Source organism: Arachis ipaensis, chromosome B2, assembly GCF_059453495.1.
Source record: "Arachis ipaensis isolate K30076 ecotype BB chromosome B2, ASM5945349v1, whole genome shotgun sequence".
Taxonomy (NCBI): Eukaryota; Viridiplantae; Streptophyta; class Magnoliopsida; order Fabales; family Fabaceae; genus Arachis; species Arachis ipaensis.
Window position 1 is genome coordinate 66,618,117 of NC_142437.1, and position 72,089 is coordinate 66,690,205.

Genomic DNA, 72,089 nt, shown 5'->3' on the forward strand with positions numbered 1-72,089 from the left:
ACGGTCCTATGTGCTAGTGGTAAGGCGCAAGGGGTGATCGGATCCGGAACTTCCACTATCCCCTTCATGAGCGTCATCTTCACTTAAGTTCAAAGTGGATTTGGAGAACTCCGGTGCCTCCATAGGTGGTGTCACAAAACTTACAAGCTTCTTCACATAAGCAAATCGGCGTTGGTTGTGCCGTTCATATCGGTCTATCTTCCTATGGAGATCTACAAGTAGTTGGTGGGACGATCCTTGTGGTGTAGAAGAAGTGGTAGGGGTGTCCGAGGGAGTAGCTATGGCAAGGTTTTTGGTTTCCGCCAGAGGCTTGAGATATTTTTCGGTTGGGACGACGTTGCCCTCTACCGGAATCATTGCTTTCCGATCTTTAGTCTCCCGGGAAATACCAGCAGCAGCAACCAACTCCGTCACCAGGGCGGGAAAAGGTAGGTTACCCTTGGCATGAACACGATCCATGGCTTGGTGGATGAGGCAAGTGATGTTGACCGGCGGCTCCATAAGTATGCACCAAACTAGGAAGGCTAGGTCCGAGGTGATCAACGTCTCGTGATTGCCGGGAAACACGTAATGAGACAAGATCTGGGTCCATGCTCGAGCCTCTACGGTAAGATGACACACAAGAACGCCCTTGGGTTAGGGCTTGAGGCTCCCTCGGGTCCAAAATGACTCCGGTCCGGCAATGACCCGGCGGATAGCATCCCAAAATGACTCAAAGTCATCACGCTAGCGTAGGACCTCTTGGTAACCATCTTCCTCAGCTGCCACTGGCAAGACCTTGAGGATCCCTTGAATAGCTTCTTCCGAGACCGAGACTTGCTTTCGGCGCACAAAAATAGTCTGAAGAGAGGGAGAGTGGTAATTGGAGCAGAACTCCACTACCCACGAGAGATTGGCTTCCTGTGGTCGACGCATGAGAAACCCCCACTGCCGCTTCTCAATGCGAGGTGACGCAAACTGAACTATATGCTCCGGAGGGGCAAGAAGAGGTTCAGAATGATAATTCCTTGCAATCAGGAGGAGGAACATAAGCTCACAATAGCAGTTGGGAAACCTAGTGGGGTCCCTCGCAGGGTTGTCCTTCTCGTGTTCATCAATATTAATGATGCTTCGCGCCTTCTTGGAGAGAGGCTTGCCTTTGGGCGTATGGCGCGCCTTAGCAGTGGATTTTTGAGGTGCCCTTTAGGTAGGCTTCTTCTTCGGTGCCTTTTCCTTGTCCTTTTTGATGGCCATATGAAAAAGGGGGGAAGGAAAAGATATTAAACTCAAAGAAACAACGCTTGAATTATAACATGCAAGTGAGACAAACGCCACAAAAGAATAGGTGTGTTGAAAACATTACAGCTGCAACATGCAATCAAGACAACAATTAAAACATGGGGCAATGCACTAGCATGGGATGCAAGAGTGAATTAAGCATGAAAATAGAAGGCATGAGAGGAATAAGCTCAAGAATCAATAAGAATACAAAGTAGCATATGCAAGAAGGGAATAATCACAAGAAGGTCATACACCTAGTCCAATTCCATGACAATGAGGCATACAAATGAAGTAAGGTGGAATTAGAGAAAGTGGAACTCAGTCTTGTAATATGCCACAAGGAAAGAGGGCACCAAGTTGAAAGCATAGTGTCAAATTTGAAACAAAAACTCATTGGTGCCTTTCATCGAACACTTGGTGTGCAGCCCTCAAACAATAAGCAAATGGAGGAAATTTATCAATGTAGTACATTAAACAACACCACACTTCACAAAAAAGTCAAAACATATCAAAATAACCCATTAATGCAAGAGGTAAGTCCAACCTCAACACCCATGGAAATGGGAAAAGAAAGTAAGCAATTGAACAAAAATGTATTAATCAAAATGTAACTAAGGAGAAATGGGAAAAAGAACAATGGAATGCAACTAAAGAGAGAAAAGTTTAAACAAAAAGAAGAAAAGAAGTAGTAGAAAACCTTGAGTAGAGAGAGAGACAAGGTGTAGTGCAAGTGGGGATAGGTGAAGAGAATATGAAAGAAAGAGAGGATCCGTCGGATGTGGTGGCCGGTGGTGGCGGCGGTGGGTGATTCCGCTGGTGGTGGTGGGCAGAGAGGAGGTGATAGGAGGGGGTGAAGAGGAAAGGAAGAAGGAATGGAAGAAGAAAATGGGAGAAGGAAGCTCAAACAGGGCGTGTTGCACCATACGTGGCGTCGTGGAAACGACGCGTGCGCGCCATATGCGCATGCGCTCGGATGAGCGGAAAAGAAGAGGGGCGCACGAGCGCCACCCACACGTACGTGTGGGATAGTAGACTAGTAAAGGACGCGTACGCGTCAAAGCGCGTGCACGCGTGGAGGCAATTGCGCGTTTCGCGCAGTGTTCGTGCGATGTTCGTGCAACTCTCAGGTTTCATGTACCAGTAGTGGCACGCAAAGCAACCGACGCGTACGCACCATAAGCACGCACGCGTGGATGGTCAGGGGGGAAGGACGACGCGTAAGCTTATGCGTGGGTGGAAGTTGCTCGTTTCGCACAGTGTTTGCACAACATTTGCTTAACTCTCAGGAAAATGTACCAAGAGTTGTAATTGCGCAATCGACGCGCATGCGTCTGCCACGCTTGCGCGTGGATGCCCCTTTTTTTTTTCATACACATGAGGAGAGTCAATTAAAGCACAAAATTGGTAGTAATGCATGCTAAAGGTGTCAAAAACATCAAAAATCTCATGTAACACTCAACCTTAAGCATTTCTTCAACATCTCAATTCAATCAAACCATTATCAATGGGCTCTTCATGAGCAATTTAACACAAAAATCAAGCAAAAAGCAATTATACTATGAACAAACTCACAAATCAGGCAATCATAAAGTTAATAAAGATTCAAAAGAGCTATTAGCATGAAACTATACACAAAGGTAGATCATACCATGTTGGGGTGTCTCCCACCTAGCACTTTTCTTTAACGTCCTTAAGTTGGACGGTCATGAGCTAAAATCTCTTCGCCTTCGGGTGCGTCCTCAAGAAGGAACACCTCAGCCTCTTTGTTGCTTCTCATCTTTTCCCCATGGTATAGCTTTAGACGATGACCATTAACCTTGAAGATATTGGGGCTTGAAGGATGGCGCAAGTGGTAGACCCCATATGGTTCCACTTTTTCCACTCTATAGGGGCCTTCCCACTTTGATCTTAGCTTCCCGGGCATCAATCTCAACCTAGAGTTATAGAGGAGAACTAACTCTCCCGCTCTAAACACTCTTCTTCTAATGTTTCTATCAGGCACTGCTTTCATCTTCTCCTTGTAAAGCCTTGAATTCTCATAGGCTTCCAAGCGAAGTTCTCAAGCTCCACCAATGGTAACATCCTTTCGACGCTAACCCCAAATCATGTGTTTAACTCTTTTACGGCCCAATATGCTTTATGTTCTATCTCCACCGGTAGATGACAAGCCTTCCCATAGACCAACCGGAACGGGCTCATACAAATCGGCGTCTTGTACGCCGTCCGGTAGGCCCAAAGTGCATCACCGAGCTTAGAACTCCAATCTTTCCTGTGAGGCTTGATGACTTGCATCATTTACCCTTTTTTCTTGTGTAAAAAGGACCATAAAATACCATAATCCCTTTTTTCCTGGGTTTGTGTTGAATTTCAGGTTAAAAGAGCAATAAAAAGGGAAGAAAACAACAAAATAAAGCTGGGCGTGTGAAACTGGAGTGCCACTTGGAACAAACGCCATGAAAGCATATGGGTGTGGCACGCCAGTATCATTTCCCGGAGAGAAATATTGAAGGCTACAAAAAGGGCATGACACGCCAAGTCAATCACACACCATGGGCATGCCACTTGAACCATTGGGCGTGGCATACCAGTTCATCAATCCAGAAGGGGATAACCACTTGGGCGTGCCACTTGGTATCGAAGGCATGGCACGCCAAGCTTAATGGAGCCACCTTAAGGTGGGCGTGCCACTTGAGCATCAAGGCGTGGCACGCCAATTCAAGTTTCCAGAGAAGAGGTTAAAGATCCAAACACTTGGGCGTGCCACTTGGTGTCGAAGGCGTAGCATGCCAGCGATCATCCTCACTTTGGCGTGCCACTTTGGTCCCAAGCGTGGCATGCCAATGCTAAAGAAGACCAAACACCAAGGCTGGGCTTGTCACTTGAGGTCGAAGGCATGGCACGCCAGCATTCACCACCAACTTGGGTGTGCCACTTGATGTCAAAGGCGTGGCACGCCAACTTGAGAAACCAAGGAGAAGAAGACTGGGTATGCCACTTGAATGCTGGGCATGGCACGCCAGCTACTGGTGCAAGGAAGCATGCATTATGGGCGTGGCACGCCAGTTATATTTTCCAAAGACGTAAAGAAGGATCTTCATGGGCGTGGCACGCCAACTGCTGGGTGTGGCACGTTGATAAACCACTATTTTATGGTTTATCTTATGCTCAATTGAGTGGTTTTTATCAAGTCTTTGCACACTTATTCATATAATCTGCATGGTTTTACAAATCCTTCCTAATTCTGTGACATAGTTGAAAACATATTTCCTAGGCCTTTAAACTGTCAATTTTAATTATCCTTTATCACCATTCGATGCCGTGATTTGTGTGTTAAGTGTTTTCAGGCTTTATAGGGCAGGAATGGCTTAAAGAATGGAAAGGAAACATGCAAAAGTGGAAGGAACGTAAGAAATGAAGTTTTGAGAAGCTAGCAGTGACGCGTATGCATGGGCGACGCGTACGAGTGACTAGCGTAGAAGACAAGCGACGCATACGCGTGACTGACGCATACGCATGACAAGGAATTTTGCTAATCGACGCGTACGCGTGACCTACGTGTACGCGTGACCTACGCGTACGCGTGACATGCGCCACGTGCAGAAATTGCAGAAAGCGCTGGGAGCGATTTCTGGGCTCCTTTTTGGCCCAGTTCCAGGCCCGAGAACATAGAATAGAGGTTACAGAGTGGGGGAATCAATGAGGGATTCATTCAAACAACTTTCATTCACATAATTTTAGGTTTTAGATGTAGTTTTCTAGAGAGAGAGGCTCTCTCCTCTCTCTAGGTTTTAGGATTCTTAGGCTTAGCTATTTTCAATACGAGATTTCTATCTTAGTTTAATTTAGCTTCTCTTCTACTCTTATTTGTTCCAGCATTCTAGTTTATTTATTTTCTTTGTTGATTACTTTATGTTGCTATTTTAGTTTATGAACTCCATGTTAGATTGAATTTTCTATTTAATGCAAATTGAGGTATTTCATGTTTATTGATCCTTCTATTATTTGTTAGTCATTGATGTTTGCAATTGGTTATTTAGAATTAATATTCCTTGCTAGTTTTCCATGATTTTATGTTACGTCTTCCAAGTGTTTGATAGAATGCTTGATTGGATTTTAGAGTAGGTTTTTCTCCTCTTGGCTTTGGTTGAGTAATTGGAGACTCTTGAGTTATCAAACTCCTTTGTTGATTGATAATTGGAAGTTGCTAGTTGATTTGGATCCCTCTAAAGCGAGTCTTTCCTTAGGAGTTGACTAGGACTTGAGGAATCAAATTGATTCATCCACTTGACCTTCCTCCATAGTTAGAGGTTAACTAAGTGGGAGCAATGGAAAATTCTCATCACAATTGATAAGGATAGCTAGGATACGACTTCTAGTTCTCATACCTTGCCAAGAGTTTTCTTAGTTATTAATTTAATTTCTTGCAATTTACTTTTCTTGTTCCTTATTCAAAACCCCAAAAAGATATTTTTTCATAACCAATAATAACTACACCTCCCTGCAATTCCTTGAGAGACGAACCGAGATTTGAATACTTCGAATTACTTTTATTGGGTTTTGTTACTTGTGACAAACAGTTTTTTGCATGAAAGGATTCTTTGTCGGTTTAGATACTATACTTGCAACGAGGATTTATTGTGAAATTTCAAACCGTAAAAAATCCGTTCATCACATGCCAGTAGTAAAATCCAGAGAGGAAGATGAAGCACCCACAATGGGCATGGCACGCCAGACCCTGGGCGTGCCACGCTAGTTCAACTTTCTAGAGAAGAAAATGGGGCACACATAATGGGCGTGGCACGCCAGACCCTGTGCGTTCAACCCTCCAGAGAAGAAGAGGAAGCACAAAGTGGGCGTGGCACGCCAGACCCTGGGCGTGGCACGCCAGACCCTGGGCATGCCATGCCAGTTTAACTTTCCAGAAAGGAGAAGAAGAAGAAAAAGGCCTGGGCGTGCCACTTGGGCATGAAGGCGTGGCATGCCAGGCTAACCAAGGTTCAAAAAGACCCTGGGCGTGCCGCTTGGGTTCGAAGGCGTGGCACGCCAGGGAGCTGGATGCATGGAGCGTGCCACTTGAGGGACTGGGTGTGGCGCGCCAAGCCAAACTTATTGGCTAGGCGTGGCACGCCACTCAAGCGCCATCCACATGCCAAGCCTGGAGATGTCACGTTTTTTAAGTTTTTCTTTCCCTCCAGCTGTAATTTTCTTTTCTCTTTTGTATTTTCTTAATTCTAAGTGCTAGGAGTAGTATAAATAACCCCTGAAATTACTAAGAGGGGGTTGTTGGGTAGTAGTTTTGTTGAAGTGTAATTAGATTTACTTTTCACATCATCTTCTTCCATCTCTTGTACTTTTCTCTTAAGCTATGAGTAGCTAAATTCTCTCTCATTGAGAGAGGGAGCTCTGTTGTACTTGATGGATTAATGATAGTGAATTTCTTCTTCTTTTCATCTTCTCTTTGATTTTCTAGAAGGAATTTCGTTTTAATGCTAGTGTTCAATTATCTTGGGAAAGATGTTGAATGCAAAGTGGGTTTCATGGGAACCTTGAAAAAGGAAACATGAAACCATGCTAGAAATCCTTTCTCACACTTGAGTAGAATCTGGGTTTTGGTGATTGGATATGGTGACATATACTCCACCCTCTACCTGGATCTACGAGGATGTGTGGTATAATCAGCGATCAAGCATATCTCTCTTCATGAGCAATTAGACCAAGGAATTGGGTGATTATCAAGATTTGAGAGATTGATTCACCAAGTGATTGGGATTCAATCAATCATGATTGCCAAGAGGTCAATGAGTTACATGATTGAAGATAAGATGAGTTGGATTTAATCCAAAGAGAACAATATCTCCCGATCTCAATGAATTTCCCCTATTATCATCTTCCACATTCTTTATAGCTTTCTTTACAGTCTGTTATTCTCCATTCCCGTTTACAATTAAGCCATTTATGTTTCTGCACTTTACATTATTTCCATTTCCTTTCCTGCACTTTATTGCTTATCGTTACTTTTGAGTCATTTATATTTCTGCTCATTTACAATTATGAAATCACGATCTATTTTGCTCTGCTTGACTAATTCACCCATTGATTAAAATTGCTCAAATCTACCAATCTCTGTGCATATGATCCCACTCCTAGTGGGTTATTACTTGACGATATTTTTGGTGCGCTTGCCAAAAGAACGGATTCATTATTTTTATATGGGGAGTGAATTCCGGTCATCAGCTTCCAATTTTGAAATTGCTGCTCCTTGATTTCTTATGTTGGATCTGAACTCTTCTTGGTTTGCATCTATTTTCCTTTCAGCCTGCATTTGTCTCTCTAGAATAGTAGAAATGGTTCCTGTCAGTTGTGTTGACAATTATGCTATGGCAGCCTCTAACTTTGCAAAATTGCTGCTGGTTTCACATGGTTGCATGGTTGAAGATGATGTATCTTGATGGTGGTTATTGTGTGTTTGCTGGGTGGAATGATATGATATATTTTGTGAGTTGTGGTAGGGTGTATTTTGTGAGTTGTGATAGGGTCTGTTGTTGCCTGATTGATGGTTGGGGTTGGGGTTGTTGTATTGGTTAGATTGGTATGGTTTGTGGTCTTGGCTGTGGTTTTGTTGGTTTCTCCTCCCAAAATTTGGGTGGTTCTTCCAACCTGGGTTATATGTCTTGGCGTTGGGATCATATGGTGGTCTAGAGGGATTATTCACATAATTAGCTTACTCCTGTTCACAATCAACTTCTGGTGCATTTCCTTCTTGTGGAGGTGCTTGATCTTGGACAGCTGAGACTTAGCTTGTCTCCATCTTATTTATTAGGGCTGCTAATTGAGCTGCAATCATCTTGTTCTGTGCTAACAAGGCATCCATAGAATTGAGCTCCAGTACTCCTTTCTTTTAAGTTCCTTCTGAAGCATAGAAGTACTCATTTTCAGCTACAGTGTCTATAACATCTATGTCCTCTTCAATGGTTTTCTTCTTGTTGAGTGAACCCCCTGAGCAATTAGACCAATCATATCTCTCTACTTCATGAGCAATTAGACCAAGAAATTGGCTAATTATCAAGATTTGAGAGATTGATTCACTAAGGGATTGGGATTCAATCAATCATGATTGCCAAGAGGTCAATGAGTTGCATGATTGAAGATGAGATGAGCTGGATTTAATCTAAAGAGAACAATATCTCCTGATCTCAATGAATTTCCCCTATTATCATCTTCCATATTCTTTATAGCTTTCTTTACAGTCTGTTATTCCCCATTCCCATTTACAATTAAGTCATTTATGTTTCTGCACTTTACATTCTTGCCATTTACATTTTTACAATTTACTGCTTCTCTTTACTTTTTAGTCATTTACATTTCTACTCATTTAAATTTTTGCAATCACAATCTTTATTGCTCAGCTTGACTAATTCACCCATTGATTAAAATTGCTCAAAACTACCAATCTCTATGGATACGATCCCACTCATAGTGGGTTATTACTTGACGATATTTTTGGTGCGCTTGCCAAAAAAATGGATTCATTATTTTAATATGGGGAGTGAATTCCAGTCATCAAGTTTTATGTCGCCGTTGTCGGGGATTGGTTTGAATTTGACAATGATTAGATTGATGGGAAGCTAGATTAAGCACTTTAATTACCTTGTTAATTTTTTTCATTTCAATTCTTTAGTTTTCTTAATTCTTTTTATTTTTGATTTGATTATTTTAGCTGTTCATTGTTAATATTTCCATTTTCTTTTACTGCTCTATTAACCATTTGATTAATTGCACCAACCAAACTAACCACCAGTGTTAACAAGAAGTGATTCCTTCACTTGTCCTCTGTCTGCTGTTTGTTGAATGTATGATAGGTAGAAGAGGAGAAACTTCATCCTCTATTGATAGTGAACCTGAGAGGACCTTCCTGAGATTAAGGAGGGAAGCAAGAGGCAAAGGAATAGTTGGAGAGGAAGTAGTGGATGAAGATCTGGGAGTTACTATGGAGGAAGAGGTGCATAACCATGTTGGAGTAGATGCTGGAAATCATATTGGGCAAGAGAGGAGAGTTTTAGGCTCTTATATCAACCCAAATCCAGGAAACTGTGGCAGCAGTATTCTAAAGCTAACAATCCATGCTAACAACTTTGAGTTGAAGCCTCAGCTCATCACACTTGTCCTGAATAATTGCTCATTTGGAGGGAATGCCCAAGAGGACCCCAACCAACATCTCACTACATTCTTGAGGATTTGTGACACTGTAAAGTCAAATGGTGTACACCCTGACACCTACAAACTACTCTTGTTCCCTTTATCTCTCAGAGATAAGGCAGCAAAGTGGTTGGAAGCATTTTCCTAGGAGAGCTTAACAACTTGGGATGAGGTTGTGAACCAGTTTCTAGTAAGATTCTACCCTCTACAGAGAGTTAATAAACTGAGAGATAAGGTGCAAACCTTCAGACAGCAAGATGGTGAAACACTTTATGAGGCCTGGGAGAGGTTCAAAGACTTGACTAGGAAGTGTCCTCCAGATATGTTCAACGAATGTGTTCAACTACACATCTTCTATGAAGGGCTGTCATATAAAGCAAAGAAAGCTGTAGACCACTCTTCAGGGGGTTCACTCAACAAGAAGAAAACCATTGAAGAAGACATAGATGTTATAGAGACTGTAGCTGAAAATGAGTACTTCTATCTTTCAGAAAGAACTCAAAAGAAAGGAGTGTTGGAGCTCAATTCTTTGGATGCCTTGTTAGCACAAAACAAGATGATTGCAGCTCAATTAGTAGCCCTAACAAAGAAGATGGAGACAAGCTAAGTCTCAGCTGTCCAAGCTCAAGAACCTCCACAAGAAGGAGATGCACCAGAAGTTGATTGTGAACGGGAGCAAGCTAATTATGTGAATAATCCCTCTAGACTACCATATGATCCCAACGCCAAGGCATATAACCCAGGTTGGAAGAACCACCCAAATTTTGGGTGGAGAAACTAACAAAACCACAGCAAGACCACAAACCATACCAATCTAACCAATACAACAACCCCAACCCCAACCGTCAATCAGGCAACAACAGACCCTATCACAACTCACAAAATACACCCTACCACAACTCACAAAATACATCATATCATTCCACCCAGTAAACACACAATAACCACCATCAAGATACATCATCCTCAACCATGCAACCATGTGAAACCAGTAGCAATTTTACAAAGTTAGAGGCTGCCATAGCATAATTGTCAACACAACTGACAGGAACTATTTCTACTATTCTAGAGAGACAAATGTAGGCTGAAAGGAAAATAGATGCAAACCAAGAAGAGTTCAGATCCAACATAAGAAATCAAGTAATAGCAATTTCAAAATTGGAAGCTGATGACCGGAATTCACTCACCCTATAAAAATAATGAATCCGTTCTTTTTGGCAAGTGTACCAAAAATATTGTCAAGTAATAACCCACTAAGAGTGGGATCATATCCATAGAGATTGGTAGATTTGAGCAATTTTAATCAATGGATGAATTAGTCAATAAGAGCAAAATAGATTATGATTGCAGAATTGTAAATGAGCAGAAATATAAATGACTCAAAAGTAAAAATAAGCAATAAAGTGCAGGAAAGGAAATGGCAATAATGTAAACTGCAGAAACATAAATGACTTAATTGTAAATGGGAATGGGGAATAACAGAATGTAAAGAAAGCTATAAGAAATGTGGAAGATAAAAATAAGGGAAATTCATTGAGATCAGGAGATGTTGTTCTCTTTGGATTAAATCTAACTCATCTCATCTTCAATCATGAAAATCATTGACCTCTTGGTAATCATGATTGATTGAACCCCAATCCCTTGGTGATTCAATCTCTCAAATCTTAATAAATAGCCAATTCCTTTGTCTAATTGCTCATGAAGAGAGATATGCTTGATCGCTGATTATACCACACATCCTCATAGATCCGGGTAGAGGGTGGATTATATGTCACGATATCCAATCACCAAAACCCGGATTCTACTCAAGTGTGAGAAGGGATTTCTAGCATGGTTTCATGTTTCCTTTTCCAAGGTTCCTATGAAACCCATTTTGCATTCAACCTCTTTCCCAAGATGATTGAACATTAACATTAAACTGAAATTCCTTCTAGCAAATCAAAGAGAAGATGAAGAGAATAAGAAATTCACTATCATTAATCCATCAAGTACAACAGAGCTCCTTCTCTCAATGAGAGGGAATTTAGCTACCCATAGCTCAAGAGAAAAGTACAAGGGATGGAAGAAGATGATTTGAAAAGTAAATCTAACTATACTTTAACAAAACTATTACCCAACAACCCCTTCTCAATACTTTTAGGGGTTATTTATACTACTCCTAGCACTAGAATAAAAAATACAAAAGAAAAAAGAAAAATCAATTTGGAGGGAAAAGAAAACTCAATAAACGTGACCTTCCAGCTTGGCGTGTGACTGGCGTTTAAGTGGCGTGCCACGCCCAGCATCCAATTTTGGCTTGGCGCGCCACACCCATCTCTTCAAGTGGCACGCCTCATGTTTCGGTGTCCCTGGCGTACCACGCCTTCGATACCAAGTGGCACGCCCAGGGTTTTTTTAATCCTTGGTTAGCCTAGCGTGCCACGCCTTCGAACCCATGTGGCACGCCCAAGCCTCTTCCTTCTTCTTCTCCTCTCTGGAAAGTTGAGCTAGCGTGGCACGCACAGGGTCTGGCGTGCCATGCCACTTGTATACGCTTGGTTTCTTTGTTGGCGTGCCACGCCTAGAGCTCAAGTGGCACGCCCAGGCTCTCCCTTCTTGTTCTTCTTCCCTGGACAATTGAACTAGCGTGGCACGCCCCAGACCTGGTGTGCCACGCCCATTGTGATTGCTTTACTTTCTTCTCTAGAATTTATCACTCGTGTGCCACGCCCATGGAGAACCTTCTTCACTTCTCTGGAAAATAGAACTGGCGTGCCACGCCCAGCATTCTTCCTTGCTCTAGTAGCTAGCGTGCCATGCCCAGCATTCAAGTGGCACGCCCAGGTGAATAATGAGAGTTTGGCATGCCATGCCTTGGACCTCAAGTGGCACGTCCAGCTTTGCTTGGCCTTCTCTAGTGTTGGTGTGCCACGCCTGGGTCTTCAAGTGGCACCCCCAAGTGAGGTTGAGAGCTGGCGAGCTATGCCTTCGACACCAAGTGGCACGCCCAGCTTTGCTTGGCCTTCCCTAGTATTGGCGTGCCACGCCTGGGTCTTCAAGTGGCACGCCCAAGTGAGGGTGAGAGCTGGCGTGCGACACCTTCGACACCAAGTGGCACGCCCAAGTGCTTGGACCTTCAACTTCTTCTCTGGAAATTTGTACTAGCGTGCCACGCCTTGATGCTCAAGTGGCATGCCCACCTTAAGGTGGCTCCTTTAAGCTTGGCGTGCCATGCCTGGGTCTTCATGTGGCACGCCCAAGTGATGGTTTGGAGTTGGCGTGCCACACCTTCGATACCAAGTGGCACGTCCATAGTCTTTTTAAGCCTTGGTTAGCCTGGATTGATGAATTAGCGTGCCATGCCCAATGGTTCAAGTGGCACGCTCCTCTTGTAGCCTTCAGCATTGCTCTCTGGAAAACTATACTGGCGTACCACGCTCAGCTCCTGGCGTGCCACGCCCATGTAAAAGTTTTGAGGATCCTTTCTGGAAAACATAACTGGCGTTCCATGCCCAACTCCTGGCGTGCCACGCCCATATACTTTAATGGCCTTTGTTTCAAGTGGCACGCCAGTTTCACACCCCCAGCTTATTTTTGTTGTTTTCTTCCCTTTTTGTTATTCTTTTCACCTGAAATTCAGCACAAACCCATTTCAAAGCAATGTACCATAATATTCATCAACTAGTTCATGAATTGCAATGATTAAATGAGATTATACTTCTTTTATGGTCCTTTTTGGATAAGAAAAAATAGTAAATGATGCAAGTCATCAGAAGCACAAGTAGGGAGCTTGTCTAAACAAATACCAGTGCCTACACATACATTTTCCAGTGATACCATAGCCAACCTAAGAGGGGAATGCAAGGCCAGAAGTGGAAAGGAACCTGAAACCAAGAAGAAGGAGCTGCAAAGGAACCTGAAACCAAGAAAGAAGAAGAGACCCCTGTACCATCCTCACCAAAGCAAATCCTAAAGCCTTATGTACCAAAGGCACCCTATCCACAAAGGCTAAGGAAGGATGGGAAAGACAACCAGTTCTCTAGATTCCTAGAAATCTTCAAGAAGCTCCAGATCAACATACCCTTTCCTGAGGCATTAGAGCAAATGCCACTCAATGCCAAATTTTTGAAGGAGCTCATGACAAGAAAAAGGAACTGGGGTGAAAAGGAAACCATAATGCTAACTGAGGAGTGTAGTGCCATCATACAAAAGAAGCTCCCTCAAAAGATGAAAGATCCTGGGAGCTTCCAAATTCCCTGCATAATAGGTGATATCAACATTGAGAAAGCATTATGCGATCTGGGGGCTAGCATCAACCTCATGTCCTTGGCTATGATGAAAAGGACGAGGATTGAAGAAGCCAAACCGACAAGAATGGCACTCCAATTGGCTGACAGAACATTCATGTTTCCTCATGGGGTAGTGGAAGATTTGTTGGTGAAAGTAGGAGAGTTTATTTTTCCAACTGATTTTGTGGTGTTGGATATGGAGGAAGAGGCCAACACATCAATCATCCTAGGAAGGTCATTCCTAGCTAGTGCTGGAGCCATTATTGATGTTCAAAAAGGGGAGTTAGTCTTGAGGTTGCATGAAGAGAAGATGGTCTTCAATGTCTTCAAATCAATGAGTTACCCTAAGAAATCCATAGAAGAATGCATGATGGTAGACACCATAGAAAAGATAGTTCAAGGTGTTTTGGAAGAAGAATAATATGAAGAAGCTACAGAGCTGGAGCAACAAGCATCAAGTGGAGAATTACCACAAGAAACCAAGGAAGATTCAATCATGTTAAACCATACAAGCAACAAGGAAGTGGAAACACCAAAACTAGAGTTGAAGACCCTGCCTCCAAGTTTGAAGTATGCTTACTTTGGTGACAACAACACATACCCAGTAATCATAAATTCAAGCTTGAGTGAAGGATAAGAAGAGGAGCTTATCCATGTGCTGAAGCAACACAAGGATGCTATAGGATGGACACTTGCAGATTTGAAAGGAATTAGTCCTTCAATGTGCATGCACAAAATCCTACTTGAGGAAGATGCTAAACCCTCAAGACAACAACAAAGAAGGCTAAACCCAATAATGAATGAAGTAGTCCAAAAAGTGGTGTTGAAATTGTGGCAAGCTGCGGTGATCTACCCAATCTCAGACAGCCCTTGGGTAAGCCCAGTGCAAGTAGTCCCTAAGAAAGGAGGGGTCACTGTTGTTCCATATGAGAAGAATGAGCTGATTCCAACAAGAACAGTGACTGGCTGGCGCATCTGCATAGATTATAGGAAGCTTAATGAAGCTACCAGGAAGGATCACTTCTCCCTATCTTTTATGGACCAGATGCTAGAAAAACTTGCAGGACATGAATATTATTGCCTCTTGGACGGTTATTCTGGTTTCAACCAAATAGTTATAGATGCTCCAATTGCAGGAATTGAGATGATCCTTCCACAGAAGTCAGAAGAGGGTGCAATAAAGTCACCAAGCATCTTCCTTCTATTGTTGGCATTGTTGTTATTTTCGGCTGCCATGACTTCTTCTTTTTCGAAAATTTTTGTTAGATCCTCTCCAGAGAGTTGTGCTTTAGCTTCTCTTAGCTTCCTCTTCAAGGTCCTTTCAGGTTCGGGATTAGCTTCAACAAGAATGCCTTTGTCCTTGTTCCTGCTCATAAGAAAGAGAAGAGAACAAAAAAGTATGGAATCCTCTATGTCACAGTATAGAGATTCTTTGAGGTGTCAGAGGAAAACAAGAATAGGGGGATGAGGTAGGTAGATAAGAATTCAAACATATGAAGAAGGAGAGAGAGTCCGAATTGCTAATTGAGGAGGAGTGTTAGTCCTTAAATAGAAGAAGGTGATGAGGGGAAAAATTTTCGAAAACAAATTTTTAAATAAAACTAAAAAAAATTTTAAAATAATTAAAAAGAATTTTTGAAAAAGTGGTTGATGGTTTTTCGAAAATTATAAGTGAGAAAGTGGTTAGGTAATTTTGAAGAAGATTTTAAAATCAGTAATCAAAAAGATATGATTGAAAATTATTTGAAAAAAGATGTGGTTGAGAGAATATGATTGAGAAGATATGATTGAAAAATTGGTGCACGAAATTGTGATCATCAACAATGGTGCCAAATACTTGGAGCTCTCAAACGTGAATCACACTTTGTCACAATTCCGCACAACTAACCAGCAAGTGCACTGGGTCGTCCAAGTAATATCTTACGTGAGTAAGGGTCGATCCCACAGAGATTCTCGACTTGAAGTAAGCTATGGTCATCTTGTAAATCTCAGTCAGGCAGATTCAAATGGTTATGGAGGATTGATAATTAAAAGATGAATAAAGCATAGAATAAAGATAGAGATACTTATGTAATTCATTGTTAGGAATTTCAGATAAACGTATGAAGATGCTTTGTTCCTTCTGAACCTCTGCTTTCCTATTGCCTTCTTCCAACCATTCATACTCCTTTCCATGGCAAGCTTTATGTTGGGCATCACCGTTGTCAATGGCTACTTCCCGTCCCCTCAATGAAAATGTTCCAAATGCGCTGTCACCGCACGGCTAATCATCTGTCGGTTCTCGATCATGTTGGAATAGGATCTATTGATCCTTTTGCGTCTGTCACACGCCCAACAATCGCGAGTTTGAAGCTCGTCACAGTCATCCCTTCCCAGATCCTACTCGGAATACCACAGACAAGTTTTAGACTTTTCGGATCTCAAGAATGACCGCCAATAATTCTAGCCTATACCACGAAGATTCCAATCTTGGATTAGAAACCCAAAAGATACGCATTCAAGCCATTGCTAGTAGAACAGAGGTGGTTGTCAGGCACATGTTCATAGGTGAGAATGATGATGAGTGTCACGGATCATCACATTCATCAAGTTGAAGAACGAATGAATATCTTAGAGAAGAAGTAGACGTGAATTGAATAGAAGAACAATAGTAATTGTATTAATTCATGAAGAACAGCAGAGCTCCACACCTTAATCTATGGTGTGTAGAAACTCCACCGTTGAAAATACATAAGTACAGGGTCTAGGGATTGCCGTGAGGCCAGCCCCCAAACGTGAAAAGGTCTATGAAAGTATGATCAAGTGTATCAAAGTATGAAAATACAATAGCAAAAGGTCCTATTTATAGAAAACTAGTAGCCTAGGGTTTACAGAAATAGGTAATTAATGCAGAAATCTTCTTCCAGGCCCACTTGGTGTGTGCTTGGGCTGAGCATTGAAGCTTTTACGTGTAAAGACTTTTCTTGGAGTTAAACGCCAGCTTTTGTGCCAGTTTGGGCGTTTAACACTACAAAAAAAGAGACATAAAATGGAATAAATATTACGGCAGTTTTGTAAAACGGCCGTAATACCTGGGTATTATGACGTTTTTCATTGTTGTCATAATTGAATTGTATTTGGTGGCGGTTTCTGTTGATTTTGGCGGTTTTAAAATGCCATTATCACTTCTATATAAAATAGCCTAACCCTAATCCAATTCTCATTTTTCGTTGAAACGCAAAGTTTGAATCGCTGCCAGAGAGATCTTCTCTGTGACGACCTTCTCTTACCGATCTCCTCCGGCGACGACCTTCTCTTACCGATCTCTTCCGGCGACGATCTCCTCCAACGACGACCTCATTCGGCGACTTTTTCCTCAGCGGTGATCTTCTCTGGTGACCTCTCCTCTAACGACAATCTCCTCCTGTGATGGTCTCCTCTAGCGGCATCTCTTACTGCAATGATCTCCTCCGGTGGCATTCTCCTACGCCGGCAATCTCATCCAACGAGCTAATGTGCTATGAGAGATTCTCCTCCCACAAGCTCGCGAGTTAGCTTCTTCTTCCTCTTTTCCTCTGTTCTCTTGAAAATATTTTACTCTAATTCTTTTGATTTCTTGAATTATTGATCCAAAATTTCAGAATACATGATAGATTTTACGAAATGGCAACTACAACTACTGAGCTAGGGTTTCTGAGGAAGGGATCGTTGAAACAATTCATAATGATGACAATGATGAAGCGCCCGATGCTGCGGAGAATGGAGTTGCGGTAATTTTGTTGTTTTATTGGATTATTTGTGCCTGAAACTTAATGCTTTTAGTTAACAGTTTGTTTTAGTTCCTTGAGTTGATTCTTTCATGCTTTATCAGTTCTGAATTTGTTCCACTATGTGCTTATAGTCTCACCGTCCAGTGGGGGTAAAAATAATCATATTTATTATTATTAATACTTTTATTTCATTTCCTATTTCCTATTTTGTTTATTTAATATCTGTTTAAAAAACTGTGTTCATGAGTTGCAGGGAGCAAGATGACTACGAGGTTGTGAGGAAGGTGGGAAGAGGGAAATACAGTGAGGTCTTTGAGGGCGTTCACTCCCACCGATAATGAAAAATGCATCATCAAGATCCTCAAACTCGTCAAGAAGAAAAAGGTGAATCCAATTCCAATCCCTACACCTATTGCAGCTTGTATTAACTAATATGACTGCTATTTTTAATTTAAAGCAACACTGCTGTTTTCATTTTCAGTATACTTTTTCACTTCATTCCATCCTCATATGGCAATGAATGTTGTGCCGGGGCTTCAATGGACAACTTTGGTCCAGTAGTTTATTTAGTTTGTTATTAAATTTCTAATTTCAAACCTGTAAGATTTTACCCTTTCCAATATTCTGGTTGTATATATAAGTTTGTACATCTTATAAGTTGTTATTCTGGTTGCAGTTAAAGAGGGAGATCAAAATATTGCATAATCTTTGTGGAGGTCCCAATGTTATAAAGCTACTTGACATTGTTAGGGACCAGCAATCAAAGACCCCAAGCCTTATATTTGAATATGTCAATAACACTGATTTTAAAGTTCTCTACCCCACCCTGTCAGATTATGATATTCGATATTATATCTATGAACTTCTAAAGGTAAGTTTTATACTCTATTGGTTGTCTAAGATCAGCTGTTATATCTTATTTTTGCAGTCATTATTTGTTTGACATATTTCTAGACATTATCTATGCCAATGCTTCGTGGAAAATTTAGTTATTATTTTTGTATTTTTCTTTACGGTGAAATATTAGAAAGTGGTTGAGTAATTGCTGCATAGCTCTTTGACAGCTTCTTCTACATTAATCCTCCGATAGATGCAATTAAAGAATGAATTGGTTGAGGTTTGAAATAGGTTGTAGAGTGGCTTGTAAGGAAGTTGATTTTGATTTTTGAAAATCACTTCCATTGCTTATAAATAATGCATAGCAGGAAAATAGACTTTTTCACTAAATGCACTTGTAATATCAATATCTACTAAGTTGATATTTAGTCTTTGAAGATAATACAATCAAGGCAAGGAGATATTGGGAACTACTACGGTGTTCAGCTTCTTGATGCTTCAGTGACAAAATACCAAGATTATGGTCACTAACAACTTACTCACCCTCTTGTGTATGTCCACAAAGACTAGTGCTTTTCTTTTTTCCTTTTTGCCACTAAAAACTCAGTTTCCTGTCTACCACCTTGTGTTTCTTCGAATATGATTTTGTAAATTTTTGTGAAATATTTAACTTATTACTTACTCTTGAAATATTTAAAAAAAATTGTTAGCATTTTGCTAATAAGTGTTGTAAAGAATTGAAGACATTTAAAAAAAAAGAAATATTTTTAAAAGTTTTCATTTATGTAGTCAAAAGTTCAAAAGTCTTTGTTTTTTACTTTTTTCAATAAAAGTATTTGTTTTCTATTTATATATATTATCGTTTCTATTGAGGTTTTTGATAAAATATTTCACATACTTTATAAATAGAAGAAAATGTACTTTTCCCAGTAAATTTCTAACATTCTATTACTTGTCAACTCTTTGTAGCTTTTATTTCATAAGTTCATTCATGTTTATGCTTTGCGCTTTGTGACATAAGAAAAAGGATACAAGCAAAAGTGGTCTCTTTTTTTTTTAATTTATTAATTTATATTTGGTCTTGAGGAAAAGCAATGAGAGTTATATCCATATCCAAATCTAATTCCAAGTCCACGTACTCATAAGTAATGCATAGCCTTTATTATAATAATGGTGTTATATGCTTTGGTATTTGGACATAACTTCTGGGGAAATTGGAGATAAATTTAATTTGGCAGTTGATGATCTTTGAAATTCAGGATATACATTGGAGAGACACGTGGAGTGGAGGGATTGGGTGAGAGGTTAGAGGTGAGGGAATTATCCTTCATATACAGTTGGCTCTCCCTCTCTGATTTTGTTTGTTTGTTATATGTGATGTGTGCTGCTCTGCTCTCCATACTCATGCATGCTCGTTTCTGCTTCTTTTCTTTGATATATGCATGCTCGTTTCAGCTTAACTGTGTCAGCAAGTTTAGCCATTGACTTCATGTGGTAGCTGTCTTGAAGGTTACTTTTCTTTGTCTTATGCTTTGTTTGTTTAGAATTGGTCATTTTTTGTCTTATTAATTCCGATTGACGCAACAAATTTAAATTGCAACTTTAGGAAGCTTTCAAACTTCTGCACAACCAATAATGTATCACGTATACAATTTTGTTAATAAATTAGTATTTGGATCATTTTTGTTAATAAATTTTTCAACCATGAAAATGGTTATATTATCCATTTTAAATTATACGATGAGACAATTTAGTTTTCCAAACAAGTAACAGCCAAGCTAAACCATTGCTTGTGTTATACAATGCTTCATTTTGCAGGTAACTAATTCGGCTATCTATATCATGTTAAAAAATCATAAGGCTAATGTCCAAGACTCTTCTGATCTACAAAATTGTTAATAGGAAAGGGTCAAAGTTCCCTTCAAATCTGAAGGGAAGGGAAACTTCAGAACAGTGAGCTTCAAGTTCAAAGCAGTTGCACCAAGAACAAGACTCACATTTTACAGCTCCTTTTACCATACCAGAATTGATGATTATGGATCTCTCTGTGGCCCTGTTCTTGACCAGGTTATAGTGTTTTCTGTCGCATAAGTTATTAAACCATTAATGTAGTACTTAGTAACTATGATTTTTGCAAGTTACTTGAGCCTGTCTTCTGTATAATTGCACGAGACCACCTTATATTAAAACTTCATCTTGCTTTTGTATACTAATTCCCTATATTTTGTTCATGTATGCATTAAATAACCTTATAATTTCTAAACTTATAGCTAATTAGTTAGCAACATCATGATAGTGGAAGCAACATGTTCACTTGAGTGTGTAATTCAAAATATTAAGCAAATTAACATCCTGAACAGAAAGGACTTGAAGAATTCTAAAAAGAACAATACTAAGATTGGTAGTTACCCCTCATATACGCTGCTAATGTCTGATTAAAATTGCAGAGTTAGCTTTTTAAGAAGCAATGAACATTGAATCATGACGGTGTATCACGGTGTAGTGCAGGGAGGTAGTCTGAGATCAAACGGCTCTCCTTTTCATCACACTCGTATCGTACCTCTGTCGATCTTAAGGTAAGCAGTTTTGAGGTCTGGTCCTGTTAAGGCTAGTCAGCAAAGTACATGGCTCAATTTTGTTGTCACTAAATTGCACTGAAAATATATTTTGGTTTGCAGGACAAGTGGAGCAATTTCCTCAAGGCTAGCTTTGCTCAGGCACCTGCAAATGAAGGGGTAAGAGTTGTGATTTTGCAAAATTAATCTTGCTTATTAGTGAGTTTATATAAACATGATTTGTGGTTAAAAACTATTTGGAAATTAGTTCCTACAAACATTCCAGGAACTGTTTCAACATGCATGCATGTGACTTAAGTTGCTTAATATTTTACTACCTGTCCAAAATTAGTTAGGCATTTAAGCATAGAAATTAAGAAAATTGGAAACATCTTGATTTTTTAATAAACTAGATTGATTTTACAAAACTACCCTTAACTCTCCTTATCCTATACTTATTGCCACTTTCCTCTTTCCTCTCCTCTTTAATAGGATGATTACAGTTGGAAAAATTCGACCTAATTCTTTTGCTTACGTTGTTCTCTGCAGAAATCCGACCTATTATAACTCTTGAATTAGGAATTTGGGTTCTAACTTTATTTTCCTTGTTAAATTTGTTTTCTTGACATAGATGAACGTGCGGAAGCATGGTACAACGCCAATCCTGGAACCGATTTTGCTACGAGTACGAGAGATTAAAAAGGGGGCTGCTTCCGTGGAAGGAGTAGAAGCAAAATTCTAGCAGGTTTGTATTGAAAAATATATCTTGTTATAAATCTTTTCTTTAGAACTCATTGTTCTGATAATTTTTTGGTAATTTGCATGCTGCAGTTATAATATTTTTAACACATGCAGGTACCTGTGAAACACTGCCTGAAGAGGTACTTGGGAAGATGGGAGCACCTCCAAAGAGTGATGTGCCGATTATTACACCCAATGAGCTACCTGAGGTTGCTGGTTTATTGCTTGGATTTCCAACGAGATTTGGACTCATGGCTGCTCAGTTTAAGGCATTCTTGGATGCAACTGGAGGCCTATGGTGTACACAGGCACTAGCAGGAAAGCCTGCTGGAATTTTTTACAGCACCGATTCTCAAGGAGGCAGACAGGAAACCACCCCGTGAGTTTTCGAATCTGTCCAATTTTGCTTCCCTTACTTGCCATTTTCTCCCATGAGTGTCTCTTAATGCTGATTATAGACATTTGTGAACTACATTGCCTTATTTGAGAAAGCTAAGAGAAGGATAGGTACACACAAATAAGATGGAGCCAAAGAGGTTAAAAAGATAGCTACTCCTAATTAATAATGAGTTCTTATCAAATAGCATATTTCTTGTGAGACTGCTGGTTTAGTTTTCTCTTTTCAAAATGCTAGTAGTTTGCTATTTATTTGAGCAACTATTTATTTCTAACGTTTAATTTTCTTTTGCAGATAATATTTATTCACACGGACATAAACAATGAAAATGTTGGAAGGGTCTGTTGCAAACTTTTTGAGCATCTCTAGGAAAACTCCCAATGTAATAGAACTAATAATATTTCTTAGTTTGATATTTTGTATAGGAATTATTACTTTTGATTTGCAATACTAAAAAAGTATATATTATGTTTAATACTGAGTTAAATAATATTTTGTCTATGAATTATGATTTTGTTATTGTGGAATTTTAATAAAAAAATTATTTGTTTAGCATGATAGAAACAACAGTAAAAATGGTATTTTTAAAAGATAAAAAATGTCACTTTTATCCGGTAAAAAGGGCGGTTTGTAACTGCCATTTTAAACAACATGAAACGCCATTTTAACCTGGTAAAAACGGCGGTTTTAAATGTCGTTTTAACCAATAAAAATATCACTATTAAGGTAAAAATGGCAGCTCAAAAATACCGTTTTAACCAACAAAACGCCACTTTGTTAGGGTCAAAATGGCGGTTTAAAAATGCCATTTTAATCAATCAAAAACGCCACTTTTACCCTAGAAATTACAGCGGTTTGAACTGCCGTTTTAACCAACCAAAAACCACCCTTTTATTTGGAAATAATGGCGGTTTCAACCGCCGTTTTAATCAGTCAAAAACCGCTGTTTTATTTGGAAATAACGGCGGTTTGAACCGCCATTTTAACCTATCTAAAAACCGCCGTTTTAACCTTGGAAATTGTGGCGATTTTCTGAAAATCGCCGTAATAACCAGAATGGCACCCAGAATTACGTCGTTTTTTAAAACCGCCGTTCTTGGTAATAATGGTGGTTCAAACTGCCGTAAATACCCAAAAAAATCGCTGTTTTAACCAGAATTTTTTGTAGTGTAACTCTAGCTTTTATGCCAGTTCTGGCGTTTTGACGCCAGAATTTCTATGCTGACTTGGAACGCCAGTTTGGGCCATCAAATATTGGGCAAAGTATAGACTATTATAAATTTCTGGAAAGCCCAGGATGTCTACTTTCCAACGCAATTGAGAGCGCGCTAATTAGGCTTCTGTAGCTCCAGAAAATCCACTTCAAGTGCAGGGAAGTCAGAATCCAACAGCATCTACAGTCCTTTTTCAGCCTCTTAATCAGATTTTTGCTCAGGTCCCTCAATTTCAGCCAGAAAATACCTAAAATCACAAAAAAACACACAAACTCATAGTAAAGTCCAGAAATGTGATTTTTATTTAAAAACTAATACAAACATAATAAAAACTAACTAAAATACACTAAAAACATACTAAAAACAATGCCAAAAAGCGTATAAATTATCCGCTCATCACAACACCAAACTTAAATTGTTGCTTGTCCCCAAGCAACCAAAAACAAAGTAGGATAAAAAGAAAAGAATATACAATGAATTCCAAAAATATCTATGAAGATCAGTTTTAATTAGTTGAGCGGGGCTATTAGCTTTTTGCTTCTGAACAGTTTTAGCATTCACTTTATCCCTTGAAGTTCAGAATGATTGGCATCTATAAGAACTCAGAATTCAGATGGTGTTATTGATTCTCCTAGTTCAGTATGTTGATTCTTGAACACAGCTACTTTATGAGTCTTGGCCGTGACCCAAAGCATTTTTTTCCAGTATTACCACCGGATACATAAATGCCACAGACACATAACTAGGTGAACCTTTTCAGATTGTGACTCAGCTTTGCTAGAGTCCCCAATTAGAGGTGTCCAGAGCTCTTAAGCAAACTCTTTTTGCTTTTGGACCACGACTTTAACCGCTCAGTCTCAAGTTTTCACTTGACACCTTCACGCCACAAGCACATGGTTAGGGACAGCTTGGTTTAGCCGCTTAGGCCAGGATTTTATTCCTGTGGGCCCTCCTATCCACTGATGCTCAAAGCCATGGATCCTTTTTATTTTACCCTTGCCTTTTGGTTTTAAGGGCTATTGACTTTTTCTGCTTGCTTTTTCTTTCTCTTTTTTTTTTTGCATATATATTTTTTTCTGCAAGCTTTTCACTACTTTTTCTTGCTTTAAGAATCAATTTTATGATTTTTTAGATTATCAAATAACATTTCTCCTTTTCCATCATTCTTTTAAGAGCCAACAATTTTAACATTCATGAACAACAAATTCAAAAAATATGCACTGTTCAAGCATTCATTCAAAAAGACAAAAGTATTGCCACCACATCAAAATAACTGAACTGTTTTAAAATTCGAAATTCATGCACTTCTTTTTCTTTTTCAATTAAAAACATTTTTCATTTAAGAAAGGTGATGGACTCATTTTCATAGCTTTAAGGCATAGACACTTAGACACTAGTGATCATGTAATAAAGACACAAACATAAATAAACATAAAGCATAAAAATTCAAAAAACAGAAAATAAAAAACAAGGAAATTAAAGAACGGGTCCACCTTAGTGATGGTGGCTTGTTCTTCCTCTTGAAGATCTTATGGAGTGCTTGAGCTCCTCAATGTCTCTTCCTTGCCTTTGTTGCTCCTCTCTCATGGTTCTTTGGTCTTCTCTAATTTCATGGAGGAGGATGGAATGCTCTTGGTGCTCCATCCTTAGTTGTCCCATATTGGAACTTAATTCTCATAGGGAGGTGTTGATTTGCTCCCAATAGTTTTGTGAAGGAAAATGCATCCCTTGAGGCATCTCAGGGATTTCATGATGAGGAATTTCCTCATGCTCTTGTCCATGAGTAGGATCTCTTGTTTGCTCCATCCTTTTTTTAGTGATAGGCTTGTCCTCATTAATGAGGATGTCTTCCTCTATGTCAATTCCAGCTGAATTGCAAAGGTGACAAATGAGATGAGGGAAGGCTAACCTTGCCAAAGTAGAGGACTTGTCCGCCACCTTTTAGAGTTCTTGGGATATAACCTCATGAACTTCTACTTCCTCTCTAATCATGATGCTATGAATCATGATAGCTCGGTCTATAGTAACTTCAGATCGGTTGCTGGTGGGAATGATTGAGCGTTGGATGAACTCCAACCATCCCCTAGCCACGGGCTTGAGGTCATGCCTTCTTAGTTGAACAGGCTTCCCTCTTGAATCTCTCTTCCATTGAGCGCCCTCTTCAAAAATGTCTATGAGGACTTGGTCCAACCTTTGATCAAAGTTGACCCTTCTAGTGTAGGGGTGTGCATCTCCTTGCATCATGGGCAAGTTGATGCCAACCTTACATTTTTCAGAATGAAATCTAAGTATTCCCTCGGACTATTGTAAGCCAATTCTTAGGGTCCGGGTTCACACTTTGATCATGGTTCTTGGTGATCCATGCATTGGCATAGAACTCTTGAACCATTAAGATTCCGATTTGTTGAATGGGGTTGGTGAGAACTTCCCAACCTCTTCTTCGAATCTCATATCGGATCTCTGGATATTCACCCTTTTTGAGTTTGAAAGGGACCTCGGGGATCACCTTCTTTTTGGCCACAACTTCATAGAAGTGGTCTTGATGCACCTTTGAGATGAATCTCTCCATCTCCCATGACTCAGAAGTTGAAGCTTTTGCCTTCCCTTTCCTCTTTCTAGAGGTTTATCTGGCTTTTGGTGCCATAAATGGTTATGGAAAAACAAAAAGCAATACTTTTACCACACCAAACTTAGAAGATTTGCTCGTCCTCGAGTAAAAGAAGAAAGAAGAGAGTAGAAGAAGAAGAAATGGAGGAGATGGAGGTGGGTTGGTGTTTCGGCCAAGGGGGAGAAGTAGTGTTTATGTTGTGTGAAAATGAAGGAGTGAAGATGGGTTTATAAAGGGGTGGAGAGAGGGTTAGGGTTCGGCCATATAGGGTGGGTTTAGGAGGGAAAGTGGTTTGAATTTGAAAGGTGAGGTAGGTAGGGTTTATGATGGATGCATGTGGATTAGTGAAGGGTTTATGGAGAAGAGGGTAGGATTTGATAGGTGAGGGGTTTTTGGGGAAGAGGTATTGAGTTAATTGGTGAAGGGTATTTGGGGAAGAGTATTATGAAAAGGTGTGAAGAAAAGAGAGAGTGAGTTGAGGTTGGTGGGGATCCTGTGGGGTCCACAGATCCTGAGGTGTCAAAGATTTCTCATCCCTGCACCAATTAGGCATGCAAAATGCCCTCTGCTGCCAATCATGACGTTAAATGCCAGGTTGCTGTTCATTTCTGGCGTTTAACGCCAGCTTCTTACCCTTTTCCGGCATTAAACGCCAGTCTAGTGCCCATTTCTGGCTTTAAACGCCCAGAATGGTGCCAGTAAGTTTCTCCTCCAGGGTGTTCTGTTTTGAATACTGTTTTTCATTCTGTTTTTGCTTTTTCAGTTATTTTTGTGACTTCACATGATCATCAACCTACAGAAAACATAAAATAACAATAGAAAATAGAAATTTAACATAGATAAGTAAAAATTGGGTTGCCTCCCAACAAGCGCTTCTTTAATGTCAATAGCTTGACAGTGGGCTCTTATGGAGCCTCACAGATACTCAGAGCATGGCCTCCCAACACCAAACTTAGAGTTTGAATGTGGGGGCTCTATTTAACTCTGCATTGAAAGAAGCTTTTCATGCTTCTTCTCCATGATTACAGAGGGAGATCCTTAAGCTTTAAACACAAGGGAGTCCTTATTCACTTGAAGGACCAATTCTCCTCTGTCAACATCAATCACAGCTTTTGCTGTGGCTAGGAAGGGTCTGCCAAGGATGATAGATTCATCCATACACTTCCCAGTCTCTAGGATTATGAAATCAGCAGGGATGTAATGGTCCTCAACCTTTACCAAGACATCCTCTACAAGTCCATAAGCTTATTTCCTTGAATTTTCTACCATCTCTAATGAGATTCTTGCAGCTTGAATCTCAAAAATTCCTAGTTTCTCCATTACAGAGAGAGGTATGAGGTTTATGCTTGACCCTAGGTCACACAGAGCCTTTTCAAAGGTCATGATGCCTATGGTACAAGGTATTGAGAACTTTCCAGGATCTTGTCTCTTCAGAGGTAATCTTTGCCTAGTCAAGTCATCCAGTTCTTTGATGAGCAATGGGGGTTCATCCTCCTAAGTCTCATTACCAAATAACTTGGCAAAGTAGCTCTTTGGGTAACTAAATGTTTTGTGACAAAGTAGCTCTTGATCATGGACTTTTAGCTGACAATCCCAGGTTCGTTAACCCAAGTTACCAGGTGATGAAGCACCCCTTAGAACCTAGTTATCCAAGCTTATCTTTGTACCAGAGTAACATAGGTATATATCCAAAACTTCAAGCCATTGGTGCCTAGCCATTTTGATTATTTCTTTTTGTTTCTTTCTCTTGTATTTTCTTTCTTATACAAGGACCTCTTTTATTTGTCAAGTCTTGTAGAATGTAACTTAAGTTTATACCTAATGAGTCATGCCAACATCTAGCCTTATTCATGAATCAACTAATGAACTAGCACATACCACCACCTACTAGAACCTTATCCATCTTCCAAGGTTGGACTTTTCCTCTTTCTTTTCACAACATTTTATTCTTTATTTAGACTTGGGAATTCAACCATACAATCAAAATAAAGTGTAATGATTCAAGTACAATACCTAGCAAGTAGAACAAGCTAAAAAACAGAATATGAGGCAAATACTTAAATAACTCAAGCATTGGGGCATGTCCTGTTCCATACAAGCATGTCCTTATTTAAAGAAACATAAAGAGCTTTAACAACCTTTCATTCTTTGCCTTTTTCGGTGGCCTCCACTTATTTGCGCTTCTTTTTTGTCCTTCCTTCTTTTTGTTCGCTCGTGCCTCCTAACTCTTGGCTTTTCATCCTTGACTTCCTCCAACCTTCTGATGTTTGTTTCAAGTTCTCATCATTTTACTTTGCTCTTTTTGTCTCTAGGGATGCTAACTCGCTTTGAACTTCTTCATATTTCTTGATTTTTGGGTTTAGCAAGGGCAAATACCCAACTAAGTAGTTGAGCTTAGCTTGAGTATTCATGTCATACTCAGCTCTGTTTATATACCTTCCTTCTTGAAATGCTCTAAACTCATCAAATGCCTCGAGGTGTATATATTTCTGCTGACCCATCAATTGGATACATTCATCTTGGTGAGCTTGTTTTTAAAGCAATTTGTTAATGGTTTCTTCTTGTTGAGCTTGCTTCTGACTTACCATATTGATGGATTCACCAAGTTTGTTGTAATGTTGATTTTGTCATTCCATTAATTGGATTTGTAGCTCCCTTTGTTGATCCATTAATTGAGCGTGGCATCTCCTTTGTATGTCCAGCATTTGCACTTGAAAACTCCTCTGTTGTTCTTGAGCTTTACCATATTGTTTAGATAACTCATCAATTGCTTGTTGGATTTGGGACATGTTGAATGGACTTTAGTGAGGGTGGCGTCTTCCTCTTCTTGAAGAACCAATGGTGCTTTTGAGCTCCTCTATGTCTCTTCCTTGCCTTTGTTGCTCCTCCCTCATAGCTCTCTGATGCTCTCTAATCTCATGGAGGATGATGGAGTGCTCTTGGTACTCCACCCTTAGTTGTCCCATGTTGGAACTTAATTCTCCTAAGGAAGTGTTGATTTGCTCCCAATAGTTTTGTGGAGGAAAGTGCATCCCTTGAGGCATCTCAGGGATTTCATGGTGAGGAATTTCCTAATGCTCATGTTGAGATCCATGATCTCTTATTTGCTCCATCCTTTTCTTAGTGATGGGCTTGTCCTCTTCAATAAGGATGTCTCTCTCTATGTCAATTTCAGCCGAATTACAGAGGTGGCAAATGAGGTGAGGAAAGGCTAACCTTGCCCAAGTGGAGGACTTGTCAGCCACCTTGTAGAGTTCTTGAGGTATAATCTCATGAACTTTCACCTCTTCTCCAATCATAATACTATGGATCATGATGGCCCGGTCTATAGTAACTTCAGACTGGTTACTAGTAGAAATGATTGAGCGTTGAATGAACTCTAGCCATCCCCTTTTTCCTCTTTCTAGAGGTTTCTCTGGTTTTAGGTACCATAAATGGTTATAGAAAAACAAAAAGCTATGCTTTTACCACACCAAACTTAAAATGTTTGCTCGTCCCCGAGCAAAAGAAGAAAGAAAGTAGTAGAAGAAGAAGAAAATGGAGGAGATGGGGGGAGAAGATATATTCGGCCAAGGAGAAGAAGAGAGTGTTGTGTTGTGTGAAAATGAAGAAGGAGTGAGGGGTTTATATAGGAGTGAGGGGGTGTGTAGGGTTTGGCCATTAGGGTTGGGTTTGGGAGGGAAATTAGTTTGAATTTTGAAGGTAGGTAGGGTTTATGGGGAAGAGAGGGTGGATGTGAATGGTGAAGAGGTGATGGGAAAGTGTGATTGAGGTGATTGGTGAGGGGTATTTGGGGAAGATTGTTATGAAAAGGTGTGAAGAAGAGAGAAGAAATTGTAGGGGTCCTGTGGGGTCCACAGATCCTGAGGGAATCCTGTGGGGTCCACAGATCAAGTGGGGTCAAGGACTTAACATCCCTGCTCCAATTAGGCGTGTAAAATGCCCTTGCTGTGCAATCCTGGCGTTTAACGCCAGACTGCTGCCTGTTTCTGGCGTTAAACGCCCAAATGTAGCTTGTTTCTGGCGTTTAACGCAAGGTAGATGCTTGTTTCTTGCGTTAAACGCTAGCTTGGTGCCTGTTTCTGGCGTTAAACGCCAGACAGATGCTTGTTTCTCGAGTTTAAATGCCAGACTGCTCTCCTTCAGGGTATGCTATTCTTAATGTTGTTTTTCATTTTGTTTTTGATTTTTCAGTAGTTTTTGTGACTCCACATGATCATCAACCTAAAGAAAACATAAAATAACAATAGAAAATAAATAAATATTATTAGATAACATTGGGTTGCCTCCCAACAAGCGCTTCTTTAATGTCAATAGCTTGACAGTGAGCTCTCATGGAGCCTCACAGATAATCAGAGCAAGGTTGGAACCTCCCAACACCAAACTTAGAGTTTGAATGTGGGGTTTCAACACCAAACTTAGAGTTTGGTTGTGGCCTCCCAACATCAAACTTAAAGTTTGACTGTGGGGGCTTTGGTTGACTCTGCAGTGAGAGAAGCTTTTCATGCTTCCTCTCCATGGTTACAGAAGGAGATCCTTGAGTTTTAAACACAAGGTTGTCCTCATTCAGTTGAAGGATCAATTCTCCTCTGTCCACATCAATCACAGCTCTTGCTGTGGCTAGGAAGGGTCTTCCAAGGATGATGGATTCATCCTCATCCTTCCCAGTGTCTAGGATTATGAAATCAGCAGAGATGTAAAGGCCTTCAACCTTTACTAACACGTCCTCTACTAGTCCATAAGCCTGTTTTCTTGAGTTGTCTGCCATCTCTAATGAGATTCTAGCAGCTTGAACCTCAAAGATCCTAAGTTATAGAGAGTGGCATTAAGTTTATTCCTGACCCCAGGTCACACAGAGCCTTCTCAAAGGTCATGGTTCCTATGTTACAGGGAATTAGGAATTTACCAGGATCCTGTCTCTTTTGAGGTGATTTCTGCCTATCCAATGCATCTAGTTCATTGGTGAGCAAGGGAGGTTCATCTTCCCAAGTCTCATTACCAAATAATTTGGCATTCAGCTTCATGATTGTACCAAGGTACTTAGTAACTTGCTCTTCAGTATCATCTTCATTCTCTTCAGAAGAAGAATACTCATCAGAGCTCATGAAGGGCAGAAGAAGGTTTAATGGAATCTCTATGGTCTCTAGGTGAGCCTCAGATTCCTTTGGTTCCTCATTGAGGAACTTTTTATTGGTCACTGGACGTCCCAGGAGGTCTTCCTCACTGGGATTCACGTCCTCTCCATCCCTTGTAGGTTCGGCCACATCATGTAAGGCTATGGCCCTGCACTTTCTTTTTGGATTTTCTTCTGTATTGCTTAGGAGAGTACTTGGAGGGATTTCAGTGACTCTTTTACTCAGCTGGCCCACTTGTGCCTCCAAATTCCTAATGGAAGACCTTGTTTCATTCATGAAACTCACAGTGGCCTTAGATAGATCAGAGACTATATTTTCTAAGCTAGATGGATTCTGCTCAGAATTCTCTGTCTGTTGCTGAGTGGATGATGGAAAAGGTTTGCTATTGCTAAACCTGTTTCTTCCACCATTATTAAAACCTTGTTGAGACTTTTGTTGATCCTTCCATAAGAAATTTGGATGATTTCTCCATGAGGGATTATAGGTGTTTCCATAGGGTTCACCCATGTAATTCACCTCTGCTATTGCAGGGTTCTCAGGATCATAAGCTTCTTCTTCAGAAGAGGGCTCTTTAGTACTGTTAGATGATTCCTTCAATCCATTCAGACTCTGAGAGATCATATTGACTTGCTGAGTCAATATTTTATTCTGAGCCAATATGGCATTCAGAGTATCAATTTCAAGAACTCCCTTCCTCTGAGGCGTCCCATTATTCACAGGATTCCTTTCAGAAGTGTACATGAACTGGTTATTTGCAACCATGTCAATGAGTTCTTGAGCTTCTGCAGGTGTTTTCTTTAGGTGAATGGATCCAACTGCAGAATGGTCCAAAGACATCTTTGATAATTCAGACAGACCATCATAGAATATATCCAGGATGGTCCATTCTGAAAGCATGTCAGAAGGACACTTTTTGGTCAGTTCTTTGTATCTCTCCCAAGCTTCATGGATGGATTCACCTTCCTTTTATCTGAATGTTTGAACATCCACTCTAAGCTTACTAAGCTTTTGAGGAGGAAAGAACTTGGCTAAGAAAGCCATGACCAGCTTATCCCAAGAGTTCAGGCTATCTTTAGGTTGAGAGTCCAACCATATTCTAGCTCTGTCTCTTACAGCCAACTTAACAGTATCACAGATATGCAAGAATTCAGTTGAGAACTGAAAAGGATCTTCTGATGGAAGTCCATGAAACTTTCAATTCTGTTGCATCAGAGAAACTATTTGAGGTTTCAGCTCAAAATTGTTTGCTCCAATGTCAGGGATTGAGATGCTTCTTCCATGTAAATTGGAATTAGGTGCATGATGTCAGGGCATTTTGGCCAGTTTCACTGACCTTTTCTTTACTGTTTTTAAGGTAGTTTCATGCATTTTCTTAGAAAATAAGCTAGTTTTGGGTAGATATTCACTTACATCTTGATTCAAGCATACATTGTGCACTTTACATGATTCCATGAGAATTTTGCATGAATTATATGACAAATTGGATGATGCATGACTCATGACTTGGACTAGAACTTTGATGCACTTTGTTGCTTGATTTCAGGACAAAGGAAGCAAAGAAGAACCACGTTAGCAGTCACGTTAGTCCCACTAACGTGACCTCTAACGTGGAATGGGTGCTAACTTGCAAAGTTAATGAGAAAGGTAATCGCCAATAACGCCCTCGAAGCCATTATAAGCCCACGTTAAGAGTCACGTTAACTAAGTTAACGTGAACTCTAACGTGGAAGAAGACAACAAGGCCAACGTTAGTGACACTCTCCTTTATCACTAACGTTGGACCAAGCTCATAATTGGCCATGTTAGTTGCCATGTTAACTTAGTTAACGTGGACTCTAACGTTAAGAAGCAAAAGAGAAGCCAACGTTAGTGACATTCACCTTTGTCACTAACGTTGGCCAAGCCTCCATAAGCCACGTTAACTCCCACGTTAACTTAGTTAACGTGGAAGCTAACGTGGAGAGAGCAATTGATAGCCAACGTTAGTGACACTTACCTTTATCACTAACGTTGGGGTGAACCACCAAGAGCCACCATGAGCAACGTTAACTCCCACGTTAACTTAGTTAACGTGGGAGCTAACATGGATAAAGAGATGATGAGCCAACGTTAGTGACACTCACCTTTGTCACTAACATTGGAGATGGCTAGCATGACTACGTTAGAAGCCACGTTAACTTAGTTAACGTGGACTCTAACATGGGAAAGAGGGGCACATTGGAACGTTAGTGACAAAGGTAAGTGTCACTAACGTTCTCGAAGGATTGGCATTACTACGTTAGAAGTCATGTTAACCTAGTTAACGTGGACTCTAACGTAGGGACAAGGGAGGACTCTCCACGTTATTGGGAAAGGTAAGTCCCAATAACGTGTGCGAAGGACCAAGAGGAAAAGTTAGTGGTCACGTTAGTGCCACTAACGTTGAAGTCAACGTGATCATATTTGGGTTAGGAACGTTAGTGAAAAAGGTGATTGTCACTAACGTTCTCGAACCCACACTTTCACTTAACGTTGACACCACTAACGTCCTAAGCCAAAGTCTCTGCCTACTTTACCTTTTCTCTCTGCAAGCAAAGCTAATCCCAAGGAAAAGGATAATTACTTCAAACTTAAGATCCAGAGGCCCATACCCATGACTTGAAGAGCCAACTAGAAGATCAGAAGAATAGTATATATAGGAGTAGCTTTGAATTAGTTTAGAGAGTGGAAAACTTTAGGGAGTCTTTGGCATAAAACTACTCTTTGTATTTTACTTTATCTGCACTTCTAGTTTTATTTTCATCATGTATTCTCCATCTTTGTTTTCATTTTCCAGAGCTATGAACAACTAAACCCCTTTCATTGGGTTAGGGAGCTCTGTTGTAATTTGATGGATCAATATTAGTTTTCATTCTCCTTCTTCTATCTTTTCTCTTGATTTTACTAGAAAGCTTTCGATCTTCATCCAATTGGGTAGTTATCTTGGAAAAGAAGCTATTCATACTTGGATCTCTTCTGAACCTTGAAAGAGGAATGAAGAGATCATGTTAGAAATGCTTTCTCATGCTGGACCAAATTGGGTTTGGATGGATATGTTACTATAATCCTACCAACACTTGATTTGGGAAATGCTTGTGGTATAATCAGTGACCACACTTCATCTCTTCTCATGAGCAATTGACCAAGGAATTGGCTATTAATCAATATTTGAGAGATTGAATTACCAAGAAATTGGAATTTGATCACTTAAGATTGCCAAGGAGATCAATGAATGCATTGATTGAGGAAGAGATAAAAATGAACTTGATCTGGAGAATGCAACATCTCCTGAGCCCAATGAACTCCCCATTTTTGATCTTACCCATTCTCTTTAATTTCTGCCATTTACTTTTATGAGCAATTACCCCATTCCCGTTTAAGATTCTACAATTTACTTTTCGCCATTTACATTCATCTCTTTATTTCTAGCATTTACTGTTTCTGCTATTTACTTTCCCGCCATTTAATTTTCTGCAAATCTCAAATCAAATTCTGGTTCTCTCAACTAGAACATTCCTCTAATTAAAGTTGCTTGATCAATCAATCTCTGTGGGATTCGACCTCACTCTACTGTGAGTTTTTACTTGACGATAAATTCGGTACACTTGCCGAAGAAAATTTGTTGAGAGACAAGTTTTGTGCGCATCAAGTTTATGGCACCGTTGCCGGGGATTGATTTTGTATCAACAATGATTAAGTTGGAGGATCACTAGATTGAGCATTTTTTATTCTGTTGATTTAAATTTCTGTTTGAGCAATTTACTTTCGATTGCAGTTGTTTTTATTCCCATCCCTTTAACCCCTTTATTCCAGTTGTTTACACTCTGTTTCACTCACCTACTAACTGTTTGATATATTGCATCACTCACACTAAGCAATTTTTTTTTTACACTAGTAGTTTCTGCATCTATTTCCTTGCTTGTGCCTTGTTGGTTGTATGACAGGGAGGAGAAGCGGGGCTTCAACTTCCTTTGATTCTGAACCTGAGAGGACCTTCCTTAGATTAAGAAGGGAAGCAAGAGGAAAGAGGGTAGTTGGTGCTGAGGAAGAGGAAGAGTACTTTGAACCAAACATGGAGGAGAATATGGAGAACCATCATGAAGAAGAGGCTCACAACCATGGCAGAGAAGGTCTAGCAAATCATGCTGGGCAAGAGAGAAGAGTTCTGGGTTCTTACACCAACACAAACCCAGGAAACTGTGGGAGTAGCATCCAAAGGCCAACCATACATGCCAACAACTTTGAACTAAAGCCACAGCTCATCACGCTTGTTCAGAACAACTGTTCATTTGGAAGGAGTGTCCAAGAAGACCCCAATCAACATCTAACCACCTTTCTGAGGATATGTGACACTGTGAAGTCTAATGGTGTTCATCTTGACACCTATAGACTACTTCTGTTCCCTTTCTCACTCAAGGACAAGGCATCTAAATGGCTGGAGTCCTTCCCAAAGGAGAGTTTGGCAACTTAGAAAGATGTAGTGAATAAATTCTTGGCAAGATTTTATCTTCCTCAACGGATTAACAGGCTGAGAGCTGAGGTGCAAACACTCAGGCAGCATGATGGTGAGACTCTATATGAAGCATGGGAGAGATTTAAGGACCTAACAAGGAGGTGTCCACCAGATATGATCAATGAATGGGTGCAACTACACATTTTCTATGAAGGCCTTTCCTATGAATCAAATAAGGCAGTAGACCACTCATCCGGCAGATCTCTGAACAAGAAGAAGACCATTGAGGAGGCCATAGATGTCATTGAAACTGTAGCAGAGAATGACTACTTCTATGCCTCCGAAAGAGGGAACACTAGAGGAGTGATGGAGCTAAACAATGTGGATGCACTGCTGGCCCAAAATAAGCTCATAACCAAGCAATTGGCTGACCTCACCAAGAAGATGGAGAGGAACTAAGTAGCAGCAATCACCACCTCATCAACAACGCAAGAAGAAGTGAATGAAGAAGCAGAGGGTAGTCAGGAGCAAGCCAACTACATTGGGAATTCACCTAGGCAAAATCATGATCCATACTCCAAAACCTACAACCCTGGATGGAGGAACCACCCAAACTTTGGGTGGGGAAATCAACAAGATCAAGGCCTAGATCAAAGACGTCCAAATCCCAACAACTTAGCTCACCAACATGACACATATAGACCATATCAGCATCCACATAACCACCCCTCTCAACACTTCTACCAAGGCCAAACTAACCTTTCTCATCCATCCAACCCTAACCCACCATCATCTGATGACAGACTCTCAAAGATTGAAAACCTACTTGAAGGTATATGCAAAGAGATTCAAGAGAGTAAAGCGTTCCGAGAAGAAGTGATGTCCGATATGTAAAATCAGGATGCTGCCATCAAGAAACTTGAGACACAAATTGGCTACCTATTCAAGCATATTCCCAGCCACAACCTTCTCAGCAATACTAACTCAACCCAAAGGGAGGAGTGTCAGGCTATCACCTTTCGGAGTGGGAAGGAACTGAAGGAAACCCCCCAGAAACCACAAGAAAAGGACTCAAATGAAAAGGAAGAAGAGCAGGATAGAGCTCGAGTTCCCACTTTGAGTTCACAAAAAGGGGGAAGGAGTGCTGAAGCCAGACGTCCCAAGAGTCCCATACCCTCAGCAATTAAAGAAGAAGGGGGATGACAGCCAGTTCTTGAGATTTTTAGAAATCTTCAAGAAACTACAAATCAACATACCTTTTGCTAAAGCAATAGAGCAAATGCCCCTCTACGCCAAGTTTTTAAAGGAGCTAATGACTAAGAAGAGAAGCTGGAAGAACAGCGAGACTGTGATACTAACCGAAGAATGTAGTGCTATCATTCAGCATAAACTACCCCAGAAATTGAAGGATCCGGGGAGCTTTCAGATCCCTTGTATCATAGGGGAAATCACAGTGGAAAAGGCTCTATGTGACTTAGGAGCCAGCATAAATTTGATGTTGTTAGCCATGATGAGAAAAATGAAGATTGAAGAGGCTAAACCCACAAAGATGGCCCTACAACTGGCAGACAGATCGTTCAAGTTCCCTCATGGCGTAGTAGAGGATTTGCTGGTGAAAGTGGGAGATTTCATCTTCCCAGCAGACTTTGTAGTGCTGGACATGCAGGAGGAAACCAAGGCTTCCATCATCATGGGAAGGCCGTTCTTGGCCACTGCTGGAGCTGTCATTGATGTACAAAAGGGGGACCTCACCCTGAGATTACACAATGAAAAGATGACATTCAATGTGTTCAAAGCCATGAGTTACCCACCAGAACAATTGGGAGAATGTATGAGGTTGGACTCACTTGAAGATGCAGTGCAGGAGAGTTTTGAAGAAGAAGAACCTGAAGGGTTAACAGAGGAGGAGTCAACGTTTAGTGAAGAGGTTGCAACAGCAGAGATTCATATACAAGGGGCATCAAAAGAAGAGAACGAAAAGTCAGAAGCACCCAAACTTGAACTCAAAGCACTGCCACCCACTCTCAAATATGCATACTTAGGAGAAAATGAAAGTTACCCAGTGATCATAAGCTCGTGCCTCAGCCAAGATCAAGAGGATGAACTACTCAAAGTATTGCGAAAGCACCAGGATGCCATTGGATGGACTCTTGCTGACCTGAAAGGAATAAGTTCAGCCATATGCATGCATAAGATACTACTGGAAGATGATGCCAAACCATCCATTCAATCCCAAAGGAGGCTGAACCCAATCATAAAGAAAGTGGTACAGAAAGAAGTTATGAAGTTATGGCAGAAAGGGGTAATCTACCCGATCTCAGACAGCCCCTTGGTCAGCCCCGTGCATGTCGTGCCCAAAAAGGGAGGAATCACTGTAGTTCCCAATGAGAAGAACGAACTAATTCCTACAAGGACCGTCATAGGATGGCGGATGTGCATAGACTATCGGAAACTCAATGAGGCTACACGAAAGGACCATTTCCCCCTCCCATTTATAGATCAGATGTTGGAAAGACTCGCAGGACACGCATATTACTGTTTTCTTGATGGTTATTTAGGATATAACCAAATAGTGGTTGATCCCAGAGACCAAGAGAAAACTTCATTTACTTTTTCATATGGAGTGTTTGCCTACAGGCGAATGCCATTTGGGCTATGTAATGCACCTGCGACTTTCCAACACTGCATGCTTTCTATCTTCTCAGATATGATAGAGAAATTCATTGAAGTTTTTATGGATGATTTCTCGGTATTTGGAGATTCCTTTACTAGCTGCCTGAGTCACCTTGCCTTAGTATTGAAAAGGTGCCAAGAGACCAATCTGGTCTTGAACTGGGAAAAATGTCACTTTTTGGTGACAGGAGGAATAGTCCTTCGCCATAAGGTTTCTAACCAAGGCATTGAAGTGGACAGGACTAAAGTGGAACTTATTGAAAAACTTCCTCTACCCAGTGATGTCAAGGCAATTAGAAGTTTTTTAGGGCATGCTGGCTTTTACAGAAGGTTTATTAAAGATTTTTCAAAAATAGCTAAGCCCTTGAGCAATCTCCTTATATCAGATACACCATTTATCTTTGATGAAACATGTATGTTAGCATTCGAGCATTTGAAAGAAAGATTGTCATCTGCCCCTATCATTTCCCCACCTAATTGGAACTTACCCTTTGAATTGATGTGTGATGCATCTGATTTTGCAGTTGGGGCAGTGTTAGGGAAGAGGAAAGATAACTTAGTCCATGTGATATACTATGCTAGCAAAGTCCTCAATGATGCTCAAAGAAATTATACTACTACTGAAAAGGAGTTGCTAGCCATAGTTTTTGCATTTGACAAGTTCAGATCATACCTCATTGGTGCTAAAGTTATTGTTTTCACAGATCACACAGCACTTAAATACTTGTTTGCCAAGCAAGAATCAAAACCAAGACTAATAAGATGGATCTTATTGTTGCAGGAATTCAATATTGAAATCAGAGACAAGAAAGGAGTAGAGAACAAGGTAGCAGATCACCTATCCAGAATCCCTCATGAGGAAAGTGGAACACATGATACAAGTGTGAACGAGCTCTTCCCTGATGAGCAGCTGATGACAATTCACAAAGCACCATGGTTCGCAGACATTGCCAACTTCAAGGCAACTGGGGCCTTACCTCCAGAGATCAATAAACATAAAAAAAGGAAGCTCATGAATGATGCAAAATACTTTGTCTGGGATGAGCCATATCTCTTCAAGAAGTGTTCAGATGGAATCCTTAGAAGATGTGTTTCGGAAGAAGAAGGACGAGAGGTCCTATGGAATTGCCACGGCTCGTGCTATGAAGGGCACTTTGGAGGGGACAGAACTGCAGCAAAGGTGTTACAAAGCGAATTCTTTTGGCCCACCCTTTTCAAGGATGCCAAAGAACTAGTAAAGAGCTGCAATGAATGCCAAAGATCTGGAAACTTGCCCAAAAGAAATGAGATGCCACAAAATTTCATCTTGGAACTGGAACTGTTTGATGTGTAGGGAATCGATTTCATGGGACTATTTCCAACCTCATATTCAAATAAGTACATCTTGATAGCAGTGGATTACGTTTCCAAGTGGGTAGAGGCTATTGCAACCCCAACGAATGATAACAAGGTGGTCATGAACTTCCTCAGGAAGAATATCTTTAGCCGGTTTGGAGTCCCACGAGCACTCATCAATGATGGAGGGAGCCATTTTTGTAACAGACCACTAGAAGCTCTTCTCCTATGATATGGGATAAAACACAAGGTGACCACGCCTTACCATCCCCAAACAAGTGGGCAAACGGAGATATCCAACAGAGAGCTAAAGAGGATTCTGGAAAAGACTGTGGGTGCATCAAGAAAGGATTGGTCAAAGAAGCTGGATGATGCTCTTTGGGCATACAGAACAGCATTCAAAACTCCACTTGGAATATTCCCATATCAACTGGTGTATGGGAAAGCTTGTCATTTACCACTGGAGCTGGAACACAAAGCTCTCTGGGCTCTCAAGATACTAAATTTTGACAGCATTGCTGCTGGTGCAAAGAGGATCCTGCAGCTGCAAGAGATGGAGGAATTTAGATCTCAAGCCTATAAAAATGCCAATATTTATAAAGAAAAGGCAAAGAGAAGACATGACTTGCATCTGGCACCAAGGAGTTTTGAAAAGGGGCAACAAGTACTCCTTTACAACTCCAAATTGAGACTGTTCCCTGGCAAACTCAAGTCAAGGTGGTCAGGACCCTTCCTTGTCACAAAGGTCTCGCCATATGGGCACATAGAAATCATGGATGAAGGTTCAGAGAGGACGTTCACTGTGAACGGACAAAGACTCAAACATTATATGGGCAACATGGGGGAAAATCCCAGAGTAAAGTATCATCTCAAGTAATTGAGGAATCGTCGAGCTAGCGATGATAAAAGAGCGCTCTGTTGGGAGGCAACCCAACCTCAGGTAGTTTTCTTTTTATCTTTATTTCAATAAAGGTCACAAGTTGTTTTCCCTGTATTGCAAGGAGCTAAGTTTTGTGTTCCACACCAAAACAATCCAAGAGTGAAAGTGTAATTCTAAGTTTGGTGTTCCACCAAAGGATATTAGTTAGAATCACACTCCACTCCCAAAGCACATTGCTAGCTCCAACCAATCAAGGGAAACCACTTAGATGTAGTTAGACTTTAGTTAATAATTGTTTTGTTAATAACAAGATATGAGGTTCTCTGCATATATGCAAGGTTTTGTACTAGGCAAAGAACTAAGTTTGGTGTTCACACACCAAATTAAGTTCAGAAGTCACAAGCATACATGCAAGCTAACTATTTCTCAAGTGCTTTGGGAACAAGCAACTTCCAATAACTTTGCAGGAATCTTATGAGGAAATGGTGCACCTTCACCCAAGGAAGTGAGGTAGCAAAGACTAGGAGGATGACAAAAAGAGGGCAACTAGAAACCATCACCCGAAGGTTGTATTGTTACTTAATTCTATGTACTTAGAATGTTGAAAGTTGGAAGTCCGAATGCACTTTTGGTTAATAGTTACTCGTTAGTTGGAACCCTTTTCAATTCTGTCTTTTAAACTTTTTGTTGATTAGGGCTGTGTTTGCTAGTCTGAATGTCATTACTGCATCATTTCCTTACTTACTTGTATGCTTGTCCTTTTGAATCAAATGAAAAGAGAATGAGTGTTTTATAAAAGACCAGAGTGGAGTTCATACTATGGAGTAAGTTCCTAAGTTTGTGGTGTAGTCATAAGTTAGCTAAGTTGGTTCACCAACAAGGTGGGAAGACAACTATCTGTCCTAAATCATATGCTTTGAACATACCCCATGAGACTAGCTAAATAACAAGATCCTAATAAGAAAAAGGGAAAGAACAATTAAAGTGAAGAATAAAAGAAAAATAGCAAGAAAAGAGGCTGGGCACCAAGGGTTTGAGTTTTGAGGGATGTGTCTGTGGTGTTCTTGTACCAAGGATCTGCTTGGATTACTAAGCTCTCAGGGGTGCTTTATCACCTGGTAACTTGGGTTAACTAACCCGGGATTATCAGCTGAAAGTCCACTATCAAGAGCAATCTTTGCTACAGAACATTTAGTAGCCCAAAGAGGTGTTGGACACCAAGACCTCAAGGAAAGAAAATAAACAAACCATGTGCCTGTGGTGTGTATGTATGGGGGAGAGACTTGAGGAAGTAAGTCCTTAGGGGTGTTTCAACACCTAGCACCTTGAACCAACTGGTTCGGGAGTGTTGGCTGAAAGCTTATTTTAAAGAGTTGCCCCCTTACAGAGCACTTAGCCTAAGAACACAAATAAGCCCTGAATTGACAAGAAATAAAAGGGATCAATGAATAAAAGTCTCATGGGATGCAATCAAAGTGAGTATTCTAGGACATGATAAAGGTCTGAAAGCCAGTGAAGGAATGAACCTAAGTTGCTATGCATGAAACCACCATAAAACCAGGGACATGACTTCCACAAGAATGACTCATTTTCTCTTGGCATTCCATTCATCATTCTCTTGTTCCAGTACTTGCTTAGGGACAAGCAAGCTTTAAATTTGGTGTTGTGATGCCAGGGCATTTTGGCCAATTTCACTGACCTTTTCTTTACTGTTTTTAAGGTAGTTTCATGCATTTTCTTAGAAAATAAGCTAGTTTTGGGTAGATATTCACTTACATCTTGATTCAAGCATACATTGTGCACTTTACATGATTCCATGAGAATTTTGCATGAATTATATGACAAATTGGATGATGCATGACTCATGACTTGGACTAGAATTTTGATGCACTTTGTTGCTTGATTTCAGGACAAAGGAAGCAAAGAAGAACCACGTTAGCAATCACGTTAGTCCCACTAACGTGACCTTTAACGTGGAATGGGTGCTAACTTGCAAAGTTAATGAGAAATGTAATCACCAATAACGCCCTCGAAGCCATCATAAGCCCACGTTAAGAGTCACGTTAACTAAGTTAACGTGAACTCTAACGTGGAAGAAGACAATAAGGCCAACGTTAGTGACACTCTCCTTTGTCACTAACGTTGGACCAAGCTCATAATTGGCCACGTTAGTTGCCACGTTAACTTAGTTAACGTGGACTCTAACGTTAAAAAGCAAAAGAGAAGCCAATGTTAAGAAGCAAAAGAGAAGCCAACGTTAGTGACATTCACCTTTGTCACTAACATTGACCAAGCCTCCATAAGCCACGTTAACTCCCACGTTAACTTAGTTAACGTGGAAGCTAACGTGGAGAGAGCAATTGATAGCCAACGTTAGTGACATTTACCTTTGTCACTAACGTTGGGGTGAACCACCAAGAGCCACCATGAGCAACGTTAATTCCCACGTTAACTTAGTTAACGTGGGAGCTAACGTGGATAAAGAGATGATGAGCCAACGTTAGTGACACTCACCATTGTCACTAACGTTGGAGATGGCTAGCATGACTACGTTAGAAGCCACGTTAACTTAGTTAACGTGGACTTTAACGTGGGAAAGAGGGGCACATTGGAACGTTAGTGACAAAGGTAAGTGTCACTAACGTTCTCGAAGGATTAGCATTACTACGTTAGAAGTCATGTTAACCTAGTTAACGTGGACTCTAACCTAGGGACAAGGGAGGACTCTCCATGTTATTGGGAAAGGTAAGTCCCAATAACATGTGCGAAGGACCAAGAGGAAAAGTTAGTGGTCACGTTAGTGCCACTAACGTTGAAGTCAACGTGATCATATTTGGGTTAGGAACGTTAGTGAAAAAGGTGATTGTCACTAACGTTCTCGAACCCACACTTTCACTTAACGTTGACACCACTAACGTCCTAAGCCAAAGTCTCTGCCTACTTTACCTTTTCTCTCTGCAAGCAAAGCTAAGCCCAAGGAAAAGGATAACTGCTTCAAACTCAAGATCCAGAGGCCCATACCCAAGACTTGAAGAGCCAACTAGAAGATCAGAAGAGTAGTATATATAAGAGTAGCTTTGAATTAGTTTAGAAAGTGGAAAACTTTAGGGAGCCTTCGGCATAGAACTACTCTCTGTATTTTACTTTCTCTGCACTTCTAGTTTTATTTTCATCATGTATTCTCCATCTTTGTTTTCATTTTCCAGAGCTATGAACAACTAAACCCCTTTCATTAGGTTAGGGAGCTCTGTTGTAATTTAATGGATCAATATTAGTTTTCATTCTCCTTCTTCTATCTTATCTCTTGATTTTACTAGAAAGCTTTCGATCTTCATCCAATTGGGTAGTTATCTTGGAAAAGAAGCTATTCATACTTGGATTTCTTCTGAACCTTGAAAGATGAATGAAGAGATCATGCTAGAAATGCTTTCTCATGCTGGACCAAATTGGGTTTGGATGGATATGTTACTATAATCCTACCAACACTTGATTTGGGAAATGCATGTGGTATAATCAGTGACCATACTTCATCTCTTCTCATGAGCAATTGACCAAGGAATTGGCTATTGATCAAGATTTGAGAGATTGAATTACCAAGAAATTGGAATTCGATCACTTAAGATTGCCAAGGAGATCAATGAATGCATTGATTGAGTAAGAGATAAAAATGAACTTGATCCGGAGAATGCAACATCTCCTGAGCCCAATGAACTCCCCATTTCTGATCTTACCCATTCTCTTTAATTTCTGCCATTTACTTTTATGAGCAATTACCCCATTCCCGTTTAAGATTCTGCAATTTACTTTCCGCCATTTACATTCAACTCTTTATTTCTAGCATTTACTGTTTTTGCTTTTTACTTTTCCGCCATTTAATTTTCTGCAAATCTCAAATCAAATTCTGGTTCGCTCAACTAGAACATTCTTCTAATTAAAGTTGCTTGATCAATCAATCTCTGTGGGATTCGACCTCACTCTACTGTGAGTTTTTACTTGACGACAAATTCAGTACACTTGCCGAAGAAAATTTGTTGAGAGACAAGTTTTGTGCGCATCAGTGCAGTAAAGTCACCAAGCATCTTCCTTGCATTATTATTATTTTCGGCCATGTTTCCTTCTTTTTCGAAATTTTCAGTCAGATTTTCTCCAGAGAGTTGTGCTTTAGCTTCCCTTAGCTTCCTCTATGTCACAGTATAAAGATTCCTTATGCAAGTATAAGAAGAGAAGAATGTAAGAAGGAGAAGAGGAAAAACTCGAACACAGAGAGGAAGATGGTGTTCGAATTTTGGGTGGAAGAGAAGTGTTAGTAGATGAATAAATAATTAGAAGGAGATGAGAGAATGAATTTCGAAAATAAAAATAAAAAATATTTTTGTTTTTAAATTAAAATTAAAAATTAAAATTTGAAAATTTAAAAAAAAGAAAAATTAAATTAAATTAAATTAAAATAAATTAGTTAATTAAAAAGGAATTTTGAAAAAGATGAAGGTGATTTTTGAAAATTAGAAAGAGAGAGTTAGTTAGGTAGTTTTGAAAAAGATAAGAATCAAACAAAAAGATAGGATTAGTTTGAAAAAGATTTGAAAATCAATTTTTGAAAAGATAAGAGGTTAAAAAAGAAGTTAGAAAAGATTTTGAAATTGATTTTGAAAAGATGTGATTGAAACTTATTTTGAAAAAGATTTGAAAAAGAAATTTAAAAAGATTTGATACAAAACATAAAAATTTTGGATTAAAATAAAAGATGCATGCAAGAACACTTTGAATGTCAAGATGAACACCAAGAACACTTTGAAGATCAAGATGAACATCAAGACTTATTTTTGAAAATTTTTAAGAAAAGAAAAACATGCAAGACACCAAACTTAGAAATTTTTAATATTTAGACACTAACAAATTAAAATTGCATATGGAAAATAAGAAAAGATGCAAAACAAGAAATTTTAAAGATCAAACAAGGAGACTTACCAAGAACAACTTGAAGATCATGAAGAACACCATGCATGAGTTTTCGAAAAATGTAAGAAAATTATAAAAACATGTAATTGACACCAAACTTAAAAATTGACACAAGACTCAAACAAGAAACACAAAATTATTTTTGATTTTATGATTTTATAATTTTTTTTTTTGGATTTTCGAAAATTATTTTGGGAAAAACGAAAAAGAAATTTTTTTTTTGTATTTTTTAAAAATAAGAAATAAAAAGCTTAAAAATAAAATAAAATTACCTAATCTGAGCAACAAGATGAACCGTCAGTTGTCCAAACTCGAACAATCCCCGGCAACGGTGCCAAAAACTTGGTGCACGAAATTGTGATCATCAATGGCACCAACAACTTGGTACGCACAATTGTAATCTCAACTCTTTATCACAACTTCGCACAACTAACCAGCAAGTGCACTGGGTCGTCCAAGTAATAAACCTTACGTGAGTAAGGGTCAATCTCACGGAGATTGTTGGCCTGAAACAAGCTATGGTCACCTTGTAAATCTCAGTCAGAGGATTCAAATGGTTATGGTGAATTGATAATAAAAACATAAATAAAATATAAACTGGGATAGAGATACTTATGTAATTCATTGGTGAGAATTTCAGATAAGCGTATAGAGATGCTTTCGTTCCTCTTGAACCTCTGCTTTCCTGCTGTCTTCATCCAATCATTCCTACTCCGTTCTATGGCAAGCTGTATGTAGGGCATCACCATTGTCAATGGCTACATCCCATCCTTTCTGTGAAAATGGTCCAATGCGCTGTCACTGCATGGCTAATCATCTGTCGGTTCTCGATCATACTTGAATAGGATTTACTATCCTTTTGCGTCTGTCACTACCCCCAGCACTCGCGAGTTTAAAGCTCGTCACAGCCATCCCTTCCCAGATCCTACTCGGAATACCACGGACAAGGTTTAGACTTTCTAGATCTCAAGAATGGCCATCCATGGGTTCTAACTTATACCACAAAGATTCTAATATCTCGGACTCAGTCCCCTGTATTAGATACCTAAGAGATACTCATTCTAGCTTGTTTGCATGTAGAACGGAAGTGTTTGTCAGGCACGCGTTCATAAGTGAGAATGATGATGAGGGTCACATAATCATCACATTCATCATGTTCTTGGGTACGAATGGATATCTTAGAATAGGAATAAGCTTGAATTGAATAGAAAAACAGTAGTACTTTGCATTAATCTGTGAGGAACAATAGAGCTCCACACCTTAATCTATGGTGTGTAGAAACTCTACCGTTGAAAATACATAAGTGATAAGGTCCAGGCATGGCCGAATGGCCAGCCCCCTAAACATGATCAAAGGATCAAAAGATAATCCAAAGATGTAAAGACAATAGTAAAAAGTCCTATATATACTAAACTAGTTAGTACGGTTTACAGAAATGAGTAATTGATGCAGAAATCCACTTCTAGGGCCTACTTGGTGTGTGCTTGGGCTGAGCATTGAGCTTTACACATGTAGAGGCTTCTCTTGGAGTTGAACGCCAGTTTGTAACCTGTTTCTGGAGTTTAACTCCACTTTGCAACCTATTTCTTGCGTTTAACTCCAGAATGCAGCATGGAACTGGCGTTGAATGCCAGTTTGCGTCATCCAAACTCAGGCAAAGTATAGACTATTATATATTGCTGGAAAGCCCTGGATGTCTACTTTTCAATGCAATTAAGAGCGCGCCATTTGAAGTTTTGTAACTCCAGAAAATCCACTTTGAGTGCAGGGAGGTCAAAATCCAACAGCATCTGCAGTCCTTCTTCAACCTCTGAATCTGATTTTTGCTCAAGTCCCTCAATTTCAGCCAGAAAATACCTGAAATCATAGAAAAACACACAAACTCATAGTAAAGTCTAGAAATGTGAATTTTATTTAAAAACTAATAAAAATATACTAAAAACTAACTAAATTATACTGAAAACTATGTAAAAACAATGCCAAAAAGCGTATAAATTATCCGCTCATCAGTGGGTCATTGTCATTTTCTCTTACTGCATTGGCATAGAACTCTTGGATCATTCTTAGGCTAACCCCATGCTGTTGGGTTACATAGAAGCTCCTACCTTCTCTTCTCAATCGCTTCCCTCATTGAAGGATAGATACTTGCAAGGTTAAAAGGTACTTCTGGGATTGCTTCTTTCTTAAGCGTCCAACCATAGTAGTGACATTGGTGGTAGTGATATCTGAATCTCCATCCTTCCAACTCGGGTTTCTCCACTATCTGTTTCCCTCTGTTGTCCTTGGTCCCTGATGGTGATGCCATGATGTTGAGTTAAAATCAAGGGAGTGTTGAACTTGTTATTGGGTTTTAGATGAAGAGAAAGCAAGGAGATAGGCTCAACATAAAAGACTTGGCCGAATGGTATAGGAATGCAAGGGTGTTGGAGTATGAAAGGAAGAAGATAGGGTGTGAGACTTGAGGATTAGAACAAGGGAGCAAAAGTGCATATGAATGCAAGAGAGGTGATGCGCGAAAACTGTCTCTCAACAATTTCCTTCCGGCAAGTGCACCAGATTGATGTATGATCCCAGGACTATCCTCTCTTGTCCAGCAAGGTTAGCTCCACCTCTTCTGGCATGGTTGTTTACTTCTTCTTTATGATGGTTTTCCATATCATCCTCCATGGTTATATCAAAGTATTCCTCCTCTTCTTCTGCACCAACAACTCTTTTTCCTCTTGCTTCCCTCCTTAATCCCAGGAAGGTTCTTTCTGGTTCACTATCAAATGAGGTTGAAATTTCCTTTCTCCTACCTATCATACAATGAACAAGTACAAGAAACAGTAAGTGTAGAGTCTACTAAACAGAGTATAGATAGCTTGGTTAGAGTAATTTATCAAATAGTTAGTAGGTTAGCTTGCTGGAAAGTAAAGAAGTAAGGTAAAATTAACGAAAAACAACTAAGATTTGCAGAAATTAAATGTAACAGAAGAAATTGGAATTCAAGTAACAAAAGAAAATAAAAGTGCTCAATCTAGTTATCCTTCAATTTAATAATTGTCAATACAAAACCAATCCCCGGCAACGGTGCCATAAACTTGATGCGCGGAAACTATCTCTCAATAATTTCCTTCCGGCAAGTGCACTGGATTGTCATCAAGTAAAAACTCAAAAAAGAGTGAGGTCGAATCCCACAGGGATTGGTAGATCGATAAATTATAATTGGAGAAGTATCATAGTTGAGCAAAATCAGAATTTAATTGGAATTACAGAAAGTAAACTTGGCGGGAAACTTAAATTGCAAGAAATTAGAAGAACAGAAAATTAAATTGCGGGAAATTAAAGTGCAGAAGCTTAAATTGCAAGAAAGTAAATAGGAAGGGGGAGTTAGCATGAAATTAAATAGTAGAAAGTAAATAGAATGGGTAGATAAGAGAATGGGGAATTCATTGGGTTTAGGAGATGTATAATTCTCCGGATCAAATTCATTTTCATCTCTTCCGCAATCAAGGCATTCATTGATCTCCTTGGCAATCTAATCTCTCTAAAGCATGAACAATTGCCCAATTCCTTGATTTAAGTGCTCATGGGAAGAGATGAAGTTTGGTCACTGATTATACCACACAAATTCATAGATCAAAGTCTTGGTAGGATTACATGTCACTATATCCATCCAAACCCCAATCTAATCCAATGTGAGAAAGCAATTCTAGCATGATCTCCTCATTCCTCTTCCAAGGTTCCGAGGAGATCCAATTATGAATAGCTTCTTTCCCAAGATAACAACCCAATTAGATGAAGAACGAAAGCTTTCTAGTAAAATCAAGAGAAAAGAAAGAAGAAGAAGAACAAAAATTACTATTGATCCATTGAATTACACAGAGCTCCCTAACCCAATGAAAGGGGTTTAGTTGTTCATAGCTCTCAAAATGGAAATTGGAATTGAACGATACATTCTGGAAATTAACTAACAGAGAATGAAAAATACAAAAGAGGTGAAAGTGCCCAGTAGCTGAAAAGTGAAAAGAAGAAAAGGATCCTTTCTAACTTAAATTCTAAGCTATTTATATGCTTTCTTCCATTGATCTTCAAGCTTTGAATTGGGCTTTGGCCTTGATGGAATTGCGTTGAAAATGGCTCCAATTGGTTTTCCTTTGTGTTGAGAAGAGATCTTGTGTGAATTTTGAATCCTGATGCTTCACGTTTGATACAACGTTTGAGGGCCAACGTTGACTCAAACGCCTTTTGGAACAAAACCAGCAAAAACTAGAAAGCTTACTGTTATTGGCGTTTGACTCAATGTTGGAGGGCCAACATCAGCTGACCCACCCGTATGCGTACCGAGCACTTCCGCGCAAAAGGGTCAAATAAATGCTCATCCACGCGTACGCATACTGCACGCGTGCACGTGGATGCAAGATTTTTATTTTGCAGTTCAAAAACAAGGCAGGGGACGTTGGCCTCAGTGTTGGACCTCCAACGTTCCCTCCAACGTTGGCGTTTTCACGTGTACACGTACTGTACGCTTACGCACACATTGGTATTTGTTTTATCCGCACGTACGCATCACTGACGCGTACGCGTCGATACAAAATTCTCAACTCCAACTTCTAGGCTTGGCATCGCGGACGTTGGAGGCAGCATTTGGCGTGTACGCGTACCGTGCGCTTCCACGCAATAGGGTCAAAAATGCTCATTTATGCGTACGCGTGATGCACGTTTCCGCGCGGATATCAAAATTTGCTCTCTTACGCGTACGCGTTATAGACGCGTACGCGCCACTCAAAATTCATTCAGCTCCAGAATTGAAGTTTTTATCACCACGTTGGGGGTAACGTTGGATGTCCAACGCTACCTCAAACATGAGCATCAGCCACCATGTAGAGAAGTGCTCTGTCTCTCTTCCAATGTTTGAGGCAACGTTGGTGGTCCAACTTGGCCACCAACGTTGCTTCCTCTTCATCCTTTCCAAGCTCCTTCTTCAACCTTCCTCCATGCTTTCCTTCTCCTATCATCAACCAATGAATGAATCAAAGCCTTGATAAAGTCATGAAAATTCTTATTATTCTTAGTATACAAGTAATCATAGCATAAATCATCATGAAATTGCATCAAATTACTCATGGTTGAATGAATATAGGCATACATGAATTTCCACCCAATTTGCTTACTTATAGCTTAAGAAAGTGCATAAAACCTAATAAAAACAAGAAAAAAGGATAGTGAAACTAGCCTAAGATGCCCTGGCATCAAGAGGTGGAATATAAATTGGGTGGCTTGTGGATTTATAGATGAGGAATGTTCAAAATGAAGGGTTGAGATTGATGTTGTACTTGATCAAATGGTGTGCATGTTGTAGGGGGTGAAGACAAGGATTGGGAATGTGTGTTGTTGGGTGGTTGAGTTCAGTCATTAAGGGAGGAATGAGACAAGAAATGACTAGCCAATGCATGAGTGTGACGCTTCCCAAAGAGCATAGTCCAAGGTGCATGTGACTAGTTGCTTTAAATGTTAATAGTGCCTAGCTTCCTTATCACAATGACCAAGCCCCTTTGGCTTCATTGATTACACCCATCAATCAAGTCTCAACAATTCCCCTTGCAAAACCAAATTCAAAAGCAAATTTAAAATTCATGGCGGGAAAAATAAAACAGAAGAGCTATCTTTCAAAAATTTCATCAAATATTCAAAAAGAACTAATAGCTTTCATATGATTGAAGATCTAAAGCAAGATGGTCTCAGGTACTTGTTCATGTGGCATGGTGGAACACCAAACTTAGGTTTTAGTTATGTGGTCTAAGAATGGAGGTTGTTGTTGATTGAGTTGGAGTTGCTTTAGAATGTTTGTCATTTCTCCCAAGGTCTTGGTAAGGGCGGCGGTCTCACCACTAGTAGAAACTTTATTTTTAGCTCTTGGATAGTTGTTTCTTTCTCTAGTGTGTTGGGTGGACTCGGCCAAATCGGTGATCAATTGCCATGCCTCCTCCGCCGTTCTATACTTTGTCAAGGAACCATTGCTTGAGGCATCCAAGAGGATCTTATCTTGTGGTTTCATTCCTTGGCAAAATAGCTTATTGAAGAACTGAAGATTGATCGTTTAGAGGTTATAGAAACTCTCGTTGTAAGTATAGTTACTAAACCAAGCAATCAACCTTTCTTACTAAAGTTTTGGTTGTCACAAGTAACAAACCCCTTTTTAAATTGTTAACCGAAGTATTCAAACCTCGGGTCGTCTTCTCAAGGAACTGCAGGGAGGTATGTTCTTATTATTGGCTATAAAGGTTGTAAATTGGGGTGAAGAGCAAGGAATAGATATGACAACTAATTTAAATGGAAATTAAAATAAATAAATACTGTGAAGCAAACTTTTGGTAAGGTATAAGAAATTGGAAGTCCAGACTTAGTTACCTGTATCAACAATAATGAAAGTTGAATCTTAATTCCACTTAGTCAACCTTTGCTAAAGCAAAGGAAAGTCAAGGGACTAATTAGTTTGACCTTCGAATCCTATTTATTTCCTAAGAAAAGATTGGGATTATTGAATTTCAGCTCAATTAGCAAAGATAACAGTTATCAACTATATTGAGCTAAGATAACTCCTGAGTTACTGATTTCTTAACCAAGACCAAAAGGGGAAAGAGTAAAATTACTGGAATAAAAATGTCTTCAGATTGGGAATAATTGTAACTAATAAATAAACTAAAGCAATCATAAACTAAAATACCTCAAATAACATTAATTCAAAATAGTAATCTATAACATGGAAGAATTCATAAATTAAATAGCAAAAGTAAATAATCCACTAAAATAATGGTATGAATAAAAGTAAAAGAGAAGCTTAAAGTAAAGAAACATTAAACCTGGGATCGAGAGTCACTCTTAAAACTAAAAGAAGTCCTAAATCCTAATCCTAAGAGAGAGAGAGAGGAGAGAGCCTCTCTCCAAACTAAATCTAAATCATCCCCAAAACTGAACTAAAGTGGAGTCTCCCTTGAATGGATGCATTCCCTCACTTCATAACCTCTGGTCTATGCCTTCTGGACTTGGATTTGGGCCAAAAAGGGCTTCAGAAATCGCTGGGAGCGTTTTCTGCAATTTCTGGTGCGTGGCCTCTGTCACGCGTCCGCGTGGGTCACGCGGTCGCGTCGTTCGGAGATTTTTCTTGCCACGCGGTCGCGTCAGTCATGCGACCGCGTCATATGCGTTCTGCTTAAAGCGCACGGTCGCGTCAGTCATGCGGCCGCGTCGCTGCTTCTTTGCGCTTGGCATGCATCCGCGTCGCCCATGCGATCGCGTCGATGCCAGTTTCTTCAGAAACTCCGTTTTGTGCTTTCCTTCCATTTTTGTATGTTTCCTTTCCATCCTTTAAGTCATTCCTGCCTTAGAAGATCTGAAACTACTCAACAAACTAATCACGACATCGAATGGAATTAAAGGTGATTAAAATAATTAAATTTAAAGCACAGGAAACATGTTTTTCACATACATCACATAATATGGAAGGGAAAGTAAAACCATGCAATTAATATGGATAAGTGGGTGAAGGGTTGAATAAATCACTCAAACTAAGCACAAAATATATCATCAAATATGGGTTTATTAACTTCCCCACACTTAAATAATAGCATGTTCTCATGCTAAATCCAAGATAAGAAGTAAGGTTAAAGTGATGGGATGTCATGCAATGCAATCTAATTTAAATGCAACTACCTAAATGAATGATGCATCATGCAATTCTAATTTTTATTCATTCACTTGTATATAAAGCTTGCATGTAGTTGAATTAATTCACATTCTCAAGGAGTCATATATATACATGTAGCCAAGCCTTAGATAATCATAAAGCACTTTTACAATTGAGATGGGAGAGAAAAGCATTTTATAAACTTGCAAGACAATTAAATAATTTAAACAAAGATAAATATTAATGAGCTATTGAACTCTCACTGGATTTGTGTTTACTCTCTAGTCACTCAGTGTTTATTGGGTTAATCACTCTATTCTTCATTTTATTCTTCCTTTCTATAACTTTGTTCTTCATCTAACCAATCAACAATTATAGAATATAGACATACAAAAGTCATGAGGTCTTTAATTAAGGTTGTAATGGGGCCGAGGTAAAGGTAAGGATATATGTATAAGGCTAAGTGAGCTAATAAGTGAATCCTTAATTAGACTAAGATCTCACCTAACACACATACTTAGTGAAACAAAACTACTTTACCTATTTTCCCATATTTTCCCACTTTTGATGTTACATGCTCATGTTTTGATTTTTATTTTTTATCCCATGTGCATTGCTTTTATTTTTGCACTTGGGGAATTTTTTTGTATCCCCTTTATTAAATACTGAAAAATAACTCTCTCTTTTTTTTTTAATGCACATGGTAACTCAATTATTTTGATTTCACATGAGCATGCTTCCCAAAAATTCTTATTTTTATTTTTTTTCTTTTATTTTCAACCTTTCTACCTTTTGTTTTTATCATCCATGTTCCCAATAGGTTTTCCACATTTTAAACTATTCATAATTTTCTATCTTAAGCTAACCAAGAATTCAACTTAGGATTTCACTTTTGTTCTTCTGCTTAAGGCTAGTAGTGTGGCTAATAGAATAAAAGGGGATTTAAAGGCTCAAGGGGGCTAACAAGGGTGATGTGAAAGGTAGGTTATTTTGGGATAAGTGAGATAAAATCAAATGATGGCCTCAATCACTCTTTTGATATGCATCTATATTCTATATTCTATATTCTATAATCGGACATATAGATTAAAACAAAGTAAAGAACATCAGAATATAAAAGAAGGGCGGAACACACAGGAATAAAAATTATGGTTTGAGTGTAACCATACAATTAAGCTCAAAACTCACAGGCTGTGTATTCTCTAGCTCAAAAATCATTTATCAGTTATGTATGTCATGCAGGTTTAGTTAAAAATTCCCATTATTCTCAATGTAAAACTTAAGATGGCTTTAAAGTTCTAGTGTTTCTCCTTGATGAAATGTTGTTAACTAACTAACATGTAATGCTATATATACAAGGTGGGTGGATTGTTTTCATTTTGTTAAAGTCTCTAGTTTACTTCCTTTCTATATTTTCAATTTGAACTAGGCTGTCTTATGCTAAAAGGGTAAACTATACTAATTAATCCACAATTTGCTATAACTAATAAGTTAGAATTGCAACTAAACTAAATGGCTAATAATATGAAATAAAGTGCAACATACATAAAATAGAGTAAAAATTCATAAAAGTAGCAATGTATAAGTACTCAGAAAATAAAAATAAAAAATAAGAGAAAAATACAGAAAAATATCCAAAATAAAAGAAAAAGAGTCTGTAGTGGTTCACCAAAATAATATGCCAGAGATGGCGACCTTCCCACACTTAAAATGAAGCATCGTCCCTGATGCTCACTCAAGCAGGGTGTGAAGGGGTGTCATCACTGGAAGGGACAGTAGCTAGAGTCTCTGTGGTGGCTGTCTGAAGGTCTGGCTACTGTAGAGGAGGGGCTGTCTGAATGGGAATCTCGGGGTCTACAGCCTGAATCTGGTGCTCAATCACCTGCTGTGTGCCTGCCTGCTCCGCCTCCTGAGGTGGAATGGTCTCTGCCTCGAGCGCATCCGCCTCCTCCTCAGATGTCTCGGATGGTGTGTCAGGTTCGGAGGGTATGTCGCCGGATCGTATCATCAGCTTCAGGTGCTCATAGCGTCGCTTGTTGCGACGCTCCATCTGGTCAAGTCGTCGAAACAAGCGGTGCACTAGATGATAGATGGGCTCTGGGGCAGGTGGAGGTGCGGTGGTGGTGGCAGGTGTGGCTGTGGAGGAAGAGGGGCCGGCAGAAGGTGTGGCTGTCTCAGCAGTGGCAGTCAGGAATGGAGGTCTATAGCCCAAGGCCAGAAAGTTCCTGCTGTGCAGGATAATCTTCTTGCATTCTGTAGCAGGTGGCCTCTCATCAGCATCCTCCCATGGCACGTCAGCTTGACGGCCCAGCTGTGTAACCAGATAGGGAAAAGGAAGAGTGCCTCGGACGTGGACCCTGGCCATATAGTGCCGGATAAAGCGTGGCAGGTACAGGTCCTTACCCTCCATCACACACCAAAGGAGGGTAATCATAGCGGCTGGTATCTCAGTCTCGTGAGTACTCGGCATGATGAAGTTGCTGAATATCTGATGCCATAGCCGAGCCTCATCCTTCAGGTAAATTCGCTTGATCCCCTTGGGCATGGTGATGTTCTGACCCATGATCCAAGGAACTGTCGGGTCAAGGGCGATCCTCGCCTTTACTGCATCCCAGTCAAATCGCATAAAGCGCATATCCTCCTCAGCTTTCTGATAACCATCTGTCTGATCAGTCTTAGGCAGAAGTTTCAGAACATCTTCTATCGCCTCCTCAGTAACCAGAATCTGCTTTCCTCTAAGGTTCACTGCATCTACGGAAGTTTTGAAGTAGTTGCAGTAGAATTCCCTAACCCAAGATGCATTAACCTCTGTCAGGTTTCTCTCCAGGAAGAACCAGCCTCTTTGTTTGATTTGATCAGAGGTGTACTACTGGAGTTCTTCTAGGATCTTCAAAGTTCTCTCCAGGTATAGGTTCCTAGAGGTTGCAAACACCGGATACTTAAGCTCACAGTATCGGCTTGCAAATTTAATCGGATCAGTGGCAGGGAGCAGCTGGTCAGCCTTCTCTTGCGGGGTGAAGTTTTTCTCCCACCAGGAGGCATCATGCATGAGATCAATGATAGAAAAAGATGGTTCTCCTCTTTTACGTTTGCCAGTGGTAGCCTTTCCTTTTCCCTTTCTCTGTGAATCTGACATCCTGAAAAACAGAAAACCAGGATATAATAAAAATAGGAAAACAAATAGGCAAATAGTCAAAAGAAACACAAAGTGGCAAAGGAGAATTAGAATGAGGTAAATGAGTTAAGTAAATGTGCATTAAGGATTGTATAGGAGTTGAAAGTTCGAAAGGAAGAATTCTCAATCCAAAATGTAATAGAAGGCATGTTAAGTAGGAAAAAATTATCAGTATGCCATGGTTAGAAAGGTTAAAAGAAAGTGAAAAACCAGAAAAGAGATTTTAAAAGGTTAGTTTGGTTAGAATTGAAAAAGAGTGTTAGGAAATTAGAATTAGTGAGTTAGTGAAAATTGGGTTAAGGTAAGTGGCATAAGGATAAGTTTCTAAGTAACAAGCATTCATAATTAGAAGTGATAAGTAACTCATAACCAAACAAGGAAAACAAGTTGATGAAGATTTAGATAGAGATAGAAATAACGAAAATAGAATCAAACATCAAAATTGCAATTTTTGAACCAGGAGATCAAAGAAAATAAGAATGCGTGCCCAAGCATTCATGAATTGGTTTGGTGAAATATAAGGAAAGCACAGTTGAAAATGCCAAAACCAAGACATGAATGGAAATATTGTACAGAAATTTGGGCAGCATTCCGGCTAAAATTGGACTGTCTCGAAAAATAAACAGCACAGAATAGTTCATATGAATCAGAAAATAAAGCTGCAATTACATATAATGAGTATGATCATGAAAAGTCAGAGTAAAGAGCAGCATGAAATAAGAAATTACAGCATATGAACTAACATCACAGCAGCAGCAGGATTGCGAAAACATAAAGCAATAAACACGAACGGCGCAATTAAACAGTCCTAAATCCACTAACCACATCTTAGGCTACCTAACAACCTAAAATCCAATACAGCATGCATATCTAACTAGCCTAGACATGAACATAAACAGAAAAAATTTGAACTAATTACGGATAGATAAAAGGGTGACGTTTTGCGGAACCTGGAAGGCCGTAGAATGAGAGTGGGCAGAAAGGTGGCTGGCGGTGGTGGTGACGGCGTTTGGCACGGTGGCTGGCAGTGGTGGGCACGGTGGCGCGGCTATTCGAGGCAGGGGGAAAGGGTGTAATGGGGGATAGGGGGATAGGGGAAGGGGTGGTGGTGCTGGTGGGTGAGGGGCGGCTGGGACGGGCGGCAGCGGTTGGTGGTGGTGCGCGGAGGGGCAGTGGCGGAGAGGGGGGTGATGAGCGGATAATTTATACGCTTTTTGGCATTGTTTTTAGTTTGTTTTTAATATATTTTAGTTAGTTTTTATTATGTTTTTATTAGTTTTTAAATAAAATTCACTCTTCTGGACTTTACTATGAGTTTGTGTATTTTTCTGTGATTTCAGGTATTTTCTGGCTGAAATTGAGGGACCTGAGCAAAAATCTGATTCAGAGGCTGAAAAAGGACTGCAGATGCTGTTGGATTCTGACCTCCCTGCACTCAAAGTGGATTTTCTGGAGCTACAGAAGCCCAATTGGCGCTTTCTCAATTGCGTTGGAAAGTAGACATCCTGGGATTTCCATCAATATATAATAGTCCATACTTTGCTCGAGATTTGATGGCCCAAACAGGCGTACTAAGTCAGCTCAAGAATTCTGGCGTTTAACTCCAAAACTGGCACAAAAGCTAGAGTTAAACGCCCAAACTGGCACAAAAGCTGGCGTTTAACTCCAAGAAAAGTCTCTACATATGGAAGCTTCAATGCTCAGCCCAAGCACACACCAAGTGGGCCCGGAAGAAGATTTCTGCATTAATTACTGATTTCTGTAAACCCTAGGCTACTAGTTCTCTATAAATAGGACCTTATACTATTGTATTTTCATCTTTGATAAGTCTTATGCTATCTTAGACACGTTTGGAGGCTGGCTTCACGGCCATGGCTAGACCTTGTTCTTATGTATTTTCAACAGTGGAGTTTCTACACACCATAGATTAAGGTGTGGAGCTCTACTGTTCTTCATGAATTAATACAAAGTACTATTGTTTTTCTATTCAACTCAAGTCTATTTTTTCTCCAAGATATTCATTCGTTCTTCAATTTGATGAATGTGATGATCCGTGACACTCATCATCATTCTCACCTATGAACATGTGCCTGACAACCACCTCTGTTCTACTAGCAATGGCTTGAAAGCATATCTCTTGGGTTTCTAATCTAAGATTGGAACCTTCGTGGTATAGGCTAGAATTATTGGCGGCCATTCCTGAGATCCAGAACGTCTAAACCTTGTCTGTGGTATTCTGAGTAGGATCTGGGAAGGGATGACTATGACGAGCTTCAAACTCGCGATTGTGGGGCGTGTGACAGACGCAAAAGGATCAATGGATCCTATTCCGACATGATCGAGAACCGACAGATGATTAGCCATGCGGTGACAGCGAATTTGGAACGTTTTCACTGAGAGGACGGGAAGTAGCCATTGACAACGGTGATGCCCAACATAAAGCTTGCCATGGAAAGGAGTATGAATGATTGGAAGAAGGCAATAGGAAAGCAGAGGTTCAAGGGGAACAAAGCATCTTCATACGCTTATCTGAAATCCACCAATGATTTACATAAGTATCTCTATCTTTACTTTATGTTTATTTTCATCACCTTAAACTCCATAACCATTTGAATCCGCCTGACTGAGATTTACAAGATGACCACAGCTTGCTTCAAGCTGACAATCTCCGTGGGATCGACCCTTACTCACGTAAGGTTTATTACTTGGACGACCCAGTGCACTTGCTGGTTAGTTGTGCGGAGTTGTGATAAAAGAGTTGAGATTACAATTGTGCCACACCAAGTTGTTGGCGCCATTGATGATCACAATTTCGTGCACCAGGGGGAAAGAGGAAGAAAGAAGAAGAAAGAAGGAGAGGGAGGAAGGGAGGAAAGGTGGCTGCGGCGGCTGGGAGGTCGGCGGCGTTTGGGGGTGGCGGTGGTGGTGGTTGGAGTGGAGAAGAGAGAAGGGAGGGGAAGGGATTCAGGGGGGGCGCAATAATAGGGTTCGCGTGACATAGGGGTGTTATAATTTGAATCCACGCGGCCGCGTAAGGTACGCGGTCGCGTGGCTGGAGCAAAAAAAATGGTTGACGCGATCGCGTGGGTCGCGCGATCGCATGGACGGGGTAAAAGGGGAGCATGGCGCGATCGCCTGGGGCATGCGATCGCGTCGCTGGAATTTGTGCTAAACGCACGAATCCAGTGTCGTTCCAGCCCAACTGTAAGACCCAGAACCTTTGAAAAGTCTTTTTATGATCAAGTCTCAAATCATATAGTTATTTATCTCCTTAATTTCAGAAATTATTTTATTAAAGATAATTAAGGCAAGTTTTGTTTTTTGAATTTGAGATGAGTTATGATTATTATCCAATTTTATAATTATTGGATTATTTTCTATATTTGAATTATAAAGTTGTTAGTTATAAAATAATAAGGATTTTATATGATTTGGATTAGATAAGTAATATTTTAAATATTACTATTGCTATTTTGGAAAAATAGAGAAATTAATTATATTATTTCTAATTTTTAGATTTGGGCATTTTATTGAAAATAAAGTGTGAAGTTGATGAGCAAATAGTATTTTTATACATTATTATTGTTGGATTAGAATTTATTTCTAATTACTATATTATCCCTATTTTTGTGAAATTACCAAAATACTCTTAACCCTAATTTTAAAAAAAAATGAATGAAACCCTAAAGCCCTACTTGGTAACCCGTTGCTCCCCCATGCCCCAGCAGCCACAACATACACACACAGCTTCCTTCCTCTCTTTCCATGAAAAGGGAAGAAACAGAAGCAGAAAAATGAAATTTGAGGGAGGAGAAAGAAGGGTTCGCCGGCGTAGAGGGGGAAGGGGGCTCACCGCGCCGCCAAACGTCCTCACCGCACCTCACAACGAGCTGCTGATGTGTATTTTTGGAAAACGAATTCCAAACACACAAATCTAACCGGCAAGTGCACCGGGTCGCATCAAGTAATAATAACTCACGGGAGTGAGGTCGATCCCACAGGGATTAAAGGATTGAGCAATTTTAGTTTAGTGGTTGATTTAGTCAAGCGAATCAAGATTTGGTTGAGAGATTTGTGATTAACTAAATTTAAATTGCATGGAAAGTAAAGGGAATGGGTAATTTGTATGAAAGTAAAGAGAACTGAAATTTAAAGTGCTGAATCTTAAAGAACAAGAAATTAAATGGCAGAAACTTAGAACGCAAGAAATGTAAATTGCAGAATCTTAAAGTGCAAGAAATGTAAATGGCTTGAATTGTAAAGGGAATTGGGAATTGGATTTGCAGGAATTAAACAAGGAAAAGTAAAATTTCAACAAGCAGAGAAGTAGAAGATCACTTGGATTGAATCGGATCTATAAACAGAAATGTAAATGAGATTGAAAAACATTAAACAGAGGATGTAAAATTGGAATTCAGATCTCAGGACCCAAGAGACTAGATAATCAAGTCTAGATCTCAATGCCTTCCTAGATCCAACAAGAACAATTGCAAAGGAAATGTAAATTGCAGAGAAAGTAGATGAAGAAGCAATTAACAGAAATTTAAATTCAATTGTGCAGTAAAGAAACAGAGAGGTCTCAGGATGAGATTGAAACAGATTTCCTTCAATTCTCCAACCCAAGATCCAAGACAATTGTAATTGAAATTAAAAGCAAGAAAACTAAGAGGAAGGGAATTCAATTCTCCTTCCCCGAGACTTAGAAATTAAAATTCACTCAACACCAAAAGCTCTCCGAAAAATCTCTATGAAAACTAAAAGGGAAAGCTCTCCGAAAAACTTAAATCCTATGCTATTTATACACTTTCTTCAAATGGTCTTCAAGCCTTCAATTGGGCCTTTGCTCTTGATGGAATTGGGTTGATAGAGGCCTTGGTTGATTGCTCTTGGAGTTTGGAGAAGAACCGAAGTGAACCGGGTTTGGAATCATGAAAGCTTGAGTAAAAGTTTGAGTAAAAGTTTGAGGCAAACTTTTACTCAAACTTTTCACATCAGCCACCCTATTTTGCTGCTACCAACGTTTGGGCAAAAGTTTGGGGTCAAACTTTTGCTCAAACGTTGGCCTCCCCTTGCACACTCATGGCGTCAACGTTTGCCAAAAAGTTAGAGGCAAACGTTGGCGCAAACTTTGCTCTCCAGGGTGTGTTGTTCATGCGCCAACGTTTGCCAAAAAGTTTGAGGCAAACGTTGGCGCAAACTTTTGCTCTCCAGGGTGTTGATTTGTGATGCCAAAAGTTTGCCAAAAAGTTTGAGGCAAACGTTTGCTCAAGCTTTTTGCCCAAAAGTTTGCACAAAAGTTTAAGGCAAACTTTTGCTCCAACTTTTGCTCCCTGGTTCGTTTTCAATTAATCCAAAAGTTTGAGCTAAAGTTTGAGGCAAACTTTTGCTCAAACTTTTTGTCCTCTCTTCCTCCTAGCCATTCCTTCTTGCTTCAACCTTTCTCCAAGCTTTCTTCACCTATCATTAATCAACCAAACACATCAAAGCTATGCTCAAAATCATGAGATATTCATTCTTTCATAATATGTGACAATTATAGAATAAAACCTCATGAAATTGCATTAATTCATCTATGGTTGATTAAATCGAAGGAAGCATGAAAATCTACCCAATTGGCTTGCTTATGGCTCAAGAAAGTGCATAATTCAATTGAAAACAAAAGAAAAAGGCTAGTGAAACTAGGCTAAGATGACTTGTCATCACAACACCAAACTTAAAGCTTGCTTGTCCCCAAGCAAGAAATGAATTATGCTCATAGGTTCTTTCAATTAAGACGGATTGAAGAACAACTTGTAAAGTCCTGTGAGTGAAGTGATCAAGTAACAGTGGGATGAACTCTAAATTATATTCTCATACAAGGGCTTCAGTGCTTACTAGTCCTCACATATTGGGAGTCTTAGGTCTTAGGATTTTCATCCAAATGGTATCATGGGGATCTCTTTATATGTAGTCACCTTGAAGCAGCTTATAGTTTCTGTGCTTTGGCCTCGACTCTAAGTGTCATGTCTCAAAGCGGCTCTTTAGATAAGCTTTCAATCAATACTCCTAAACCAGTTGGTTTTAAGGTATTAGGTGTTAAAGCACCCCTAAGGATTTACTTGCTCAAGCCTCTTTCTTTGACACAACTCAACCACAAGCATTTACTAGGCTAACAACTCTTTGAGTTTTGTTTCTTCTTTCTTTTTCTGCCTAGTAATTGATGCTCAGAGCCTTGGGCCATGTTCTTTTTGCTTTTGTATTTTCTTTATTATCTTTTGTTTTGTTTGCTGCTTCTTGGATCAATAGATTTTTTAGAATCTCCACAATACTTCTTTGAACTTCATGTCCTGCCTATGAGCTCCCATGCAAGTTTTCACAAGCATGCAACCTCAATACATAATCATACAACTAGAACCACCACTTCTCCTAATCTTTTGCTTGCCTCAAAATTGTTTGATTCCTCAATCCTTCTTTTTCAAAGAACTTTCATGTGATGCATTTTTGAAATATTGAGTGCAAACAAGTGTGAAAAGTGTAGTGTTGTGAATAGTCAAGCATCTTAGTTATTGAATTACAGAAAAACTATGCTATGCAGACAAGCAGGGGTATTATATCACTTTCAATCGTAGCAGTATCTGATATAAAACAATTACTGAACAATACAACCTTTTGGAATCTACTTGCTGTCCTCCTCCTCATCATCCTCATTGCTGGTTTTAGCATTCCTCTTTCATTTTTTTGGGTGATGATGCTTAATCCTTCCAAAAGCTTGTATGATACTCTGCAATGATATTGAAAGTTGCTTGTTCCCCAAGCACTTTGAAACAATGATTAGCATGCATGATTTATTTGTGGGCCTTTGAACTTACTTTGGTGTGGGAACACCAAACTTAGTACTTTGCCAATGGTTCTCATGCATCAGATTAACCATGTGTGAAACTCTTTTTTTTTTCAAAAACAATAAAACTAAAAACTAGGAAACAGCAGAATAGTTAACTAGTTCATCCAACATGCTTGAAGCCAGCATTATGCAGAAAGTGAGAATGTATTTTATGATGGGATTTTGGTGGAACACCAAACTTAGAATCCTTCATTCTCCCTTAGATTGTTTTGGTGTGCAACACCAAACTTAGCTTCTTGCAATATAGATAAAACTAATTAACCTTTTTATTGAAATAGATATGAAAAGATAGTTACCTCCGGTTGGGTTGCCTCCCAACAAGTGCTCTTTTATTGTCACTAGCTTGACATCCTTCATTCTGTGCTCATGGAAGTTGAGGCTTCTGTTGCCTTAGGTTTCCTCCTCTTGCTATGGCCTTCCTTCCCTCTGTTTCTCTTTCCATAGCCTTCTTACTTTCATAGCCTTCTTACTTTCCTCCATGACTCCCTTCTCTTTCAACCCAGCATCCTTTTCATGGCTCTTTGGGTTCAGAGTCCCATTCTTCTCACCCAATTCAGCAAGGTTTTGAACCAGTTGTTCCATCTGCCTTTCAAGTCTTCTGAGTGAGGCCTCTTGGTTCTTGCTTATCATCTCTTGATGTTTCTTTATTTCTTCCTGCTCTATTGCCATCATTTCTTGAATTTTCATGAACCTTTCCATCAGCATTTCTAGAATATAGATTCTTTGAAAGGTTGGAAGTGGTTGTGGCTGTGTCAATTGTGGTGGTCGATGAAGGTCATTTTGGGCGAATGGTGAGGTAGGACGAGGTTGGAAGTGTGTGTGATTGTTGTTGTGGGGGTGTGTTTTATGTTGATTTTTGAAGCTGGGATTGTTGCAGTTGAAGTCCCTTGGTCTTTGGTTTTGGTTCTCAACCCCCCTCCCATTAGAATGAGTTCTCCAAGGTGGATTGTACACATCATTCTGAGGCCTGTGTTGGAGCACGCTAGAGTGATTGCTTGGAGATTGTAGTTGCTCATAACTTTGTTGCTCATGGTTAATGACCCCAAAATTGTGTTTAGCTTGATTACACCCATATGAGCTTTGAGTTAGGTTGTATGTATGTACTACAGCATGTCTCAACTCAATGATTTTTCTGGCCATCATGTCTAGTTGTTGTAGAGTCTGCTGATGCATCTGCTTGTTTTGGCTTATGACTACACGAGCACCTTCAATTTCTTTCTCTTGTGTGAATGGATGCACTTCTGCCTCTGGCTTAACAACTCTCTGTGATGGGTTCAACTTGACTAGGAGTTCACTTATCAGTTCTTCCCATCCGATAATGCTTCCTTGTGGAAAAGCTTCAAACCATTGGGCAACATCATTCATGGCTATGGATAGTTGCTTCGAACTATGGGTTACATTATCATCCAAGGTGGGGATATTACTCTCATGATTGCTAGAATTTGTTAAGTTCCCCTCCATGATCTGCACAGTCACAAACAATTCAAGTGATGATTGAATATTTTCAAGCTCAGAATGTGATTCAGAAGGTTAGCTGGCACAAAGTATCAAACAGTTAATGGACTCGGGAGATTAGTGGCAGAAATTGCTTCTCTTGTGTAAGCAAGAGCATTGCATAGAGCCAGAAATTTCCAGGAAAACTTCACTTTGTTGCTAAAGCAAAGTTTCAGTTATCTCAGGTAAAAATTCAAACAGTTAGTGGGTTAATTGAAAATTAAAGGACAGAAAAGAAAAAATGCTTGATCTAGATCTCCACTTTACTTAATCATTGTCAATCTAATCAATCCCCGGCAACGGCACCAAAAACTTGATGTGTATTTTTGGAAAACGAATTCCAAACACACAAATCTAACCGGCAAGTGCACCGGGTCGCATCAAGTAATAATAACTCACGGGAGTGAGGTCGATCCCACAGGGATTGAAGGATTGAGCAATTTTAGTTTAGTGGTTGATTTAGTCAAGCGAATCAAGATTTGGTTGAGAGATTTGTGACTAACTAAATTTAAATTGCATGGAAAGTAAAGGGAATGGGTAATTTGCATGAAAGTAAAGAGAACTGAAATTTAAAGTGCTGAATCTTAAAGAACAAGAAATTAAATGGCAGAAACTTAGAACGCAAGAAATGTAAATTGCAGAATCTTAAAGTGCAAGAAATGTAAATGGCTTGAATTGTAAAGGGAATTGGGAATTGGATTTGCAGGAATTAAACAAGGAAAAGTAAAATTTCAACAAGCAGAGAAGTAGAAGATCACTTGGATTGAGTCGGATCTATAAACAGAAATGTAAATGAGATTGAAAAACATTAAACAGAGGATGTAAAATTGGAATTCAGATCTCAGGACCCAAGATACTAGATAATCAAGTCTAGATCTTAATGCCTTCCTAGATCCAACAAGAACAATTGCAAAGGAAATGTAAATTGCAGAGAAAGTAGATGAAGAAGCAATTAACAGAAATTTAAATTCAATTGTGCAGTAAAGAAACAGAGAGGTCTCAGGATGAGATTGAAACAGATTTCCTTCAATTCTCCAACCCAAGATCCAAGACAATTGTAATTGAAATTAAAAGCAAGAAAACTAAGAGGAAGGGAATTCAATTCTCCTTCCCCGAGACTTAGAAATTAAAATTCACTCAACACCAAAAGCTCTCCGAAAACTCTCTATGAAAACTAAAAGGGAAAGCTCTCCGAAAAACTTAAATCCTATGCTATTTATACACTTTCTTCAAATGGTCTTCAAGCCTTCAATTGGGCCTTTGCTCTTGATGGAATTGGGTTGATAGAGGCCTTGGTTGATTGCTCTTGGAGTTTGGAGAAGAACCGAAGTGAACCGGGTTTGGAATCATGAAAGCTTGAGTAAAAGTTTGAGTAAAAGTTTGAGGCAAACGTTTGCTCAAGCTTTTTGCCCAAAAGTTTGCACAAAAGTTTGAGGCAAACTTTTGCTCCAACTTTTGCTCCCTGGTTCGTTTTCAATTAATCCAAAAGTTTGAGCTAAAGTTTGAGGCAAACTTTTGCTCAAACTTTTTGTCCTCTCTTCCTCCTAGCCATTCCTTCTTGCTTCAACCTTTCTCCAAGCTTTCTTCACCTATCATTAATCAACCAAACACATCAAAGCTATGCTCAAAATCATGAGATATTCATTCTTTCATAATATGTGACAATTATAGCATAAAACCTCATGAAATTGCATTAATTCATCTATGGTTGATTAAATCGAAGGAAGCATGAAAATCTACCCAATTGGCTTGCTTATGGCTCAAGAAAGTGCATAATTCAATTGAAAACAAAAGAAAAAGGCTAGTGAAACTAGGCTAAGATGACTTGTCATCAGCTGCGTTCCACAGCCACCCGTTGCATCCTCCCTGTGCCGTCCTTCACACCATCGCCACCGTCGCGCCATCTACGATCAGCCTCGCCGTTGTAATTTCTGTCAAGTCCGTTCCGCTGCTGGTGTCGCAAACCAGGCAGAGGAAGAAGGAGACTCTATCGCATTGTCACCATGCCAGACCGCCGCGCGAGGAGCCGGGCTGTCGCTGCCTTTCCCATTGTAGAGAAGAGAGAGAGGTCGCGCGATGTTGATGGTGGGAGATGCGGGCCAGTGGCACGTGCAGGAACACAACCCACTGCGCGGAGCTATCTCCGCCGTTACAGCCGCCGTCAGTGCCGCCGAGGCTCCAGTCATTCTTGTCGTTGAGGGGGCTCACCGGAGTTGCTGGAGGCCGCCATCGCTCTATCTGGCCCTGTGTTGAGCTGCGCCGGTAAGCCTCTGTCGCCAGAAAACATCCCTGCTGCTGCGTCACCGGAGTTCTGACCGCCGAAAAAACCTCGCTGCTGCTGTGATTGTAGTCCACCTTATGGCTGCTGGAGAAAATTGCCTTGGCCGCTGAAACCACCGCCGATAAGGGTCCTTGCAGTCGGTTCTCATTCTTCCTGTTCCTGTGTTTTTATGGTTATGACGTTGTGCAGTCGCGGTTGTCGTGGTCGGAATTCGTCTCTGCTGCCGCTTGAGGTGGCTGCCGAGCTGCCGCTGAACCGATTCATAGACCGCCACTGTTCCAGTTCAGTCGCTCCTTCTTCGTTCGGTAAGAATTTTCGATTTGAAAGCTCTCTAGTTACTATTCTGTCATCATACACTAAGGTTTTGCGGCATCAATTGCTATGAGATTGAGTTTCTATTGTTATGTGTCGCGATTAGTGTTGCTGTGGTTACCGCGGGAGTGGCTTGGAGCCAAGGTTGCGGTTGTTGATGATCTCGATTTAAGATAGGAGGTTCCTGTGACGCGTTTGGGTTATGAAAATGCATTTTGAGGTAGGGGCACTTTCCAAAAACTATAGTTTATTATTGGAATTATTACATATAGATACCGATGTGAGACAATGTATTTGGTGATTGTATAAGCCTTATGTGATGTTGATTGTCCTGGATGAATGTAATTATTATTTGGTTTTGATGAATGGATTGTTGTGTGGATTTGTAAAATGAAATGCTTTTGGAGTTGATTCTTTTAAAGCTTTGATATCTGAGTTTAATCCGTTGAGGATTGATTTGAATTGAGTTAATTATTTTGATGATGTGAAAAGTCGAATGCACTTTTGAATTCAGCCTGGTTTACTTTAAATGACTTGGTATTGGACAAATGATTTGTTATTGAGCCGTTTCTTTAAAGTTTTGGAAACGAGTTAAATCGGTTGATATTGAGTTAATTTTGAAATGGTTTCCCTGAGATATGCCACTGAGGCGACTGTTGGATTTAGCTTGCTTTTGATTTGATTTCTGGTTTTGAGATGTTGAGAAGGAATGAGAAACGGTTTAGTTGGGACCCGAACCGGGTGGCAAAAGTCCAAGTTTTAGGGGAGGTGCTGTCGAAATTTCTACAAAATCCTAGTCTTGGTTGAAAAGTTATTTAAAAGGGGTTGGATTCGAGAAGTTGTATTATTTGATTTATCAAAAGAATATTTATGTTTTCAAGCTTAATTTATTTAGTGAACTTTATGCCTTGAGTTCGACTTATTTAGAAGTGAACTATTTTTACCGTTTGAATCACAAAAGTAAAGAATGATGCTCTAATATTGATTTTAATATAAAAAGGAGCTTTTCGTGATTTCAAAGGAATCTAGACTTTTGATTGAGTAACTAAGTTTGAGGCATTTTTGGAAGAGTTAGAAAAATGGGTTCCAAAAAGAAATCTGAAAGTGGTTTGATTCAAATGAATCGGTTCCTTTTCAAATGAGTTGATTTTTGGATCGATTGGAACTTGTGATTTTGTATGGTCGATTTCATAATAAATTCAGCTTTATTTACTTGAACCGAGAATCCATGATTTTAAGAGTTTCAATGAATTTTAAGGAATTGATATAGGTTGACCTTCCCTAAAGACTTGGGACTTTGCCGAGAAGCTTTTGTTATAAAATCCCATTGTTGGATGGGTGGTTTTGAATACTTTGAAATAAATCCTTAACTTGCCATGGTTTTGGAAGTTTTGGAAAGAGAATGCTGAGAGTGGCTTTGTTTTAAAAAGGGAACTCACCTTGACTAAATTTGACTTATGAGCCTGAGATGATTTGAGAAATGAGATCTTGAAAGCCAAGGCTGAAAAGAGTTGAAATTTGATTTCAAAGTGAATTGGCTTGAGAAAAGTGATTTATGGTTTAAATGCCAGTTTTATGAATTTGATGATGTTGAATGGTGGAAGTGCTGTTTTGTTATGGGCCGAAATGGCTGTGTATGATTACGAATATTGGCTGGTTTTGGATTGAACCATGAGCCAGAATGGCTGTATATGATATTGATTTATGGTTGATTGCCGAATGAATTATGGGCCGTATGGCTAACTATGAATTTTGAATTTAAGCCGGATGGCTTAGATGGATGTTGATCCATGGCTGGGACTGAATGAATATATGCTTGAGATACCTGGGTAGTAGCATGGGTTGTGGTTTGTCCCACTTGCTCCAGGTCAGAGACTGTGACGCCTGGGTAGTAGCGGTAGTAGTGGTGATTCCACTCACTCCAGGTTGAGCTTTTAAACACCCGCCTGGGTAGTAGCCGCAGTAGTGGTTATTCCACTGGCTCTGGGTTTAGCGGGTAGTAGCAATGGGATTGTAGCTCAAACCTACTTGCTCCGCGATGGGTGTTTCTGTCCATGGTTAGCTACCAGGACGTGTCGGGTGGCTATATAACCGACAGATGATATCATCAGCCACTAGGGACAGGCATGCATCATATGCATCTATGTGACATTGTTTGGGTGTGCATCTTGTACTTGGTTTGCCTATGTGATTAACTGCTAATTGTTTTACTTGCTGTAACTGTTTGTTTGTGCTTGAACTCCCTATCTGTGTTTGCAACTGGGACTCTGTTGGATTGTGATGATTCGGTTGATGGTTGGATTGATTGAGCCTAGGGCCGTGGTTGGATTGAGATGGACCGACGGTTAGTCTCGGTTTTGTGTTTCTGGTTTGGAATAAAATATGAAAGGCTATTTTGGTTCAGCATAGATAAACCGTTTTGAAAGGCTTTTGATGTTTTGAAAATTGAACGGTTCCTCTTTCAGAAAAGATTTCCGACTTTACTTTTAGTGTAAACCGTTGTTTTTGAAAAGAGGCATAAGACGGTTATTAATCACTGGTATGGTTTATCTTCATGTATCCTATTAAAGTAATTCCCAAAACCCTCTACTGAGAAATCTTTTCGAGGATGATGTTCTCACCCGCTACATTTTTTCCCTTTCAGGATATGGGCGCTGAAGTCACGAAGAGTTTATTTATTTGTTGTTGAGATGTTCTGTATTGCTTCAGATTATTATTTTTGTACCCTCGCCTTTATCTTGATTTATTTTGTAAGAGGGGTAGGAATTGTATTAGATAATGCTTGTGATATTATTTATATCTATGTATATATATATATTATATATATATATATATGAATGTACTTTTTATGAGTTTTTGTAAGTTGTATGGTATCTATGGATGTACGTTATCGAATGAAAGTAATTTTGGGAGTGGTATTGCGGTATAAAGTTTTAAACAGGCTCATATTTTAGTATTAAATAGTATAAGTGTCGTCATAATGTCCGAGCTATCAGAGTTGCGCAGCCGGAAGCGTGAGCTTTGGTAGTTAGGGTGTTACATTATGGTATCAGAGCTGTCCTTCCTGTAGAGCCTGAGGAATGGACTAACTATGCTTCAATTGTATACTCTGAGCTTTTGTCATGTATTAGGTCTTGTCGGATGACGAGAATTAGAGCTTTATGCACATGACGATTGATGCGTATTTTCGGAAAACAGAAAACGAATTCCAAACACACAAAACTAACCGGCAAGTGCACCGGGTCGTATCAAGTAATAAAACTCACGGGAGTGAGGTCGATCCCACAGGGATTGAAGGATTGAGCAACTTTAGTTTAGTGGATGATTTAGTCAAGCAAATCAAAAGTTGATTTGAGTGGTTTGTATTCGACAGAAGCTAAATTGCATGAAATTTAAAAGGGAGAAGGGTAAATTGCAGAAAACTAAAGAGCAGAGAAAGTGAATAAGCTGAATCTTAAAGAACAAGTAATGTAAATTGCAGAAACTTAGATTGCAAGAAATGTAAATTGCAGAATCTTAAAATGCAAGAAATGTAAATTACTTGAATTATAAAGGGGATTGGGAAGTGGGTTTGTAGAATTTAAACAAGGAAAAGTAAAATGCAATAAACAGAAAAGTAGAAGATGACTTGAATTAAACCGGATCTAAAACGGAAACGAGAGAAAGCTTGGTGTAGCAATAAAATAAAGAAATTGAAATTTAAAACTGTAGATCTCAGGACTCAAGAGACTAGATAGCTGAGTCTAGATCTCACTGCCTTCCTAGATCCAGCAAGAACAATTGCAAAGGAAATAAAGAAGTGTAAATTGCAGAGAGAATAGAATAAGAAGCAATTAACAGAAAAGGAAATTCAATTAAGCAGAAAATTAAACAAGATCTCAAGGTGAGATTGAAACAGAAGTTCTTCAATTCTCCACCCAAGATCCGAAGCAAGAAAAGTAAAGAGTACTGAGCAAGAACAAGGAAGAAGAGAGATCAATTCTCCTCCCAAATTCTCTAGAATTCTAAAGCAACCAATCAAAAACGTAAAGGTGAGCTCTCTGTAAGTGTTCCAAGAATGCCAAAGGAAAAGCTCTCCAAAAAACTTAAATCCTAAGCTATTTATACACTTTCTTCAAATGGTCTTCAAGCCTTGAATTGGGCCTTTGTTCTTGATGGAATTGGGTTGATAAAGGCCTTGGTTGATTGCTCTTGGAGTTGGAGAAAGATCCATTGTGAACCGGGTTGAAAAACATAAAAGCTTGAGTAAAAGTTTGAGTAAAAGTTTGAGGCAAACTTTTACTCAAACTTTTTATACCAGATGGCTTCACTTTGCTGCTACCAACGTTTGAGCCAAAGTTTGGGGTCAAACTTTTGCTCAAACGTTGGCCCCCTTGTAAATGTGTGTGGCGCCAACGTTTGAGCAAAAGTTTGACCTCAAACATTGGCGCAAGCTTTTTCCTCCAGGGTGTGCAAGTGTGGCGCCAACGTTTGAGCAAAAGTTTGACCTCAAACGTTGGTGCAAGCTTTTTCCTCCAGGGTATTGATTTTGTGATGCCAATGTTTGCCAAAAAGTTTGAGGCAAACGTTGGCTCAAGCTTTTCTCCCAAAAGTTTGAGCTAAAGTTTGAGGTCAAACTTTTGCTCAAGCTTTTTTTCTCTGGAGTGTTTTCAACTCAATTGAAAGTTTGAGCTAAAGTTTGAGGCAAACTTTTGCTCAAGCTTTTTGTTCTCTCTTGCTCCTAGCCATTCCTTCTTTCTTCAACCTTCTTCAAAACTCTTTTCACCTATCATCAATCAACCAAACACATCAAAGCTTTGCTCAAAATCATGAGTTTGTTATTCTTTCATAATTTATGACAATTATAGCATAAAATCTCATGAAATTGCATTAATTCATACATGGTTGATTGAATCAAAGGAAACATGGAAATCTACCCAATTGGCTTGCTTATGGCTCAAGAAAGTGCATAAATCAATCGAAAACAAAAGAAAAAGGCTAGTGAAACTAGGCTAAGATGACTT

At 39.7% G+C, this 72,089-nt stretch overlaps 2 non-coding genes across 2 annotated transcripts; one reads left to right on the plus strand and one right to left on the minus strand.

The window, feature by feature from the left end:
- Positions 1-9,676: 9,676 nt before the first annotated feature.
- Positions 9,677-9,783, minus strand: LOC148574219 (small nucleolar RNA R71). Its single transcript, XR_015906292.1, has one exon. It is a non-coding gene; the product is annotated as a small nucleolar RNA R71 (small nucleolar RNA).
- A 22,068-nt stretch (positions 9,784-31,851) lies between these two features.
- LOC148574220 (small nucleolar RNA R71) lies at positions 31,852-31,959 on the plus strand. The gene has a single exon (XR_015906208.1). It is a non-coding gene; the product is annotated as a small nucleolar RNA R71 (small nucleolar RNA).
- The last annotated feature ends 40,130 nt before the right edge of the window (positions 31,960-72,089 follow it).